Consider the following 72089-nt stretch of genomic DNA (forward strand, 5'->3'; position numbering starts at 1 on the left):
TCTCCGATGGCCGGAACTGGGGTCCCACTTCTGGTCCATTCCTGCATGCGCCGGTCTCGGGCTTGCCTGAGGCTTTCCTGGGCAACTGCTTCACTGCTGACCGCGGCTGCGGCTCTTGCCTCAGCTTGGGTAGCTCGTATCTGTTGCAGTCTCACTGCGAGCTCAGCTTGCTCAGCACGATGGATCTGCTCCCTCAGTAGGTGAGCTTGTTCATCGAAGAGCTGATCCAGAGCGGCTAGATAGTTAGCCACTTGATACAGAGGGCCCTCTTCATGGCGGCGCCGTTCCAGGCTTCTCATGCGAGCTTCCCAAACAGGGGTTCTGATGGCCGGGGGAAAGAACCTCATTGGCGTGGGTGCTAGGTGTTCTTCGAAAATCCGGCATAGGTACCGAAGTGCCTTTCGGACAGCCAAGGGATAGGTGTCTTGGTGCCTGAATCCCGTAGCGGTCACTCGCCACGACTGGATGTTGGGGTGGCACTCACTTCTGGCGATGACAATGATCACCCTGCAGCGGAGAGTGCCATGATGCTCGTACTCTCTGCTGTAGTACCTTGGGCGTTCCGTAACGCCAAGGCTTTCCAGGGCGTTGATCAACAGGCTGGGGAAGCCAGGTGCAGCTTGGCAGTCGCCCTGGGTCCATCCTTCCTCAGCCATCTGAAAATAAAGATAGAGTGAATATCTTGCGCGAATATTTGTGGTACACAAAGGGGTAGATGGTTTTTATTTATGGCAACACGATGGGGTACAACTTCATGGGTACATGATTATTAGAGCAAGGGTTCTAGCTTGGAGACTACTCCTATCATGGGGATTCTTCCTCAATTCTAAAGGAGCGCTTCTTCAGTGGAAGGTGCTGATCCATCACATCATCCTCGGTCTGAGTTCCTTTATCCCAGTGGGTTTCTTCGGGTTCTTCTTCTTCAGTCTGAGTGCCAACGTCCCAATGGGTTTCCATGGGTTCCTCCTCTTCTTCGTCTTCCTCTATCCATCCACCTATTCCCCAGCGAGCTTCGTACCTCCGCATCTGAGCTTGGAGAGTGGCTAGCGAGTTCTCGGCACGTGCGGCCCTTGTCCGCTGCTCCTCCAATTCTGCCTCTTTTTCATCCATTTGGACTTGGAGAGCAGCCAGGGAATACTCGGCGTGGAAAGTCCTCGACCGTTGTTCCTCCATCTCCTGGGTTGCTTTTTCTGCTCTGTGGACCTGCTGTTTCAGTTGTGCTGCTTGCTCACGATAGAGCTCATCCAGGCCGGTGAGGTAGATGGACAGGTGGGATACAGTGTCTTCCAGATCTTCCTCTTCCCTTCCGAGTCCTCTCATTCGGGCGATCCAGGTGCGTCCTCTTCCTTCAGTTGGCGGGAAGAACCCCATAGGAGTCCGCTGAAGGTGATGCTTGTAGATCACTCGGAGCCGTCGCAGGGCTTTACGGGCGGCTTTCCGATAGGTATCCGGGAAACGGAATCCAGTGGTGGAGATGAACCAAGGGTCCACATCAGGATAGCGGGTGCTTCTTGCTATGAAGATCATCAGGTCACACCGAAGAGTACCCTTGGAGTCGTACTCCCGATAGAGAAACTCTGGCGGATCCACAACTCCAATGCGTTCCAGGCTGAGTATTAACAACTTTGGAAGGCCGGGCTCTGCGAAACAGATTCCGCCGATCCATCCATTGTCAGCCATCTGGAACAGGGCAAGAACCAAGGGTAAGTGCTTGTGTGAGGAAAGGATTAAGGATAGAAAAGTCCTAAGGTAAAGGGTATAAAAATCGGGTTTCGCTCCTAGGGTCACGTCCTACGGCCAACCTACGGCTCTGATACCACCTGAAGCGTCCCCTCATAAGAGAAGACTTAAATGTGATACAAAACATCAGTCCCAGGAGGCTGATGCCACATTTATTACATCAGATGGTTCAAAACCTTACAAACCTTGGCGGACACTCAATACAGATGATAACAAGGATTAACCAAGCTACGACAATACACCAGAGTGCTACTAATACGGGATCTAAATCAGGCTCAGAGTACTGCGACAGCGGAGGCATCGCGACAGGGCCGGTACCACAGGCAAGGTTGGGTGTGGAACGGTAACCCTACTCGGCGTCGTCTGGCACGAAGTCGGGATCTTCTTCTGTAAAAAGTAAGAGTGGGGTGAGTACAAACGTACTCAGCAAGTCCAACCACACCCACGGAGGGGGTTATATCAGAGTAATATGCATAAGTAAATCAAGGATAAGGTTACGGTTAGTTTGCAGAAAAACGATATTTTATGCTTGGGTTTATTTTAAAGAAAACCTTTTAGAAATCGGTTTTTGAAGTAACACGGGGTTTCCAATTTTTAAACTGCTACCGGACTCCCCGTCCGTCGTAGCACACGGCACAACTGCCGGACACAATTCCAAAGCAACTCACACCAGCCCATTCCAAAGAAACACTAGTTATGTGACCACACCATAACTCGCCCAATACCGTGGGCCCGGACTATTCGAATAGATTCTTAACTCTGCAGAGGTGTGCAACTTTACCCACAAGTAGGATACCACAACTCGAACACCGTCGTGTCGGTGTAGATCCTAACATAGCCGTTACCCACCCTAGCTAAGCCTGACTAGCCATCACGGGATGCACCAAGGGGTCATCGACCATTCACTTAGGTATAACCGGGCATAAGTCACTCTGGGCTTATCCCTTCTCCTTAGTCACCCGTTGCTCTCAGCTCTCCTGATGGCTACCACACCAACTAGTGGGATTTATGCTACGCCGTTGCCCATACAACGGTCGAGTGGTTTGCACGATAGTGGAGTTAGGTGAGATGACACACCAACTCGGTCCTTACATGCGACAAGATGGATATCTCCCTTCATTGCCCTGCCACACAGGCATAAGCACACCAAACGGCAATCCACACGGAAATGCCGTCCATCTCGCCCATACTCATCTTTCGAAACCACATTTTATCCCGTCCCATACGCACACATTTTTCTTTATCAAATAAATCATATTAAGGGTAAAGTCCTAAGCGTTCTAATATCGATTAACGTCCAAGCAAAATCAGACATTAATCTAGGTGGTCAAGGAATTAGTCATCACAAATCAAGGGGTGGCTATCCAACCGTGTTTTCATGCAAGTAAACATATGCAGTTTTATAAAACGGGCCATTGGGTTATGTTTATAAAACTAGGACAGAAACATGCATCAAAGGATGGGATTGAACTTGCCGTCTTCGTAGCCTTCGGGGAAGTCCTGTCCTTCGGGCTCGGGGTCGCGGAACTGGTCCTCGTTCTCCTGCTCACAGTACTGCTCGTTGACGGGCTCTCCTTCGTTCACTCCGCGGTCTACAGCGCACACAAACAAGCACTCAATCAAAACAAAGATCTATCGTTGAGCTCGAATCGGGAACACATAAAATATAGAGATAGAAGCGGCATTTTTGAGTGGTTTCTTAATGGTAAGGCTGAAACTGAGCTAAGAGATACTTGGTAAGGTTCCGGGTTGATTAGAGGTCGTTAGGTTCATGAAATAATAGGTTTAGTAGAGGTTCGGGGGTCGGTCAGGGGCCTGGTTGTAATTACTCCTCGCGAAGGCAGGGACCTATTTGCAATTTCTAGAAATATTTGGACTAAACTGAAAAGGTCTAGGGCATACTTGGAATTATGTTTCATGTGAAAGGGTTTTCTTTGGAAATAAAACAAAGGACATGGTTCTTTTTGAAAAGAAAGGATATAAGGACAAGGGTCCTTTAATAGAATGAGAGGAGAGGGGGGGCCTAAATGCAAAATGGCCATTCATCCCCTTCCTCCCGCCGCAAGACAGGGGAGGGGCGCCGGCTCACCGGCGGCGGCCATCCCGGCCGCTCCAGGCTCCGGGGGTGGCCGTGGACCGGGGGAAAAGAGAGAGGGGGGTTCGGGGAATCGATCCCCGGCCTCACCTCCAGCTAGGGTAGCGTGTAGAGGCGGGGCGACGGAAGCAGGCGGCGGCGGGCTGGAGTAGCTGCGGCGGCGGCGCTGCGGGCTGAAGGAGGAGGCTAGGGTCGGCGGTGAGGTGGCGTGGATGGCCGTGGAGCTCGGGGGGGTCCTTTTATAGCCAAGCGAGGGCGGTGCGGCGGCGTGAGTAGGTGTGGCCGGTGAGATGGCCCGGCGAGCGGCGCGGGGCGGAGTAAAGGCGCGCGGCCGTCCGCGCACGTCGTGACGCGGCGTGCGGCGGGGGCGACGAGGCCGTCGTCGAGCACGTGGGGCGGCGCTGTTCAGCACAGTGGCGGCGCGAGCGGCGAGGCAGGGCACGGCGAGCGGTGCTGCGGGCGCACGTGGGCGCGTGCGGGCCGAGCAGGACCGGAGCGAGGCGCTAGCGGCGGGCGTCGCGGCGTACGGCGGGGCGATGATGGCGGGGCGCCAGTCGGGTGGCCGCGTCGTGGCGCGCCGGGGTGAGGCGGTGCGGCGCGTGCGCGTGAGCGGCGCCGAGCGGGGCAGTGCGGGCGGCGTGGCTGCGGCGAGCACAGGGCGGCGCAGCAACGGGCGTCGCGCGACGCGCACGTGGGCGGGGCAGGGTGTGCGCGCGCGCGTGCGCGGCGGGGCAGGGGCCAGCGGCGTGTGTTCGGGCACTCGGCGCGACCAGCGCGCGCGTGCGCGCGGCGCAGGCGGTGGCGACGGCGTGCGCGGCACCAGTGGTGGCCTCGGTGCAGCGGGCGCGCGCGGCCAGGCGGCGCAGCTCCGGTGCGCGTGCGGCCGGGCAGCGTGGAGGCTCGCGCGCGCGGGGAAGGGTAGGGAGCGGCTTGAGCGGAGCTCGGGGCAGGCGGCTCGGGAGCGGAGGGGGCGCGGCCGGGCGGGGCAGGCCGAGCCGGGTGCGCGCGGGGCAGGCGCGACGGGGAAGAGAGAGAGGAAGGAGGGAAGGGAGAGAAAAGAAAAAGAAGGAAAAGGAAAAAGAGAAAAGGGAAAAAGAAATGGGAAAAGGAAAAAGAAATATAGGAAAAGAAATTGGGAGGGAGGAAAAAGAAAAAGGAGGGAGAGAGGGGGGGGGGCGGTGCGCGCCAGCGGCGACTGCGGCCGCGGTCGGCCACGCGGGTGCGGGCCACGGGAGATGGGGCACGCGGCCGGAAAGGAAGGAGAGAGGGAAAAAGGAGGGGCGGAATTCGCGGTGGCCGGTCACGACGCGTCGCGTCGGATGGGACAGAGACGGGACGCGGATTGAATTCGGGTGTCGGGTCAGATCTGATTGGGTGATCGGAGCAGGAGGGTTTCCGGGAAGTTAGGCTTCAAGGTTTAAGTCGAGCTCGACGATAAAACTTCTTAGCGCATGATTTGTTTAGTGAATTTTCAGGATGTCACACGCACCCTCTAACATTTTCGATGTCCTTTGAATAAAGGAAAAAGTCTAGTTTCTCTCCCTCAACTAACACAAAAGTCTGATTTTCATCCATTAAGTACAAAACCGGATATCTAGTCTTTCCCAACTATCAAAATCGTTTATTTTACCTCCCTTGGCTGTTTCACAAGCGGGTTTTTTCATTTTTTTTCATAAATTTTATTTCTTATCTCTTTTTTCAAATAAAAAATTATGAAAATTATCATAGTGGTAGAGGAGAGTACGGAGAACCCAATTTCATAATTTTTGACATTGTGGATTTGAAACTAAAAAAATGAAGTTTTAAATTTTCCAAGAAAAAGTATTCAAACTTCATTGAATTTTGAAAGCAGCAAGATGAGCTCCATCTTTGACAAAATTTGAACTGTGTGATACATATTAGAGATGCATCATTAAGGAATGTTCGTGTGTATAGGTTCTATAGCAAAATTTTAAATTTCTAGAAAGGGCCAATTTTGATACCTTTTTATTTTCTTAGAATTTAAAATTTACTCAAGCATTTGTGAAAATTCACAAATGGTTGAGTAAATTTTAAATTATGTGAAAACATGATAAATTTTAAATTTTGCTATAGAATCTATACTCACAAAAATTCCCTAATGATGTACTAATATATGTCACATAGTTCAAATTTTGTCAAATATGAAGCTCATCGTGATGTCTTAAAAAATTAATGAAGTTTGAATTTTTTTCTTTAAAATTTTAAGTTTTAAATTTCTTTTGATTTAAACTTCAAAAATTTATAGAATTGGATTATTTGTACTCTCCTCTATCACTACGCCAATTTTCATGATTTTTGGACCATGTTTGTTACCTCAATTAAGTGAAAAAGAAGAGGAGGGAAAAACTATAAAAAAAATGCAAAACTGCTTATAAAACTGTTGAGGCAAAATAAACAGTTTTGATAGTTGAGGGAGACTAGATACCCAATTTTGTAGTTGGGGATGAAAATCAGACTTTCGCGATAGTTGAGAGAGGCAAAATAGACTTTTTTCTTAAATAAAATTAAATGAAACTACTACGACTGTTTGGTTCCATTATATTTGAAAATTAAGGATTTTGAAATGTGTAGGGGGAATCAGAAAAAATTGAAAATCAGTTGAAAAATGATGAGAAAATCAATCAGATTAACTCTAGATTGAACTCATGGCCTCTAGAGATCTTCTCAAAACGGGGAGATTTCTTTGGGGTTTCATGGAATTATTCGTGTGATATACATTAACATTATCTCGATAATTGTCATGAAATTAATCCGCAAAAAGAATTGTTATGAGATTAGTAGGCCTACATGGTGGGGCGGAAAAGGGATGAAGGGAATTGACGTACTCGAGAGGTGTCGTGTGTCGAGCAGCAATAATGCATGCATGTGTGATTCAACACGGAATCAAAGCCCTGGACCTAGTAGGTTTTAGGTGATGGATGACGGAAATCTTGATCCTTTTTCATAGTAGGTAGAGAGTTGTCTTGAAATTTTCGCCATTGTGCTTGTGGTAATATAAGTAATCAACATGTGTGAAGCTCCATCCAAAAAGAAAACAGAAAAGTGATATACACACACACACACGAGTTTTTCCTACACTCGGGTGTAGCTACTCTCATCATCAGTATATCACCGTGTGTATGCATGTATAGTCATTTATCACTTTGAGTTTGTTCATATACTAATTCTAAGATATTTTAAATATATATATATATTCAAAAATATTCATACTTTTTAAATATATTATGATTATACCTTAGTACAGTATATAAAATAAGTATGTCCATATATTTTATATATGGTCACATACCTAACGTATATACCCTCATAGATGTTTTTGTATGATTACATACCCTACGTACATACTCTTCATTAGATCATATACGTCCTACGTCATAATATACACATGTGGGAGTAGCTAAAAGCGAGTGTAAGGTCTACTAGCTAGGCTATTATTGGCGGGACTTTTTTTTAAATGAACCAGGCAGGGGAGCTACTGACAGTAGGTGAGTACCGCAAGCGGGAATTTGTGGGAAGCCCAGTTTATAGATTCAGTAAGGGGTGTAACATACATGCAAGGATTCCGTTCGTGGCAGGGTTCAGTGGACACGGCGGTCTAGACAGGTTCAGCCCACAAAGGGGGTGTAATATCCTGGGTACTGTATGTTATCTAGTTTAGTTGTAAGAATGATTTTCTCCTCTAAGTGCTCTAGGTCTCGGAAAGAGTCGATCCCTTTATATGTCACCCTTATCCTGTATTTATAGCCTCCTTCTAGGGCTTCGGAAGGAAGAATTCTCTACAACCATTGGTGTGAACATAGCGCACTGCATTGTTAGGGCAGTCCCAATCCAGACTCTACCATGGAGTCTAAGCCTCCTATTTATTGTGTTTTGCTGATGTGGCAGTATATTTATGAAAGAGAAAGGGAGAGAAATCAAGACTCTAAGTCTTATTTAGACTCCAAGTCTTCATGCAAATCAATAATGAATGTGAGAGAGACAAGTGAGCCATATAAACTAAAGTAACACACTTTGTATTGAAAAGTATAGTTTCTTCTGAGTAAAGTCTGCATTAGGACTGCCTTTACCCGTGTCAGCCTTTGAGGCTCAGGCCTATCGATCAGGCTGGGCAGGTAGACCAGGCCTATGGGTACGTCTACCTCATCCTAGGGTCGTCTTCCCGAGAGATCCCGGGATGCTTCCCACGCTCCTCGGGACCTCCGCTTTCCCGGGGTCTCTCTCTGTGCTTGTCCGCGGACGTGGTTGCCTGCCTGGGGCTGCCTTGATGCCACATCCGATGAGGTCCATCCCCATTGTCCACCGCAGTATACAGCGACATGGCGCGGCCTGGAGGAGCATCTCCGGCCCGGTCTTTGCGCCGTGTGAGCACACGTCTCCCCTGTAACCACAGCGTTTTTAGGGAGAGCCACACCGTCCTTGGTTTCTTTCAAATTATTACATCATCCATTTATTAGTTGTATTTGTTTACCGTCGGCGCGGTAAAATATCTTGCCGGTTGGTTTCTTTACCCCGAAGGAAATCTTTTTTACTCCTGAGGCCGCCTCTTCCCTGGTCCCCTCTGTCAGGCACCTTGCGGTCTTGGTCAGCGTCTAGGCCCGCCGGTCGTTGCCAGGCCGTGGTGGCTTCCTGCCCCCATCCCTTTTTGTTCATGGCTAGGGGGACCCGTTCCCGTCAGGGGTGAAGCCACATTGGCTTTTCCTAGTGCACGTGCACCACTGGTAAAACAAAAAATTACTCATATCTACCACAAATTTTCCATGTATTTCCTCTACAACTGTACATATTCCTTTATATTTGATAGAGGGTGCACCACGGTTAGTTTTGAGCTGGCTTCACCCCTGATTCCTGTGGCGCTGACAGCTACCAATTATATTAAAAAGAAGAAGTACGTCTAGATTGGGAACTTAGTTAGATCTTTTCATGTTAATAAGCTCTTGGATTGGACGTCAAGCCGGATGAATATGGTTATATGGAAGAGGAATACACATGTGGACATGAACGGAACACGGTCGGTTCAAAAGGCCAGCGAGAGGTTTAATTTGACCTCCAAACTCCAATGAGCTGTAATGGTACGGTGACCGATATCGATCGATCACCTATGTTTTCACGTGTACCATGTGCCAAACTCAGCATATGCTAATATAACCAGCATTTTCTTTTCCTCCTTGGACCTTGACCGTTGCGAGAAAAACATGTCCATTGATCAATCGGTCATGATCAGTTGGTGTGATGGAAGTACACACTGGAGATACTGGATGGATCTACTTGTAGGCTTATTAGACACCATTTAATTTTCTGACCAAACTTAATAGGGAACGTATTAGATGCAAATCAATCTCACCAAACTACATCCAAGAAGCAAGGTGGATTGGGTACTTTTACAATCTGGACCCGCCCTTGGATTGGGTAATCACACTTTTGCAAATCCCCCTCCATTTCTGCACCCCTCCTCTTAGATGTTGATCCGATGACTCAGATTAAAGCTTTCATAGTTTGCACGAAGAGGTTGGTTTGCATCTAATATGTTCCCAACTTAATAAGGTTATAACTACTTTTAAACGTCTCCAATATCTAATTAATGATTATTCGTCTCCAATAATGCCCGATTTATTCTTAAATTCGCACATGGTTCACCTCTCCATGCGTCAAACAAGACTCTAAATTAAAGCAAACCGCTCTTTCACATTTAGTGGTGGCATCTGAGAGGAAAAAGGCGCTTTTCCATGTCAACATCACACACAATGTAAACCCAGCCACCAATAATACAGGACACGTGCGTACGAGACAGCAAAATAACTAACAACACCACGGTCCGTGTACCAACACAACACACTTTTTTTTTTGAGAAAAACCAACACAACACACTTGTAGCCCGAGATGAGTCAAGACGACTGAATAGAAACCAAAACGTTAATCTTTATTCCGACAAAATTTATCTCATTTACTCCTATTAAATTTCATGAAGAGCACTACTGACTGAGACTAGCGTAACAAATAGATGTAAAAAAGGAGTATGAATACATATTTGAGAGTACGGTACGGTGTGAGAGGAAAATAGTTAGCATAGTTCAACATATGAAAGTTAAAAGTTTGGAGCGTAGATAATTTTCATTATTCATACAATACAAGAAACAAAAGGTGTGTATTTCTACCAATCTTAAACTTTTTTTTAGATAAAGGATAGTGTGTACCCGGCTTCATTCGCCTCAAGTGACGAAATCAGGCCAACTTATTACAAGACTCAAGTTCTTGTCATGGCACAAGCGCCATAGACTGCACGACCACAAGTCGTAGCACCAATCAAACGAACAAACAGACTAAAATTCATATTTTTGAGAAAGTAAATCAAGCCGACAAAATCCTAAGAGAGGAAGACCACTCGAAATCTCAAGGAGACGGCAAGCGTTCTATAACTCTTGTCTTCGCTCTTCAAGCCGTTGTATCTCTCGGTTGCGCACTCCATTGTACTTATAGGTATCTCCTCTCATCTACTTTCTATGGGATCATTGCCAAGCACACACCTCCCTCCTCATAGTTGTTGTGTGCCTCCCACGATGTATTGTTTTGCATGATCTGCAACCTTATTATCCTGTCCCTATGGCGCTTGCCACTTTTGCCTAACATGATACATGATCCACATTAGGTACCTTGTGGCCTGATCCGTACTACCACAAAATGGAGATTTCGTGAGAGGATGTCATTTTCGTGAGAGGAATGAGCAACTCTCATGGAAATCTTTATTTTCATGAAGCTGGAAAAAAAATCTCTCATGGAAATATATTTTCTTGAAGGTCAACACAACGCTCCCATGAAAGTTACATATATTTCATGGAGGTATTGCATAACTCTCATGATTTTCATGAGAGGTGAACCATTTTCATGAGAGGGAATAACCAGGGTTTTCCTAACCGACCGTTTGGACCGAACCGGTGCCCACCGGTTCCGGTTTACCGGACCGGTTTGACCGGTTACCGGTAGAAATCGGTCAAATTCAAATTTGAATTCAAAAAACTCAGTTCAACCGGTTCGTACCGGCCGGTTAGACATGTTTACCGGCCAGTTTGACTGGTTTGAATTCAAATTCAAATTTAAAATCGCATGTGTAACCGGTATACCGGCCGGTTTGACCGGTTTACCAAGTGGGCCTTAATGGGCCGTCTCATTTTTTCCTTTTCTTTTTTTGTTTTAACTTTAAATGCCCGAAAAGTATGTTAAACGAACGATTTTTTGAGAAAATTTGACACCATTAGATTCGTCGCACCTTGAAGTATTTTTAGGAATTTTTTGGGAATTTTTTATTTTTTTGAATTCAAATTTGAATTTTGAATTTGGGCTGGTTTGGTACCGGCCCAAACCGGAATCGGACCGGACCGGTAACCGGTCAAATCGGACCGGTTCCCAACGGTTAGGTGAACCCTGGGAATAACAGCTCTCACGAGATAGTTTATCTTCGCACTTAGTGGGCTTAATTGTTTTAGTTGCTCTCTCTCTCTCTCAGCTTCCATGGCAATTTGTAGAAATTTCTGACCAAATTTAAATACAATTGCAATTATTATGTCGTCATTTCGACATTTGAAGATAGAACATTTGTGGCGGCTTTCTCTTAAAGTTCACAAAAAATGATCTTGACTTATGAAAATGGTATTTTTGTGAAGTCTGATTCATGAGAGGATTTTCGCGAGAGTTGGCCCTCACTGATCGTTTTTGTAACAGTTTTGACTATTTTTGTCACTATTTTCAGCTCTTACGAAAATTTCAGATTCTGGTACTGCGCGGTCCTACCCCTACATCTTAGGTGCTTGCGGCCTCCTCTAATTCTAGAGTTGGGACCAGGCGAACCTAGTCATGCTCGATGAACCTTCATCCTAAAACCTCGTCGGAAATCAAGATGGGATCATTGGCAAACCAAACATCAAACCCTGTCCCAATGTCAGAAATTTGACTGAAATCACGCACATATTTTTTTGAACAATGTACAGTCGGGACCAGCTTGTTGACATGGTTTCCTAGGACCTCGTGGCCGCTGTTGACTCGCAGCACGTGCTCGTGTGCTGCCTCGTCCTCCTCACCGTCACCTTGAGGCCGCCGGCCATGTGCGCGGTGAGCAGCGGCACGAACACCGGCGAGCGGCCCTCGTCCACCTCCCGGAGCTCGAACCGGCGGAGCACGGCGCTGGCGACGAACTTCATCTGCAGGAACGCCATCTCCTTGCCGAGGCACGTCCGGGGCCCGCCCTGGAACACCGGGAACTTGAAGGGTGACACGCCCTCGTCCTGCGGCGGAGCCAGCCACCGCCGCGGCCTGAACTCGCCGGCGTCGGCGCCCCAGATCGCCTCCATCCTGCCCATGCCGTAGGGAAAGTAGGTCACGCGGTCACCGCGCTCCACGCGCGTGCCGTCCGGGAGCACGTCCGCCCCCGCCGCGTGCTTCGAGTCCCACGCCACCGGCGGGTACAGCCGCATGGTCTCGCAGAGCGCGGCGTGGAGCACGCGCATCCTCCGGGAGCCGTCGAGGCCGACGCCGACATCGCCGTCGCCGCCGCACGCCGACTCGATTTCCGCGAGCACCTCGCCCTCGACGTCGCGGTGGCGCGTCATGAGCCAGAAGAACCACGTCAGCGCCGACGACGTCGTGTCGCGGCCGGCCATGACGAAGCTGATCACCATGTCGCGGATCGCCTCGTCGCGGTACCCCGCCGCAGCCATCCGGGAGACCAGGCCGCCGCCGCGGGACCGGTTCTTCCTCCTGCCGCGGCGGACGAGCTCCGCGATGGCGTCGTGTATCACCGCCACCTCCTCCCGCAGGCGCCGCTCCGAGCCGACGCCCAGCGCGCGCTTGGCCTTCCACACGGCGGACACCGGCGCGGCGCCCCGCCTGGCGACGATCGCGGCCGCGGCGTCGAACGCCGCTGCCAGCCTCGACAGCGGCAATGCCGTCCCGTCGCCGGGGTCCGCGCCGAGCGACACCCGGCAGATGACGTTGAACGCGAACTGCCGCAGGAGCTCCTGCACGTCGACCTCCCCGCCGCTGGCCGCGGCCGCGTCGAGCGCCGGCACGAGCCGCGCGCGCGCCTCTGCCTCCAGAGCGGCGCCCACCTGCTCCCTGAGCGCCCGCGCCGTGAACTCGTGGCTCACGAGCTTCCGCTGCGCGCGCCACGGCTCGCCGTCGGCGTTGAAGATGCCGCCGCCGAGCAGGTCGCCGAGCACCTCCGTGAACGGTTTGCCCTTGGGGTAGTTCCCGAAGTTGGCCTTGAGAAGGTGCTCCACGTTCGCCGGGTTCGCGGTCACCACGGTGCGGCGCGCGCCGAGCCGCGCCACCACGACCGTCTGCGACGGCGACGCCGCGAGGAGGCCGGTGTACCAGTCCAGCAGCCGGCGCCGGTTCCGGTAGAACTCCACCAGGCAGCCCAGCACCGGGTGGCTCCTCGGCGCATGGCGAGACCCACAGCAAACGTCGCCGCTTCTTCTTCTTCTTGTTGCAAGCAGAGAATGGAAGAAGGAGCAGAGGAAGAAGAAGCAAGAAACCACAAGAGGTAGCATGTAGCTGGAGCACTCCATCTCCATTGGCGATCGAGGCCGATGACAAGTAGCTAGTGAGCTGAGAGCTGACAAGTGAACACACATGCTAGTGGCCGGTGGAGTTATATATATGCATCTACTGCAGATGCATGGAGCCATCACAAGTGTGAAAGCATGTGTACATGCTTGTTCACTAGCAGTTGATTGCCACTAGGAGGTGGAGCCCTTTTGCTTTTGGAAGTCATCTTAAATTCGGAGGCCTTGAGGGAGACATGCACTTAGCTATGGCTGTTGGCCTGCCTGTTGGGGCTTGGAGATGAGAGTGTTTTTTGCTCCTTGATTGCTTTGGTTGTTCAAAATTGCTATTGACATAGTACGTCAGCACATGCTTATGTAAGCATGTGCCTGGCATTGCAATGGCTTTTCAAAAGAAATGATTTATTTTCCAGTAAGATCAGTAAACATTTTGAGTTACCATAACAGTACTCTTTTGGATTCATGACATAGAAGTATAGAACCACACATATTTTGCTTGAATCTCTCTCTATCTCTATCTCTACTTATTACTAAAGCACCGTCAATCGGAATCCTAATCGGGATCCGAACAAATCAATCTGAATCTCAATCGAAACCGGACAATTATTAATACCTCACGCTGTCTTGCACATGGAGTTACCATCAAAAAATTAGTAGTCTCATGTAGCTATATGGATAAAATTTATAATATCAAATTGAAGTTTGCATAGTTTACACCTGATATGTTCCCTACTAGTTATAACTAAATTGCACATTCAGAATTTCAGTAGTTACAAGCATCTCTTTTTTTATAGCGACAAGAAGACTCGACTCTGTAGCTTGATGATAAAGGTGGGCCATCAAAAAGCGACTCGTGAATAAACTTCTATGTTTTCTAGATCAAAGAAATTAAATAAACTTTTAGTGTTTGAATGTAGGATATATGTTTTGTGTGCATAGTGTTTGTTTGGCTGGTGTACTTTTCATTGTTTGGTTTCTCAATGGCTAAGGACAACGCTTTTGTATGCATATAGTGCATAGTGTCTTCGGATAAGGACGCCGTGGGCTAGTTGGAGTTACACGTGAACAATAACATTCAATGGTTTGGTCTCATAAGTCATAAGGGAGAAGCAACACTTTTTTAAAATACCGTACAAATACTGACGTTCACAAACGCACGCGCACTCACCTCTATGGGTACACACAAACAATCCTGCCCCTACGAGCACCTTCAAGAGACCGATCCTGCAGATCCTTGAGATCATCGAAGTCACCACTGTGACTCGCCATCGACGGAAAAGTCACTGATTAACGCTCCAACTTTTAAAATGCGCATATTTGTGTAACTAAACTTTTAAAATATGTCGTCTCAGGTCCAAAACACAAATTAAGTGCGTGACCGCTAACCAATATGTAAATAGTGCTATTTGAACATTCTCTGCCATACATATTTGTTTAGCAATCTCCTTGGAGCATAACAACATGTTTCCACCATACTTATCTTAATATGAATGTTATTGTTCTGCTATTCTTATCTTAGATTTGTAGCTACTGTACTATGAAGTCGGATTTAAGGTTCGGCAAATGACGTACAAAAAAGCTGATAAGCTTGGGAGTAGTCGCTATGTGGCAAAATATAGGCCTCCTATGATACGGATCAAGATGGGAGTGGGCCGGGTCGACCCAATGGGTAGTTGGCCCGACCCACGAGAGCAGCGCCAATGGGTCACATGAGCCGGCCTCAAATAAGAGAAGGATCCATAGAAGTCTGAGTCTATCGACCCAATGAGCAAGATGGGTCGACCCAAAATATTCCACCATCCCACACGCCATCTCTCTCTACAACGTCTTAGATTTTCGTGATAATTATTTGGTGTCAATCTTTTTTTCTCTCACATCCCTAATCTGTTTCTATTGCCTTCGTACAAATTGATCAATTGTTCGTGACGTGTTCGGGTTCTTGGACCAGAACTTGGGGTCGAAGTTTTTTTACTACTCAACAAGTACGGTGCACTCAAGACCTAGACACATATCTGGAAATCGCAATTCATACCAAATCTAAATAGGCCCATGCGTAATTGACTTGAGACAAACCAAATAAAAAAATCAGGTGGAAACTGTATGTGCTTTAGAAATAGCAAGTAAAGAAAGGCAAATATATACGTGGGTGCTACGGATAAAGTTGGTATAAATACCGAATACGTATACATTAATCTATAGAGATCTACATGTGTAGCGAAAATGGCCTCTCATGCCATATTTCAATACTTGGACTAATGTGATTGTTAAGATGACTATTCTCAGGCTTTTAGGTTCAAGTGATGACAAACAGAAGAGAGACGTAGCAAGGCCCGAAGGGCCGCCCCTACGAGGGTTCCGCATTGGCAGATGAAGACCGAGGAAAATACCTACACCGGTTGAACCGACGATGCATCGGTCAATTTCATCGGTTTAGTTGTCCAGAGAGGTGGTTTTTGGAGGAACGTGAAGAAGTTACACTCACCGGTTAAACCGACGTTAATATTACATACACCGGTTGATTGCATCGGTTAAACCGGCGATACACCGGTTGATTGCTAACGGCTAGTTTTTCAAATAGCAGTTTACATACACCGGTTGAACCGATGATGGCTTTTGGGGTACGTCGGATTAACCGGCGTTACACAGTTTTTCTGGCAGCTTTTCTCCAACGGCTATATTTGCTTATGCTGCCTATATATACCCCCAAGGCCGGGTCATTTGGAAATGCTGGAGACCAAGGAAGAATACAAGAGCCAAAGATCATCTCCAACCACCATAGTGCTTCATTGTACATCATATAGGCTTAAGCACACTTGTGAGAGTGCTTAGTGCTTGTAATAGGGATTAGTTCTTGCGAGAGCTCCCTTGAGAGAAGTCTTGTTGCGGCAAGCAACTTGTGATCCGTCGTGTGACCCTCCGTCTTGGTGTGGAGTGACAACGACACTTTGTGCGGAGGAAGAGGAGGCCCCCTCCTTGGTGGAGAAGCTCCGTAGTGGATTTCGGCCGGGTGACCGAGAGAGACGGTGGTGGTGCACGAGACTTAGTGTCTTGTGGGCACTTGCCTTTGCTTGCCGGCATCGCCTTGGTGGCGTAGTGCAAGACGGTGATCGGAAGAGCCTCGGTGTCCCGTGGACGTAGGCGTTTATGCCGAACCACGTTACATGACCGTGTCTACTCGGGAGTTTGCATCCCTCTTGCACTTACCTCTTTACTTACCGCATTACGTTTCCGCATTTACTCTACCTTGCATACCTTTACTTTCCTAGTAAGTTTGATTAGGATTAGCTAGGTTGCAAGTCTTTTTAGGGGTAAGTAGAGAGTAGCATAGATAATCCTTAGTCATAACTAGCATGTGTAGGACGTGTTAGGTTTATCTCATGCAAGTAGTTTGAGCCCTAGGTTAAAAAGGGATTAGCGACCCTATTCACCCCCTCCCCCTCTAGGGTCGGACACCCCGGTGATCCTTACAACATGGTCGAGTCGTGAACTGAAGGCTTGTCCAACTTGCATATGGAATGAACTAATGCCCACATGTCAATAAGACAATGACATAAGACGGACCAAACCAAAATTTGGGTGGAAACTTTACTTACTTTAGTAATAAGTTATAGATATAGATAATTATGTATGAGTCAACACATTATACCCGTTGGGCCAATAAAGCCACCTACAATTGATAGATGGGTCGGCACGTGACCTAATAAATTGGCCCTGAGCCCATAGGGCCAGGTCCAAGGCCAGATCCGGGCCGATCCATTCCCATCCTGAGATTAGGATGGACAAACTATATATGAAGAAGGTGCTCGAGATGAGTTAGAATATGGTCCGAAAATATTGTGCAATAACAATACATATGTACTAAACTTATCTTTATTGGTTGTGTGGAGTCAACTTTTAACTGAAGAATCCAGAGCCCTGTTTGGTTTGTGCTATGCTAGGAAGTGTAGCAATTTTGACCATTAATTAGAGGTGTTAAATGAAGGCAGTTTACAAAACCAACTCAAGAACTCCTGCGCTAGGAACCCCGAAAAATCTAATGACGCCTTTAACCGCTTGATTTGAGGATGGTTACTGTAGCATCATTGTAGCCAATCATCGGTTAATTACCGACATTAGATTCGTCGCGAAAAATTACACACATCCCTGAAGAAGTTTTGCAAATTGATTTGTTTAGCCCTTCATGCGGATTCTAGAATTGACATTCTAGGATCCTAGAATGGGAACCAAACGGGGCCAAGATATTTATGTGGGAATACCTTGAGCCATAAAGCATGCTTGAGAAGAATGGGTCACCAAAGCAAAGGACATGACTATTCCTCACGTCACAAATATATGTAGGCGTTTTTGGGCTTGGGCTAATTGCGCTTAGCACGGTAAACAAATACTACTAAATGGATGATGTAATAATTTGAAAGAGCGAGGTTCTTATTACCCATAAGATCAGGCTTCCTTTCAATCATATATAGCACATGGTAATTGATTAGATCGTTGATTCTCTTTGTTACGTGTAATAAAATTTAAATAAAAGATTTCAATGCATCTGCCACTGTAAAAAAACAACAATATGGCGATACCCATATTTTTTTAGATAATGCAAAAAAATCCGGGTTCAAACTCTTCTAAAGAAAGGCATCAGTCCGCAATCATTACAATCATACACCTAGAGTTTAAACCATATTGTGTTTAAAATTAAAGACCACTAGGCAAAATGAAGGGCATCCATAGGACGCGAAGAAATAGAAAGCTAAAGATTCTAGAAGTTGGCATGCTTCGACTAGCCGCTCCCTTCAGTCATCAATGTGCTGCAACAGAGCCTACAACCGGAGCGTCCCTATGAAAAGCACATGCAAAACAGTTTTTGGTATACAATTAATTTGGTGGTACAGATCCAAGTAATCCAATGACCAAGGCATCAGCAGACATGGAATCAATTGAGTTCAAGAGCCTAGGTTTGTTCAATGAATCTTGCTGGCGTCAGACAAAATATAGTACCGGCTAATGAGCAGTGGACAACAGACGAGATGATCTTGTGAAGGATCCGCTATAGTGATCGATTACATTCAGTACCATGCTTGGTGGTCGTATTAAATAAGTAATCACAAATGAGTGTCGCTTTTGGTTGGATGTAGCCAAGACGACGTTTCAAATTAACTCGAATCATCTTCTTATTTAGGGTTTTGCTACGGTACACCCAAGTCACTGTGGGCATAATTTTAAAGATTATGTAGCAAGATTTGTCTTGAAAACGTGCAGTGTAGTTCATAAACTTAAATCATTTCTTGCTATACACCTCGACAAGTGCTACTTGTCCATACGCAGAGTCATAAAATGCTTACATTCAAAACCTGTACAAGTGGACATTTATAAGACCTACTAAGATCATCGTAATCGTGCGTTGGACCTTGCACATGGAGAAATTATCTATCGCGCGAAATCTCGCGACGTGGCAGAGTGTCAGCCCTCTTGCTTTGACATGGATCGACCAACCAAGAGGAAAGGGACTCAACATGTGACAGATGCTACATTGCGCCACGCGCTGTTGCACAACAGCCGGCATGCCCCGGGCGCACATTATTAGTGGCATTTCGATCTTTTTTGTGTAAAGTATGCATGAGAGAAAGAATTTAAGCGATGTGGCACGCCTTGGACCATAATTTCCCGCAGCTATGTTTTCCACGGACGCATCACATCGGACGCGCTGTTGCACACAGCCGGCACCACCAAGAGAAAGGACTCAACATGTGACAGATGCTACATTGCGCCACGCGCTGTTGCACAACAGCCGGCATGCCCCGGGCGCACATTATTAGTGGCATTTCGATCTTTTTGTGTGTTAAAGTATGCATGAGCGAAAGAATTTAAGCGATGTGGCACGCCTTGGACCATAATTTCCCGCAGCTATGTTTTCCACGGACGCATCACATCGGAAAGGGTCTGTTTGGTTGAGCTCGGATCCACGAATTCTTATCTTGAGCTCCAACATCAGGCCTCTGTATTATTTGTTTCGACGTATTGTATCCTTTGTTCCTTCATCACAGAATAGCCAGCGCGAGCGGTCACGAGTTGGTGTACGTGTCTACCACGTCGGCCATACATGAATCGCGTCGCTAGCACACCGACCGGTGGCAACACTACAGCTAGGTACCTGCTGCATTCCTAGTCCTCGAGCACCGCCATCGGTGCTGCCTCTGATGTGGTGGTGTAGCTCAGCGTAGGGTCTACTGACTGCTTCGAAAGATACGAGGCCATGTGCCTTCAAAAGCTCGCATGTGGCTTGCTACAGGCCATCTGTTGTGCGATACGCCCTGTGCAGAAACAGTAGCTGTGGATTGGATGGCTGACCACTACATAGGGATGCAAGTCCCATATTTTTTGGATCATTGGATCGACCCAAAATTTGATAAAACTAGAACATTTGGCGCGCGATGCGCGCCCTACCATTTAAACAATCAAACATAAATTAATGAAAAGTAATAAAATGAGCAATTAAATATATGTGGGATAAATTCAACACAAAATCAAAGCATAGGGTAGTATACATCGTTAAATGCAAATATTTGAACAATGTGGATACACTAGCCATCATAGGTATCTCATATGCGGCGTGTTGGCTAGCGCTCGTCACTGTGCTGTGCTTGAGCTCGCGCTCATGCTGGAACATGTTGCCGCACCGCCCTTTAGCCATCAGCAGGGACCGACCCACCACGATGCACCCCCTGTTGCCTTGTCTGTCACCGCTCCAAGCCTCAGCGGCTCGTGCTGCGTCCGAGCTAGGATGTCGTGCCTGCACAAGCACCGGTGTCAGCCGGACCGCGCTATAGTGGCATCCAAGCTCAAGGCGTGCACCATGCTCATCAGCTTTTCCCGGTCATACATGAACTACACATGGATTCATCACAAGATAGATATTTTGCCAGCATAGTTCAGTTAAGTTTTTTTTTCTTACAGTGAACCTTTCAATGAACGAACAGACTCCAGTTGACAAATTTATAAGTTCAAGCTGAGTCCAACTCCTACATATTATGCTCTTTTATGTCCTAAATAATTGACCACTTTGTTCCTACGACCTTTTGCTACAGGTAAATTTGAGATGAAGTACAATAAGAACAGGTGCCCAAAAAGATAGTGCCTTATTAAAGATGATATCTGTAGAACAAAAAAAGCAAAATCTGTGTAGAACAAAGTGAGAGTGGATTAACAACCTTGCGGAAATATGGGCTGTGGTTTTCAAAAGCATCCAGAAGTGCAGGAAGAAATGTTGACAAATGAGCCATGAGGTTTTCCTGTGACAAACAATTCACAAGATGCAAATAAGAACAAAGATTATTAGCAATATGCGATATGGGAAAGATAAGGTAGTTGTACGTCTCACCCAACTCATAACATGGATCAAAGTAAAACAATGAGTTGTACACATGCTGCTCTACTTGACTACCAGTTCTATCCATGAATATACAAATGCCAGATTGAGGCTCGCAGTACAGCTTTAAGCTGGTTGCAGACAACAGGAAACTTGGTGGGCTGATTACCTTGCCCAAACTATTGATGCTGATAATAAGATTTTTCTCATCTTGGCAGGATAATTGAGAAGATATGACCTGCATATTTACAAGAGGAAACAAAAATACTTAGAAACAAATTGAAAGAACAGTTGATGTGGGGAAAAAGACATGTAACATGTTGTTCGGGGCCCTTTTCCATTGGAGAGGTAACAATTACTCCATGCCTTAGTGAAATAATGCACTACCTCATCTGTATGATACTAACCTACCTTTTTTAGCTCAACAAATCGTACATTGGAATCTGTAGATCAACCCAAGTCCCAGCAGTTGGAATGCTTGAATTCTCGTACATGTGCATGGTTTTGAGTGATCATGTGCAAATATGGTTAATCTTTTAGTGCAGTGGAATGAAATGAAAACGCAACCCAAATGTTTGTTTAGTGTTTGATGGGTTTTGCATTGTAGGGATTCATGAAGCTGGGACAATCCAAGGAAGATAAGCTTAGGAGAGTTACATTTCAGATATAGGTTCTGCATTTAAGGTAGATTGACATTTCAGATATAGGTTCTGCATTTAAGGTGTGGACAAAGGTTCTTAATCTTATATATTTAGCAATAGAGCAAGTGTTCTGTCTTCTGGCTTATTTACTAATTTAATCGATGATAGCCAAAATCGTCTCTCTCAAAAATGTCTGGGGCAGCCAAAATGCTAGCTAGATTTTAGTTACCAACAATTACCACCTGGAAGTGCAATGCTCAGGTGACTGACTGCTGCAATCCCATTATGCTAGCTCAGGCTCAGTCCTTAATGTGCTGAAAAGCCACAGGCAAACAGAGAAGAGGGGCGAGAAGGAATCGAGGCCGTACCGTGCTTCCATGTCCGACAGACCGGCGCGCGAGGGTGGAGGCGAGGCGTGCCGACACCATGGGCGGAGGCGAGGCGGAGGCCCTCGGTGGAAGCACCCGGTGGTCGCCCTCGGGCGCCCATGGTGGCGAAATGGATGGCGCCCTCGCAGAAGGCGTGGGTCACCGTCAGCCTCTGCGCGCGGCTGCTGATGGCCGGCTTCCTTGCCGCCTTCGCGTGCTGCAAGTATGCCAACCGTCGGCGGGACAGCGCCAGCAGCGGCCTAGGCGGCGCTGGGCACGATGCGGCTGCAGGCGCCCGTCGCCGCATTCCTCCTCTGCCAGGGCAGGCGCAGGACCGCCCAACGCGGCGGCGCTCGACGCCAGCATGTTCCCGCCACCATCGTCCCTGGCGCCTGTGCTCACTTCTCGCCGCCGCCGCGCCCCTGCTGCTCGCCGTCCCTCAATCCCAATCTCTCCCTGTCACCTCTCTTATCAGCCCAACTCACCTCCGCCGCGACGGCCCTTGGCGGCGCAGCCTGTCGCCTCCCGCTCCGGCGAGGCCGACTCCGCAGTAGGCGCGGGCAGCAGCGGCAGCGTCCGCCCCTCCGCCCTCCGCACCTCCAAGGGCAAGCGAAACGTGCGCGCCGGCGGCGCCACGGCCGCCGCATCATGTGGCTACCATCCCTGTGGCCGGCCGGCCCGCGCCCTACTCCCTCGGGGCTGCCCCCCGCGGCGGATTTGGATCTCGTGGGAGTGGGTGGCTGCGGCGGCGAGGAGGAGGAGCGCCGGCGGGGAGGGTGGCGGAGGCAGGTGGAGAGGGAGAAAGGGGAGGGGAGGCGGTGGCGGCGTGGAGTGAGAAGGAGAGGGGGCGGTGGCGGCAGGGAGCCGAAGGTGGGAGAGGGCGGCGCAGGGAGACGGGGAGGAGGGAGAGGGGGCTAGGGTTTGGGGTTGCGGGAGGGGCTTACTGCAAAAGTGCATAGCGAGGGTGTTTTGAAAACATGGTAGCATTATTGATTTTTTTCTTCTCTGTGTTGAAATAAACATTAATACAAGGGTCTTTATGGTAAATATATAAACGTGGGAATTGTATGGCCTGAGCAAGATAGGCTTAGTTGCTAATTTCAGAAAATTGAAGGGCTTTTTCGTGAAATTGCCAGAGCACGCAAGGGACGGCACGCGTCCAGTTTTTCGCGTGAAACGCGGTGGAGAGAGAGCAGAGGGATGGATTTTAACCATTCCGATAAACTAGAATGACATGCTACGTAATTAATTTGAAAGAGAATGAACTAACATGAAAAACCCAAAAACACCAATAAGTACCCACTTGCATCCCTACCACTACATAATTGAAGCAACTAAGTATGATCCCAAAAGCCGAAATGAAAAGTGAAATAATAATAAATAAAAGGTCTGAAAAATGAGAAGTTAAGGAGAAAAGGTCCGAAATTCAGGTGGTGTGGTATTGTGCAGCAAACATTCAGGTTGCATATAGCAAAATCGCATATTTAGCAAAACAGATGCAAGTCTCATCCTTTGCCACAACCAAACCCAACACGACCGTCAAATGTTACAGGTATATCGAATCGATGACTTTTGCCAGTACCCAGCAGGCCAGTAGCAATGAGTCAATGATTCATGAGAAACTAAAGTGACTGGTTGTAAAAGCACAATGTAAATGGATCTTCAGATCCATGTCCGACGCTACAGGATTCAGTTCAAAACTCCAAGCGGGCCGCCATGTCATGGAAGACCAATCAGTAGCTGCGGCCCCAGAACGACCACTTCTTTGCTGGCTTTCCAGAGGCGAAGCACAGGGTTCCTGAATTTGGGCGCGCAACACAGGTCAGCAGTTGCATGATTGGTTCAAAACAAACACTGCAAGAATTGGTTCAAGAGAATCACAGAGCTAATATTTGCTTCCACTACATAGCATACGGTACCTTCTGGAAGTTCTGGCTGATCGAATGGAGTACACAATGTTTTTGCAGCTCCGAGGTCCCCCTTGGTCCGAGCTTTCACATCTTTCTCAACTTCCTGTACGGAGAAAATAAAATAAAATTATATGGACATTGCAATTTGAAAGAGTTGAAATAGTACAATTATATGGACTTTCAATTTTCAAAATTTACGATCCCTTTGGAAATACTTATATTTCTGTAGTATAAACCAAAGACTCAAAAATGATGACAATGATGCAATATTATGGGAACAGAGTTTCCCAAAAAAAGAAAACCATAGTCCCACTTCTATATTTAGACGTATGCCAGTGGCAAAAGTGTGCCAGTGACTCCTATTAGTTAATTGTCATTAATAAGGTTTCAAAGAATTGATTCATGACAGAAGGCAAATCTGAAAAAAAAAATATAGAACAGATCATGTACCTCCTCATCACACCATGGAGCCAAGATCAACCTTTTGTTGTTCAGAGCAGTTGTGAATTCATCCCAGGTGTGGATGACTTCAATGCAGGCATCTCTCTTTTCTTTGGCTGTTTTGAGAAGGTTTGCTTGGATCTCATCCAGCAATACTTTAACCTCCTCAACTAAATTGGCCACAGGAATATCAACCTTTGCACCATTGTCTCGGCGGACAACGCGCACCTTAATAGAATAGGATTGCAGAAAACATAAGAAAATCAGAACATTATTGCCACTCTGCGTATCTATCTGAGATAAGGAAAAGATTGGTAGCTGCAAAATATGCATCGATTGGTGATCAATAGGGGGGCAAAACCAACAGGGAACAGCCTAAGCACCTTATCCTAGTCTCCAGGAACAAGTTACATAGGAGAGGAAGTGCTAGAATTATAGAACCACTACTAATTCCAGCAAAAATCCAAAAGGCAGTGACATATTAAACAAGATCAACCTGTTACTAACAATGCTGTTTGTCTTTCAAATGGATATGAAAAGCAGTACTGTTAATTACTGCAGATAGTGCTAGAGAAGAGAAGCAATACAGTAGTTTATGAGGTGCATGAATCTGTGTGAACAAAAGCCTTAACAATACTAGTGAGTTAGTGACCACCTATATAGACATAATATTTAGAACTGGTCGGAATTTGTAATCAGTACCTGTTGGTTGGCCAGATCTCTTGGCCCAATCTCAATTCTCAAAGGAACACCTTTCATTTCCCAGTGAGAATACTTCCAACCTGGAGAGTAATTTTCGCGGGTGTCCAAATCCGCTCGGAATCCAGACTCATTGAGAGTGTAAACAGTTGATTCGCAAGCTCCCTTTATGGCAGTTGTGTCAGAATCCTTGTAAGGCACTGGAATCACAATTACCTGGATTGGTGCCACCCTTGGTGGTAATACTAAGCCTTTGTCATCACCGTGTGTCATCACCATCACTCCAATCTGCAAGAAGAACATACATTACAACTGCAAACATAGATCGTGCAGACACCATCACTCCAATCCGCAAGAAGAGTCTATGCATTAAGAATGCAAACGTAAATTGTGCAGAACACTATGCACCCAGCAATTCTAGGCACAAAAAAGAACAATTAATCCAATGCAACATGTTTGTTAAAAAGGTTGCATGCCATTGCTATAAATTCTACAATGCTTGGAGTAGGCCTCGCCTGCACATCAGATCCTCGATAAACTAAGCGTGTAAACAACAATTAAAAGTTCAATTTTCTTTTTGCTTAATTTGGATGAGAATTGTGCTAGGCTTAATTCTAGGTAGATAGGGAGGGAGGGAGGGAGGGAGGGAGAATTAGGGGAAAGAGAGTAGTGGAAGAAGAGGCTCTGTGAGGGAGACCACCGATCTCTCCAGTCTTCAATCTTATGCACCCTCTCTCCCCAATCACCAGCACTCTTTGTTAGATTTAATCTTGGTTTTTTAGTAAGTCTTAGCATACAAGGAAAGTATACTAGTATTTGCATGTATGCACATAGGAAGCAAGGTATTAAACATAGCTGGTTTTCGGTTGGGCAGGTGCCATATGAGTGCGTATAGGTCTACGAGCTTGCAGAAAGTGGCAGCCATTCGTGTCTGAGTTGGAGTCTTTACTGTATGCTTATTTGGTACGTACACAAGCCAAGTGCAGAGTCCGAATACGAGTCGGTAGCTCGTAGGTCTGGATGGTCATGTACTCAGGACTATATAAGCAAGAGCACGTAATAGGATTTTTGCAATGTGAGAAATAGAGAACAAGAAAAGAATAAGCTGTCGCGGTCTCGGAAATCTGTGTTCTTGTGTTTCTCATGTTTGGTGTGTTAGATCCTAGTGAAAAGCCAACACTCTTTTGAGCTTGCACGCTACACTACTGCTCAGATGATTGTAGGTGAAGCAGGGGTGTTGCAACTTTACACTTGCCAACGACCCGTCAAGCCATGATGAGTAACTGATTGTACACATCAGCAGTTCCTGTCATCTTAACTACAGTGAGCTAACATACAAAACAAGGGTTGCACAAAATTGTAGGCAGGTATCTCTGGGAGAAATTGTCTCGGTGAGTATAACATTTAAGCTGTCATTTTGTTGGTTCAGGCTCAACTTGATGATTACATTACTCTACTTTCTGATTCCATATTTAAAGCTGGGAAATGAGATTTCAGAAGAAAAATGTGAAGAAAAAAAAGGCAGTGTAACATGGTTTGGAGTGCCAACCAGCTAGCAAAGGTCAATGAACATTCAATAACCTCCAAGCAAACAAGATTTTACGAAGATGTGAAAGTAATTGCAAGGGGGAGCTATTGACGCAATCACTCGTGTTCTGGGAGCTCCAATGCAAATTGATCTCAAGATGGCAAGGCATACCTCGTAAAAGTTAATTTTTAGGATACACTTGCTCAGTATATTATCAAATAATAGCTCTTAAACATATTTACAGAAAAAAAATGCATACAAAATCTACTTTCCATGGTTTCACTTGACAAGTGTATGGTGAAACAGTGGTTTGGATCGAGCTATTGGTGGTATATCAATTTTATTTTACAATTTTGAGAAATCTGAACCTTTGTTGACCCATTTATAAAGTGGTTTAAGAACCTAAGTGATATCAGGTACAAGTGTTTGAGGCTGTGTACTCTATTCACTATATTTCAACAAGCAATGCATACAAAAAGAAAGCATCATGCATATTTGAGAGAGGAAAAAAAACAGAAAGCATCATTTCCATCCAATAATGATTATGCATTTTCAATCAAATAAAGTGTAAGAATTACCGAGCGAGTTGTATATGCCCAAGAGTTTTGCCAAACCATTTCCCTTGCACCCTTCTCATTCTCAAAAGTAATATCAAACATCTTGGCGAAGTTTTGGCCAAGACAATGTGAGGTTGCACCTTGTATACCACGACCAGTGTTTGGAATGAAAGCCTGACAAAAAGATATTTAGCAACAAGCTCACAATAAAATACAGAAATTTATTTTCCTTTCCATCAATATAGTTAAGGAAAGGCTACATTCTGCAGGATTGCAGCAAAAATTTCCGTATCAATACCTCAACACTGGTGGTATAGAGTCCACCTGCAAATTTTTCCATCTCACTTTTCCTCCCTTTGGACACTGGAACTGCTAAAAATTCTTCATATATCCTTCTGTACAGTTCCAATATTTGTAGAACCTGAGAATGCCACCATGGATTAAAATGACTGATCATTGTAAATGTTATGCAATCATATTAGATTATTGCTACACAAACGGATTGTCCATTTCATTCATCACAGTCTGATACAAATAGTTTTTACACAGACCAACAACCTAGGTAAATACAAAAAAAAAAAAACTTTAAATTTCCTAAATGCAACATGAGGATACTAATAGAGCGTAATGTACAAATTAAATTAACAACATCACAACAAGACCAAATATAGATTAATATCATTTAATCTCACATATAACAATAGGCCAGTTGCTACTTCAGACTGCATATCTTCTAACATTCAGACTTTAATACTGGTCAAAATCAACTCAATCGCTGCAGTGTTACTGATAGACTCACCTACTAGTTGACAACAGAACAAAATTTAAACAGTGCAGAAATATGTACTTATCAAATACCTCTTTGTCTGCCTCTTCTTTAGTTGCAAAAGCTGTATGCCCTTCTTGCCACAGAAACTCACGGCTCCTGAAGAGAATAGTTGCAGAATGTTTAGTCCAGAACAATTAGGCTATCTACAAATGCGTTTAGCAAAAAGGAGTACCACAAGATTTGTACTTCAGTGTACATTTTTATGGTTATTACGATTTTGTAAATAGTAACGATATAAGTAAAAGATATCAAAGTTCAACTTCGAAGACCGTGCCAAGTCAAATCATGGCTTACAAAAATAGAAAGAGTACATTATCACATTTATTGAGTTCAAAAGGTGAATTTTTTTCTCAACTTCACAAATGTCAGGAAATTGGAAAGATGGCAGTCATGAGAAGATGAATAACTCAACTAGCAGGTGTTATGGGTACCGAACCAAAAATACCACACCGAACATTTTAACTAGTGAGGGTGAAAAATTTTGAGAGTACTGAAATTCTGCATTACTAAGTCTTCCACTGAACCATTTGATCCAAAATTTCTAGAACAGATACTCCTTCTGTCCCAAATTATAAGTCGTTTTGGCTTTTCAAGATATATAGATTTTTCTATGCACCTAGACATTATATATATATATATATATATAAGCATAGCAAAAACCCTGCACCTAAAAAAGCCAAAATGATTAATAATTTGGGACAACGGGAGTATCATTTGTAAGAAAGTGGTAGAGCTATATAATAGTTTTTTTTGTAAGAAAGTAAATATGGTATCTCCTTGGATTTTTTTAATAAAATGAGATCTAACCAGTGAGGCGGCAGCAATCTTGACATGTTCTAATCAGCAACTATGCTAATCAGACAACAACGAGTGTCTTGCAGGCATATGAGGTAATAAGGCAGAGAATAATAAAAAATGCATAACCACATTCATAGGGCAACAAATGAGGAGTACCTTATGAAAGGAGTAGGATTGCTAAACTCCCATCTAACAACATTACACCACTGGTTACACCTCAAAGGTAAGTCACGGTGGCTTCTTATCCATTTAGAGAAGTAAGGATACATGACAGTCTCGCTTGTGGGGCGGATTGCAATAGGAGCTTCCAGCTCAGATTTCCCTGATTTAGTCACCCAAGCTACCTGCATGATAAATAAAAAGGAACAGGCTACTTCTCTTACATAACAGAAAGCAGTATCAAGGTGAATAAAGCACTGATTACAAGGACCAGCAGCACTGGTGTAATTAGATTAACAAACAGATTCCATGAAACTAATACTTTGCTGCATGGCCACATCATAATGAACTAAGAACTTAACCCAAAAAGAATGAAAATCTGTGCCAGCTTCCAAAAATCTGTGCTAATGCCAACAAAATCCATAGCCGACAATAATAATAATTTATGATGATACAGACAAATTGACATTACTCTTTCTATTAATGGACCTTGTATATTCATGAGGGTCTTTATTTATTTGACATTGGCAATCACAACTAAACTCTTCCAAAATAGAACGGTATCATAAGGGTCACAAGGAGTTCATGAGATTGTGACCTTGTCTTTTCATTAGAGGGAGAGTAAATAATGGGGTACTTCAAAATTCTGATAAATCTTCATTTCTGGCCTTTCACAAAAACTCATTCATAACAAAACAGAAAACACATCTTCCTGGGATATCAGATGAAAATAATGATAAAACAGCTAGCTCGAGACAGTTTTGTGCCTGATTGCATGTACACTTTTCATAATCATTGAGCTTTTAACTCTTCAAAAGAAGTCTCTTACGCAAAGGCAGTCTGAACTGAAAAATTAAATAAATATCCTAACTGGGAAAAAAGTGGAAACATGGATGTAAAGGACAAGAGTAAAATGCACACCTCAGGTGCAAAGCCCTCAATGTGGTCCTTCTCCTTCTGTAGAACATTCTCAGTAACAAACAAAGGGAAATAATATGGTTTGAGCTTCAGCTTTTTAATTTCTGCATCAAAGAATTCCTGCACCAAACCATATAGCAGTTATCAAAGAGGACAGGATTGCAGTAGCATCATTATGCCTTCACAAACAGTCTCTAGACACGGGTGGATTTAATCTAAAAAAGACACAGGGTGGATATTTTTTTAGCACTGAGATACTTGCAATTACAGAATTGGTAGCAAATGACACTGATAGTTTGTTTAGGGGAATGGAAATTGATCAGAGGGAATATGAAACACTGATGAGCAGGTATTGAAAAACTTACTTTCAGCAGCTCCCAGATTTCCATCGCCCATGGCCTCAGTATATAACAACCCGAGATGTCATAGTACTCGATCATTTCACTGTTAACAACAACCTGGAGAAACAAATAACAAAGCCCGAGAGAATTAGGTACGATTTCACCTCTAAGGAAGCGTGATATTTAGATTTTGATGAAAGAATTTGGCCATATAGCAACTACTAGTAATCACCCAACAATTCAACAGCAATTCCTCAAAGATAGTATTCTGTTTGCCAGAAATGACCAAATGGAGCAACAGAATATCAGTTTGAACATGTTACTTAGTGGTATTGCTGCATCTCTAACAACAACACAAGCCAGCCAATCCAGTGCCTTGCAATTAGGGTGAGTTACTGTCATGTTTAGTTTTACAAATTCGCTGTGGAATCTAGCCAGTTACGGAAATAATTCTAGTAGGATTTTCTCATTACGGATTCCATAACACTTAAGACATAACTAAAAGCTATATCCGCAAATCAAACACTAAAATCATCACCAGCAACTAAATTTAGAACTGCAACAGCGTATCCACACCACAAACACTAAAGACATCATTCACAGCAAATCTAGATATGTAACGGTGTATCCGCACAACAGACACTGACGTAACGGCGGCGTTCGGTCACAGAGGCCAAAACCTGTTAGCCACCGGAACAGCAACCGAGACCGCCGCCGCATCAAATCCAGCCAGCTCTAGCAGTCAACGCCTTCAAATTCCATCCCCCGTCACAACCCCACCCCCAGCCGCAACAACAGCAACCCAATCGGGAGCACGCCCACAAATCTGGCGGCAGCAACCCTCGCGGCCAGGACGAAGCGAATAAACACCCAACGCACCTCGGAGTACCACTCCCCGAAGTTTTCGTCCTTCTTGTACGCCATCCCGAGCTTCGTCTCCTTCTTAACCTCCTTCTTCTTCCCCCCTGCGAGCCGGCACCCAAAAGCAAAAATCTCAAATCCAGCGAAAACTCAGCACCGCCGCACGGAGACGACGACGACGGCGACAGCGAGCTCGCACCTCCGCCGCCCTTGCCTCCGCCGGACGACATGGCTGGCGGATCCGGTGCGCGGGGGATCCGGGACGGGAGGGAGCGAGGAGAGAGGGCGGCGCGCTAGGGTTTAGTGGCGGCGGCGGCGGGCGGAATGGGGTAGGGCTAAGAGGTGGGGTGGGGTGGGGTGGGGTAGGGTAGAGTAGCGGCCACTCCGAGTCAGGGAGAAGTAGCGCGCAAGTAGCCAATGGGACAGCACGGGCACGCTTGGCCGTTGCGCGCGGGCCGGAATCCGTGGGCTCGGCCCACGGGTGACATCATGGGGGGTTCGGGCGGCGCGGGGGCCACACGGCGGTGGGTTGGTGTTCGTAGACCGGGAGCAAGGACGCGACTGCTGGGGTCTTGAATAAACAGGTGGTATTTGGATAATTGGATAGGTTATTACAAAATTGAAATTGAAAAGGACCGTGTCAGGTTGGTACTGGTGGGTTTGGTGGCCAAACCACTAGTCCCACACTCACAACTAGCATAGAATGGTTGTGAGAGGAGATAGAGACAATTGGGATGTGTTTGGAAGGGTGGCTGTGGCCAGCCCGACGCAGCGACCAGGCCATTGCCATCCAAAGCCTGGTGGCAACGGGCCACCCATCCTTGTTTGGCGCAGTAGCCCAACCCGGCCTAGGCGTTTCCAGGTGTTGTTTGGGTAGCACTTGGTAGCCGGGCTGGCAGCCCAACCACCACCAACTGCCAGTTTGGGGTGGTGTTTGTCGCCGAGCCAGGCTGGGCAACCACACTAGTTCTCACACAACAACACATTGCTATTGGCATGAACAAATATAATCAAACAATAGCACAAATGTTTATATATGGAATCAATGATGACAAGTACAATACCACAAGTACTTATGGACAGATTTCCACAATGTTTATATATAGAATTAATGATGGCAAGTACAATAGCACAATGTTTATATATGGAATAAAACATCATTTGTAACAGATTTGCATCATTCATTAGTAAGAGCATCCAAGGTTTTCACAGTCACAATACCAAGATTTACGGTCACAATACCAAGATTTACGGTCACAATACTAAAGTTCACAGTCACAATATCATGGTTCACGGTCACAATAATTTTTCACACAGTCACAATACCAAGATTCACAGTCACAAATAGGTGCATGCTCACGGTTTGTGATTCAAACAAAGCACCGATTGCAATTGTGATTCAATGATTATTTTTGCATCATAGGCCATTGAAATCCCTCTTGGTCCACCAAGACAATGACAGCAATCAAACATGACTAAAATGACAGAAATGAAGCATGATTGTAATCAAGTATGAAGGTAGCCAACAGAGGCTACAAATATTCTTACAATACCAAATTGTCCTCAAATATTTCCATTCAACTAAGTAGATCAAATAGTTAGCTACCCTCTCAGCAAAATAAAACTCCAAAAGGACACCAGCAAGTTAGCCAAACCAACTGCACAAGATCCAACAGCCCAATGTGTCAACTGTAGTCAAAATAGGAGAGTGGAGGAGGGAGGTGGAGGAACTATACATCTCTACAGTCAACCCCCTCAAGGTCCATGCACCCTAGCAATGGACCAGTTGTACATGTAGTAGTTCTTGGCTAGGAAGGTCCTAAGCCAAAGAGACCTATGGCTATCACTCATGCCAACAAAGCCCCTGCGTTGGGCCTTGTTGTCGAGCAGGTAGGTGTAAGCTACTATCAGTGCCTCCTCATTGAACCTAGTGGTCTCCATCACAGCCAGGTAGAGGTTAGCATCAACATGGGCTGGTCCAGTCTCCCTAAGGGCATTGGCAACATTGTTCACTGCATCAGACATTTTAGTCAACATCAGCTTCTCATCCTCAGTGAATGCTCCCCTCTTCCTCTTGCCCCCAACTGTTGAATTGGTCAAGACCTCAGTGGCCTTGCTACTGCTGGATATGTCATGGCTAGATGGAGCCTCACTAGCACACTTGAATGAAGTGCCCTCAATCTTTGCTGCCACATTATCATCTTGGTTCTGCCCCTAGTGCCTCACCAGAACCTACAGCATACTTCCTAGTTGCCATTGCATGGCCAAAAATTGCCTCCATATTAGTGTAAAACCTAATGGGACAGTTAAGAAACTCAACATACTTAGGGTGGTCCTGCACAAGGGTTAATAGGTAAGGTCACTATCATAAATTCAATTGGAACCTAAGTAAAAAAGAATAGGTTTTCATTCTACCTTGATATGGTTACTGTAGTGGTCAGTATTCAGCATGATTGCATTGAGGTCATTGTCCCAAAGAGCCCCACTCAAATCTTTAAACTTAGAGACCTTTGCCCACTTCTGCCTCCACTTCCTGGGGTGGTTGTACATCTAAGTGGGGCTAACAATCTCACCAGTGAACTCCTTCAACTATTTGGCCACTAGGTTGACATCCTTTATCCTTGAAAACCTTGTCTGGCCTACTACTATCACTCACAAGCTGTGCCATCCTCCTTAGAACAAAACCGGATGAAGCATTGTTCCACCTCATTGGTCCAGCAGCTGCAGGTGCTGCTGGTGGGGGAGCAACAGGTGCTGCTGCTGGGGGAACAACAGTTGCAGCTGCTGTAGCTGCAGCTGCTACCTGAGCCTCATCCTGACCACTAGCATCCTCAACACTAGCATGAGCCATCCTAATAGTCACAACAGCATGAGCTCATATGAAAAGAGAAGGCAACAACATAAAGGCAAATAGTAAAAACTATAGCAATATTGGTCTCAGCTAGGTCCAAACATTATTACATGAGCATCACAAATCCAAGTGTTCCAGACCAGGGCTAACAAACTAGATATTACAGAGAATTAAGTAACATGAATCAAGTCTTATGAGTACCCCTCTCATCCCACATTGCACTGCAGATTGTATCTCTCCTGGCTGCCATGGCTTAGGAGTCTTGGGACAAAATGTCATCAACAGGTTGAGTGTCATGCTCCAAAGGTGGCACCCATTGTTCATTAGGCACAACTTCATCTACCCCATAGCCTAGGATCCAGTTGTGCAGGATGCAAAAGGCTAGGACAAGCTTCACCTGTGTGTTTGTAAGGGTGGAAGGGCTTGTTGTCTAGGATTCTGAATCTGTTCTTGAGTACCCCAAATGCCCTCTCAATTGTGACCCTAAGTGAGGAGTGCCTCAGGTTGAACAACTCCCTTGCATTGGTTGTGTTGACACTATTTTTTGACACGTGTCAAGGAAGGTGATTTTGACAAAGGAAAGGTTGCCGATTTGAAAGAAACCAAAAGATGTACATGGTCAGAATCAGCCGATGGGGTGCGTCCGATGGGCCAGAGGGATATTCCATGAAGATGCTGATCCGCTCGTTTTGGTGATCGGCCGATGAGGAGTTGCCGATGAAGTCAGGAAGGAAGAAGGAAGCCCGAACTCTACGAGGATTCTAGTGATTCGGTTGTAACATTTAGTTAGTTTGTTTTTAGAAAGTCTTTAATTTTTAGCCAAGTAATGTGTTTGCCGTAATCGGCTAGGACTTGTTAGCGTAGACTATAAATATTAGTTGTACGGGACCGGAGAAAGTTGATACACATCCAATACAACAAACACTTTACAATTTCTTCGCACTTTTTCGGCGACTTCGCCTCTTTTCTTTTCTTTTTGACGAGTTCTTTCAAGTTGATCAAGGACGCCTCACATTCGAGCGACTTGATTTGCTGGTGTGTCAGACCGGGGCCCACGGGACTGTGCACATCGCATAGTTCCGAATAAAGAAGGATGGAATTAGACTCCTAGTATGACTCGTCTATAATCCTACTAGGACTCTACCTTGTAATCCTCCTAGAACTCCTATTTGTAGACCGACTAGTATCACATCCCCTGGACTATATAAAGGAGGGCGGGGTATCTAGATCGGCAGGCTGAAGAGGCTCAGCAGAGCCCAACACACCAGCACAAGGTGCAATATACCACAACACCACACAGGACGTAGGGTATTATGCTATTCTGGCGGCCCGAACCTGTCTAAATCTGTGTCTTGTGTTTCTTGCGTTTACCTTCAAATTCCAGATTCGGCGATCTGTCCCAAACAATCTCCTACCTAGGACATTCCTAGGTAGGCCGACGATTAAAACACTGACAGCTGGCGCCCACCGTGGGGCCGATCGCCGCGATCATTGGGAGAGCTTGAAGTACCTTATCATCGAAAATCCATCTACTCGGCGAATCGACAATCTTTACGTCAAGATTATCAAAACAACGGTCTGGTCTTTTGTTCAGCTGCAACATCGAAATCGAGACAAAAACCAGGCGGCTCATCCAAACCTGCGAGTCACAATCCGAAGCATAGAAGTATTCATCTGCTATTAGCCAGAGATCCTGCGGGTCCCGCGGAATTAATCCTATGTTGCTGCCGCACAAGCCGATCGTCCGAGTCCGAGTTCAAGTCAAAAAAGATCCGAAGCAGCGGTTACAACCAAAGAGTCAAAGCCTATTTCTTGAAGCCATGCGCCACTATATATTACTAAAAAAAGAAGAAACAGCACACGATGGTACAGAGCATCGGGCCGCCGATCGTGTTTGTGCGGTTGAAAAGTTCAACTAGCAAAATTTTGCTACATGCACACGAAGCTACCAGAAGACAGCTGGCCACAGCTACTACTACTCCGACTACTCGCCGAGACATGATCAACTACTTCGACTACTTTTCCCAACTAGAAGACTAGTCGAGAGCGGGCTTCGCACCATCAATAACTAGTCGGAATCGATTCCGACTAGTCGGCTTCAGTCAAGCTAAGTCACTTATATCTTTTTCGACTTGTTTTTTACAAGATCGACTGTTTTTTTGTGTATGCCTCTCGAACGGAGTCACGCTCGGGGGCTACGCCATGATCGACTACTTTGTGCGCAACCCGCACTCTCTCCAACTTTTTTTGTCCGCGACCTGCACTTTTGCCGACTATTTGTCCGCAACCCGCAGGCCCATCGACTGCTTTATGCGTGCTGCGCATTTGTCGCCTTGCCGACTTCTTTTTTGTTGTCTCCTCTCAAAGGTTGCTAAAGTACTCGAGGAGCCCATGCCTTAATCCGTGAAACCTCGATTCTTCTATGCGCCTATGCTTCTATGCGTGCACGCGGCTGCAGTCCTGTGCTATGGGCTATGGCAATCACAAAACTAGGTGCTTAAACATAATAGGCTAACTGCTCGGGGAAATTAAATGGCCTAGCGAGAGCAAGACACAATTTTTTAAAAAAAGCATTTCACAATGCTGGGACTCACACCCGACTCGATATTATGTATATCATTTTACAACATATTTCTATATTTCTCATACAGGAGATTGGACCTGAAGCATGCTGCTGGGTGAGGCATGCTCCCGACAGCTGCCACGCCTAGCTATCTCTTCATCGGCACAGATAACTCGGCATATCTCCAGAAGCATATCCAGCCTCAGGCTCGGGGGCTGGACACAAAAAACTACTCAATGTGGTCTCTACAGCTTGCCTAGCTCCCAAGCCTAGGGGCTGGACTCTACAAAACTACTCGATGCTGCTTCATGTGAAGACTGGAAGCAAGAAAAATTCTACACCGTGAGCCACGACGTTTGGATCCTTAATTCTAAATCTCGAAATTTGAATTCAAGGCTCGGGGGCTGTAGGATACGAGTCATCGACGGCTTATTTTTCAAACTCTTGGAAGATAAAGACTAGAAGATTGAAGATTGATTTGACCCTCAGCCTGATTCTGCGATTCTACCTAAGGCTCGGGGGCTACTCCATATGGAGCACGAGTTCATCGCGCACCATATAAAAGAAGACGATTCGGGGCTTGAGCACCACACAGCCTCGACGCAGCCATGGAAGTACTCGGAAGGCCACTCAGAGCACTTGACGGAGCACTTGTAGGACTCCACAAGCACTTGAAGATGCCTTCAGAAGTACTCGACGCCTGCAGTACTCGGGTACGAAGCGCTCGGGGGCTTGTCAGACCCGGGCCTACGGGACTATGCACATCACATAGTTCCGAGTAAAGAAGGAAGAAATCGGACTCCTAGTAGGACTCGTCTGTAATCCTACTAGGACTCTACCTTATAATCCTCCTAGAACTCCTACTTGTAGACCGACTAGTATCACATCCCTTGGACTATATAAAGGAGGGCGGGGTACCTAGATCGGCAGGCTGAAGAGGCTCAGCAGAGCCCAACACACCAGCGCAGGGCGCAATATACCACACCACCATACAGGACGTATGGTATTATGCTATTCTGGCGGCCCGAACCTGTCTAAATCTGTGTCTTGTGTTCCTTGCGTTTACCTTCAAATTCCAGATGCGGCGATCTGTCCCAAACAATCTCCTACCTGGGACATCCCTAGGTAGGCCGACGGTTAAAATACCGACATGGTGAGTTTTCGTTTTACCGAGTATATTTGAGCTTTAGCTACCGGACGTATCGCTGTGGCTTTGTTCAAATCTATTCAAAAGTTATCGAGTTTATTTAGGCTTTGATCTCGGGCATATCACTGCTTTCTCCTCGAGATTTATTCACAATTTATTGATATTGGCTAGATTTGTAGGGGTTTTCTATGTTTTTGGCTATTATCACATCTATCCGCTTAGAAACATATTAGATCAGCTTTTGGTTTTGAAATAACATTTTGTTATCTTAAAAGCCGGTTTAGATTTGTTTCGAGCTTACATCATCCGAGTTACACATTCGTAGCTTAGATCTTGTTATACACGTGCAATCGGCTATCTTAAGCTGATATTGTCATTTTCCGCATCGGCTGATCCTACCGACGTGCTCTTTTACTACGCACCCGCATTTAATATTCTTTTGTCGTCTTCTATATCGGCGGAGCCTGCCGATACGCCTGTGTGAGAGATATTTGGAATTCCAGCCAATATGCTCTCGAATTAGACTTTATTTTATCCCTTGTCAATTACAGGTCAAATTGACTGGCACGTTTGGTTGACTTTCCGGAGCTTGACGAACACTTGCCCTCGTATTCCAGTGTGTTGATTTTTGCGTCAACACATCTTTTGGCATGCCCGGTGGGATTGGAAGCTTCAACATGGTGGATATTACTGATAAATCTGAAGTCAGCGAAGGTAACTACATCCCTGCTGATGAAAGCAAGCTCAAGGAGGATCAAAAGCAGGAGTACCTGGATCTCGTGGAAAGATTCAAATGTGAATGCCTCAAGTCATATAGCGTCACCAGATCGGGTGACGTAATCAAGAAGTTTAATCTTCCATCCTTCCAGCCATTGACGGAAGCGCAGCGTGACAACAAGATGATAGATGCGGTGTCTCAAGCTGTGGCACAAGCATTTTTCAAGAGCACAACAGTCATGGACAACACGATGCACAATGCAGTAGTCAAGACTTTTACAGAAGGCACGTTTCCAGATTGCATGGGTCCTTGCTACATACAACCAGATCAGATGCAGTACATCCCCTTAGAAGTATCTATGGCAACAGCTTTGTCGGCTCAAAATAGCCACAGACTACTACTATGACGTCAACGACTCCAGCTGCTCCAATCTTTTCAACTCCCAAGGCTGCGCCTATAGTCATGCAGGGAGTATCTGCATCTGGATTTCCAAAAGGGTGGAATCTGGCTACCAGGTATGGTATGCTGCCGGATTTCTTTACTTCATAGTCCAATGCACAGTTTAATACATCGGTTTCTCAGCCGATGGCTCGCCAGCATGATCCATCAGTTACTCAGCCGATGGGCTCTCACCAAGATGCATTGGCAGCACAGCCGAACACACATAATACATGGAGTCCACAAATGGCTACACAGTTCAACGCATCGGCACAACCGCCGATGACCCCACAGCAGTGTCTCGTGATCCTGCTCCAACCCAAGTCTCCCTCGGAGATTTTGATTTCACAGTCTCCCCATCAAGGTGGGATTAATTGTGTTTTCCAGGAACAGATGACTGGAGGACTACGATATGTCAACGTGCCATACATGGAATCTACTGGTCAGCAGTCAGCTAGTCCATCAGCTCAACTGCCAACGACTACCTCCACGCTGGCAATAAATCAGTAGACACCCAATCGGGTGGCTCAGCAAGCGCACCAGATGCCATCGGCTGGACAACCAATGACCCCTATGTCACCACAGCCTGCAATAATGACAAACTCAGTAAACATGGTTTCTCTTCAGTAGATGCCAGTAGTTGATCAGCACGTCGATTGGAACACTAAGATAGCTGAAGTGACGAGGGAGCAATTTGGCTTAAGGCCAAAACATCAGTCTGTTATGTATAAGAATCCTTATCCTCCGGCTTATAATCAGATTCCTCTCCCACACAAGTACAAGATGCCTGACTTTACCAAGTTCTCAGGGCATGGAGAAGTTTCTATGATGGAACATGTCAATAGATTCCTTCTACAGTTAGGAGAAGCAGGCAACCAAGACGTGCTTAGAGTTCGGTTGTTCTTCTTATCTTTATCTGTATCGGCCTTTGCTTGGTTCACCACTTTACCAGCAAACTCCATATTATATTGGGCCGATCTGGAGAGACAATTCCATCAGTTTTTTTCTCTGGAGTTACTGAATTAAAGTTGACTGATTTGACTGGCTTAAGACAGAGGAATGATGAATCGGTTGCTTCCTTCATTCAGAGGTTCAGAGATGTTAAAAATTGATGCTACAGTTTGGTACTGTCCGATTAGCAGTTGGCCGATGCGGCATTTAATGGACTCTTGCCACACATCAAGGACAAATATGCATCACAAGAGTTTGAGAGCATCAGTTAGATTGCAAGCCGGATGACAGGAGAGACTCGATCATACGAGTCTAAGAAGTCTTTTCAGAAGAAGATAAATTATGTAGAATATTCTACTGACCATGATTCTGATGAGGAACAAGAAACGATCGCATCGGCTGAGTGGATTCAAAACAACAAGAAGCCGGTGACGTGTCCGTTTGGGAAGAAGGAACCAGAGTCGTATGGGTTTGACATCACCAAAGCCGACAAGATCTTCGACTTGTTGTTGTCGGAAGGGTTGATCAAGTTAAAGCCGTATCATAAGATCCCGTCGGAAGAAGAGCTTAAGAATATGAAGTACTGCAAGTGGCACAATGCCACGTCACATGATACCAATGAGTGCAAAGTCTTCCGGCAGCAGATTCAATTGGCCCTTGAGCAAGGGAAGTTAAAGTTTGAAACTCCCAAAATGACAATGAAGATCGACCGGCATCCGTTCACCACTAACATGGTAGACGTGGCTAGAGACAGAAATCTTCCTCAAGCCAAGATCCTGACATTATCATCGGCCAGAAAATCTGGGGCTGTTGATCCTAAGGTACAGATAGCGGCCGATGAGGTCAAAGGAAAGGGTCAACAAGAAGAGGAGGCCAAACGTTCTTCGGTGCCACGTAGACGTGTCATGTCTCAAATGCTGTTGAACAAATTCCAGCGTGACCACGGAAGGCAGCAGCGCAAAGAGGAGGAGGCACGTCACGAGAAAGAACATTGGAGGTGTCATTTATTTGTCTACTGCTGGGAGAAGGGTTGACATTGCCATTGGCATATGATTGTCCCGAGTGCAATGGTCAAGGTAGCCGATCATATAAAAGGCCACGTCATGTCGATGAGTCTTACCGATGTGAGCATACTCATGTACATGATCGGCTAGGAAAAAAGATATCGGTGCATGATCGACTGGGGGGCAGGACCATGTTACGTGATCCTGCTGGAAGAAGAGTGCCCGCGCATGATCGGCTAGAAAAGATGGCCGATGACAGGGTGCAAGATGATCAACCGATGCGGAGGGATCCGGAATGCGAACCTGATTCAGATCGCACTAATCATTCTCAATGGTGTCCAGGAGGTTTGAGCAGATCACAGAAGAGGCGTGTTCAGAGGCTACGCCAACTGGAGATCATAGATGGAGAACAAGAGCAAACTCTAAGCAAAAAGGGAGTCAAGGAACAAGTTTGGCGTGTCAAAGCTAAAGCTGATGATGAATCAGCTGGTAATAGTTCTACACCGATCCAAGCAGTCGATTTTTCAGAAAGTTCCTAATGGATGAATTCCTAGAAGAAGAATGAAAGTTGGGAAACGGGTTTACATCGGCCGATTTGCTAGAAGAAATTGATATTGGAGATGGTGATAGACCAAGGCCGACGTTTATTAGTGCTAATTTGGATCCCAAATACAAGCAGGAACTGAAGAATTTATTAAAAGAATACAAGGATTGCTTTGCTTGGGAGTACTATGAGATGTCTAGTTTGGATAGATCCATTGTTGAGCATCGTTTACCTATAAAAATGAGATATCCGCCATATCAGCAAGGGGCAAGATGGTGCAATCTTAAGATTTTGTCAGATATAAAGGCCAAGATCACACGGTTAATTGAAGCCAATTTTATTCGGCAGTGTCGCTATGCCAAGTGGATCTCTAATGTGGTTCCTGTCTACAAAAAAATGGAAAGTTGCGAGTTTGTATTGATTTCAGGGATCTCAACAAACCACGCCGATGGATGGTTATCCTATGCCGATAGCGGATATGTTAGTAGATGCTGCTGCTAGGCACAAGATGATCAGTTTTATGGATGGCAATGCTGGATATAATCAGATCTTTGTGGCAGAAGAGGACATTCACAAAACTGCATTCAGGTGTCAAGGACATCTTGGTCTGTTTGAATGGGTGGTTATGACCTTCGGACTGAAGAATGCCGGTGCTACATATCATAGAGCCATGAACTATATTTTCATGAGCTCATTTTTAATATTGTGGAAATATACATTGATGATGTAGTTGTGAAGTTGAAGGGGTACCAAGAGCATTTGGCCGATCTGCGTAGAGCCTTGGAATGCACAAGGAGGCATGGTTTCAAAATTAATCCAAATAAATGTGCCTTTGGTGTATCGGCTGGCCAATTCTTGGGTTTCATGGTACATGAGCGAGGAATTGAGATTAATTAGAAGACTATATCAGCCATTGACAAAGTTGAAGCCCCTACGACAAAAGTTGAACTTCAGTCATTGATCGGCAAGATTAATTTTATTCAGAGATTTATATCTATTCTGTCCGGAAAAATTCAGCCGTTTAGCTCGCTACTGAAGTTGAAGGCCGATCAAGAGTTTGTATGGAGAGAGGAACACCAGAAGGCATTAGACAAGATCAAACATTATTTGGTAAATCCTTTAGTATTTGTTCCTCCCCAAAAGCACAAGCCGTTTAAATTATATTTATCGGCTGATGAGCGTGCTATTGGATCGGCCCTTATTCAAGAGTTTGAAGGAAAAGAAAGGGCTATATATTTTGTGAGTAGAAGATTGCTGGATGCTGAGACAAGGTATTCTCAAGTGGAAAGACTATGTCTTTGCTTATATTTTTCTTGCACTAAGCTTAGGCATTATTTATTATCAGCTGAGTGTGTTGTCATAAGCAAGGATGACGTGATTAGATACATGCTCTCGCTGCCGATTTTAAATGAAAGAATAGGGAAATGGATTTTAGCCTTATCAGAATTTGATTTGAGATATGAATCGGCTAAAGCAGTTAAGGGCCAAGCCATAGCCGATTTTGTCGTGCAACATTGTGGATCGGAGCTAACCATGGTAGATCTTGTCCCTTAAACTTTATTCTTTGATGGATCTTCATGTGGGAATGGTTCTGGAATTGGTGTGGCGCTGATTTCCCCTCGGGGGGCAAATTTTGAATTATCATTTCCAATTGAGGTATCTGCGACCAATAATCAAGCCGAATATTGTGCTACTATCAAGGGGATTCAGTTACTTCGAGAAATTAAAGCTGATGCGGTTGAAATTTTTGGAGATTCCATGCTGGTGATTAATCAGTTAACTGGAGAGTACGAATTCAAAGATGATATTCTACGTTTGTATCATGAAGAATGTCTCCGATTGCTGAAGGAATTTAAAAAAGTAACCATCGAGTATGTTCCAAAGTTTCATAATAGTGATGCAAATCGGCTGGCTCAGCATGCTTCGGGATATCGGCTGATGGAAGGAGTAATGGCCTTGGAATTTGCAGCTCATGATTGGAGGAAGAAAATTTTTTATTATTGTGACACCTCAGATGTCTAGCTATTAGAACTTAGGGTAATGTGTGAATTTTGTGTTTCTCCTTGTTTGATAGCTAAAAATTTTCAGTGCAAAATTAAGGGTATTTTTGTAATTATGGAAAAATGACAAGTTTCCTTTTGCAAAAGTTTTTAACTTAGGGAGCAAATTCAACTTTGTGAAGGGCTTTTTTGCAAATGTGCTGGTAATCATTACTTTGGCAGCTTTATTGCAAATTACTCCTAAACTTTGTTGAAATTGGCTATCAAAAAGTGTTTTTCTTTTATTAAATAGAGTTCTTTTGAACTTTTGAAAATATTTCAAAATCCTTTGATCTAATGAAAATTTGCACAACATGAAAGTTGTAGGTCTTGAAAAACTGAACAACTTTCATTTTGGGCACTTTTTCATTTGAGCCCTAGATCAATGGCAAATTTTGGTTTTCACTTAGACCCCTTAACTTTTTTGTATTTGCAAAATAGTCCCCCAGTTCATCTTCAACCTCCAGCTTCGCTGGAGCTTGGCAGGCCGCCGCCGCCACCGGTTCCCCGCGCGCCGGCTGCCCTGCGCCGCTGTTTGGAGCACCGCCTCGCCTCCCTGTTCCTCCTGGACCCCACCCCTCCACTATGCTGGCCGCCCACATGCCTGTCACGTCGCGCTGCCAAGCTGCCCCTGTTTTTCCCCTCTCCGGCGAGCGCGCCGCCACGGAAAGTCGTTCTCCCACCTCTGTCGGCCCTCCACCGCTCCACGCGTCGTGCCTGGAGCACCGCCGCCAACCGAACCGCCTTTACTTGGCCCCTTCACTTCGCGCCACGCTGCCCCGAGGGCTCTTCCCCACATCACGTCGCCGGCCGCCATGGAGAACCCGCGCCGTCACCGATTTCACCTCTTCGGCGAGCCTATCTCCTCCAGAAGCTTTTTTCCGTGCTCATCCTTTCTACGATTGGCCTATAAAAGGCCAGGCGGAACCCCATCGCCGGCCAAACCCCACCGCACCCTTCTCCAACTCCGGCGAGCTCCCGCCCGCCGTCGACCCACCGTTGCAGCGCCACCACGTCCCTTCCAAGCACTCCAGCAGCTCCGTCTTGCTCCAGTGCAGCTCACCAGGCCCTCCTCCCTGCCAATCCCTCATCGGAGCACCGCCATTGCCGTTCACCTTCACCGCCGTGCCCTGCTCCCCACCGACAAGCCTCCTCCGGCCACTATTCCTAGCACCCAAGCACACCAAAAGGTGCGCCATGGCCCCTTCTTGCTCTTTAGACCTCTGGCCCTCGACGCCGGCGATTGCCATCGCCGGAATCGGCCGGCCACTCCCTGTTTCCCTCCCCAATCCGGCCAAGGACCCGATTGCATGCATTCAAATAATCCCGAGGTCCTTTCTGCAAAAAGTTCAAACCTTTTCCTTTTCTTTTCTTGTGAACTTTGAAAAATCTTAGAAAAATAAAAAAAATAAAAAAATGCCAAATTAATTTTGTTGTGTTTCTTTTAATTAGTTCTACAGCTTGATGCCATGAGTTTGATTTGTTTCCTTTTGTAACTTATTCTAAAAGTAAGATTAACATATAGCCCTTTTTATTTATATCTTTATTTCCAAAACTTTATTTTGAGTGAGCCTTTAAACACATGCTCTTTAGAGTATGTCAAGCTCTATATAATTTTTCTAAAACTATTAGTGAACTCTAGTTCATATTTTTAAAATTTTCTTTTAGTATCTTGTTCATATTCTTCAAATATTTCTTTTAAAAATCCATTTTTTTGAAATAAAACCCCTTTTCCATGTTATTTTATGGAGTTCTTTGTGTTCCCTTTTACTCTATAAACCATTGCCCAGTAAAGTAAAACTTTTAAGTTAATCTTAAATGTTTACTTTATTGGTTTCCAACTTTTTAGTAAAGGAAAGCTATACTCAAGCACTTCTCTAAATTACTTTTATTGCATTGCATATAGAAACAACATCGTTAGCCGACGGAACGTATGAGCTCATCCAGGAGCCAGATGGGGATTTCTCTGAAGCTCAAGTTAACACTGTTGAAATAACTAAAGTCCCGAACTCCGATTCGGAAGAACCCCAATATACTGACTCTATAGACACCTCTACAGGCAAGCCCCGGTGCATAATCCTATTATTTTAAATTATGCAATTTATTGTTATTATTTACTTGTGCATTTAAGTTATTGGAGTTGAATGAAAACCTTAGATGCATAATTCTATGTTCCTATTGATTGAACACTTGATCTGAGTCCGAATAGATGCTATGCTAATAGGACCGGTAAAAGTCGAGTGATTGCCTATCACTCGCGAGCTTTTTAGGAGTTGACTGTTTAAATTCCTACAATCACTATAAGGACCATGGAAGGAATTTGGATATTCTGCCTGTGTAGTTGAATTTGCTAAGGTCGCAGTGTGTGGTAGTGTTGATTAAGCATTTGAAAGTACTAGCCACATGCCGTAAATATGGTACGCGGCAAGTCTAGTAACTGATCGGCCCGTCAAATGGACATACCCCCCACTCTCTCTTAGGTATAGGATGAATAAAATGGATGAGGGACAAGGTTGGTGCCCTAATAAAAATTGTAGCGCTACACTACGACTATGAGGGACGAGGTTGGTGCCCTATAGTCAGGGAGAGTGGCACTGATCCATGAACCGGAATTAGAAGAAAATGGTTGCTTGGGAGTGACTCGACAGTGCTCCAAGCGTGTGTGTTAGGTTTACCTTGCAAGGATTGAAATTCGGTTCGAACTGTTCCGCTGCTCACGGATATTGAGACTGCTTAATCTCTTTGCCACATAGAGTAAGAAGTGAAACAATGATGATACTAAATCTTGTTGGATGCAAATTAATTTCTCTACCATGTTTTTATAGATAGGTGCTTACCTAGAATGGCTAATGAAACTAGAATTTGAAAGCTAAAACTTGAAAATAAGGACCTACTCTTTGTTGATTTTCAGCAAAAGAAACCCCAGAACCTTCACAAACCTTGCATGTCTAGTTAAAGGGATGTTATATACCCTTAGATGGGCCCGTCTTGCTGAGTATTAGTATACTCAGTCTTACTTGTGACCTTGTTTTCAGAAATAACCGTGGAAGACCCAAACACTAGTTTGACTTGGCCTAGTGTTATACCTACTGGTTGGTCTATGGAATGGGAACCATCCCCGGCCAGTTATGACTCGGCTGAATGATGTCATGTTCGGTCTTACCATGATATCTACCCTATGACGGTTGTATATAGTTGTGTTTTTCTTTTCCGCTGCAGAACTTCTCTTTTACACGTAGTTTCTATTAAACTTCTCTAAGTTCCTTTGGAAATAAGTTTGTAAAAGCTGCCTTGACTTGCTAGCTTCAAAACTCTGATGTAAATTACACCCCCTTATCTATGTGATGTAAAATATTGTGGAATCTTGTATCTCTGACTCACCTTCGAGCAGGATGTATACTTGTGTTACGATCCGATATCAAGTGGTTTCATCGGGATGTTACCCGACAGACCTATGATTATACCGGTTGAGGTGCGTTTAGATGTTTAGTGCACTCGAACTGGTGTAATTCAAACTGGTTCTGCCACAATTATTTAAAAGATCCCTCCAAGAAGGTGAACAAAAAAATCAGATTCCAAGCAATCAAATACGTGTTGTTGGAAGAAGAATTGTATTATCGGACGATTGATGGGGTTTTGCTCAAGTGCATTGACAAAGAGGCGGCAAAAGTGATGATGGGTGAAATTCATGAAGGTGTCTGCGGGTCTCATCAATCGGCGTACAAAATGAAGTCGGTGATCAGGAGAAATGGTTATTTTTGGCCAACGATGCTGGAAGATTGTTTCATGTATTATAAAGGTTGCCAAGAATGCTAGAAGTTTGGGTGTGTGCAAAGAGCTCCTGCATCTGCTATGAATCCAATAATTAAGCCATGGCCATTCAGAGGTTGGGGGATTGATTTGATTGGTCAGATATATCCACCATCGAGCAAGAATCATAGGTTCATTTTGGTGGCCACGGATTATTTCACCAAGTGGGTTGAAGCAATTCCTCTGAAAAATGTCACGTTGAAAGAGATGATTGAGTTTGTCAAGGAACATATTATCTATCGGTTTGGTATTCCACAAACCATTACAACCGATCAAGGTACTATGTTCACATCGGAGGAATTTGAAGAATTTGCCACTAGAATGGGAATTAAATTGCTGAATTCCTCTCCATATTATGCCCAAGCTAATGGCCAATCAGAAGCATCTAATAAAGGAGACATCAAACTAATTAAGAGGAAGATTGATGAATATCCTAGGAAGTGGCATACTGTGCTTAATGAGGCTTTGTGGGCATATAGGATGGCTTGTCATGGTGCCACTAAAGTATCCCCATATCAGTTAGTATATGGACATGATGCTGTTCTCCCGTGGGAATTGAAGTTTGATTCGCGACGTATCATGTTTCAAGATTAGTTAACAGCCGATGAGTATTCAGCTTTGATGAAAAATGAATTGAAAGATTTGGCTGGGCATTGGCTGAAGCCACTTGCAAATGTTGAAGCGAACAAAGCTAGAGTTGGCCGATGGTACGACAAAAAGGTGAAACTTAAAAGCTTTGATCAAGGAGAATTAGTTTGGAAACTGGTTTTGCCGATAGGAACAAAGAGTTCGAAATTCGGTAAGTGGTCACCAATATGGGAAGGGCCATTCAGAATAAGCAGATGTGTTCCTGGTAATACCTACATTCTGGAACTGCTTGAAGGAGAGGAATATTCTAGAGCCCTTAACGGAAATATTTGAAGAAATACTATCCTAGTGTTTGGGTGGATGCATAGCCGATTAATCTGATTTATCGGTTGGGTTGTGATGGCCGATATGATATGTATCGCCCTTGGCGCAAAAAATTTATACACCCCGGGCGTTTGGATTCGGATCGATGTTAGTTTTCGCTTGTTAGTTAATTCGACAAGGAAATTTAGAGACTTGCAATGGAAACTAACAGAGAAAGGGAAATAGTTCATTAATCATATTTTTACAAAAGGCCAATCAGACGATCAGGCCGATACAATAGAGGCTACTCCTAGAAGATGCTACTCCTAGAAATCTAGTCATCGGCAAAGATATTGCCGATGATCGCCTCTATACTAATATCTTCGGAGATGGCGGTGGCTGCCATCTTTATGTCGTCGGCGAGCTCCTCGACCGCCCACCAGTCCTCGCCGCCTAGCGGGAGGTGGACCGGCTAGACCTGCAGGAAGTCGTGGCCGGACTGGTACCGGGCTTTGGTGAGGGCCACGGCCGCGCCCCAGCGGACTCTGTGTCCGGCGACCTCCCGAACACGGCAGGGGATGTCCCGCAGGAGGGCGGCGATGGTGTCGCCAATTCACTGACCCGGTTGCGGTGGCAGCTGCGGCGTGGAGGGTCTGGACCTGCGACTCCAGGACTGAAGCAAGGCATCAGAGAAGAAATCTGAAAGAGGAATACATTACATGAGGAAAATGACTTACAGGCAACCCTGGAGTCGGCGGCGGTGTGCTGAGCCCGGATGACCGTTCGGTCGGATTGCGCCACCTCTAGTTCGGCGGCGAGGCGCTGAGACCTGATGGTCTCCTGGGAGTAATTCTACCGAGCTTCGTCCTTCTCGCGGAGAAGCGGGCGAATGTACTCCTTGGTGTCTTCGGGGACACCAGGAAAGGGAGGACCCTCCGAATCTGAGGAGTCGGAGGAAGGAGGAGCGTCGTCGCTGTGCAAGGAATAAAGAAATTGAAGATCAGAATCAAACAAAAATATTATGATCGGAAACGAAAGAAGGAATCTTACTCCCAGTGGCGGCGGATCGCCGAGGGATTGTTGGAGGGACCTTCGCCGGAGCGCTTGAAGCCCGCCATTGCTACAGGAAAAGCTAGGGTTTTTCGATTGAAGGGAGAAGAAAGGAAGTGCTATAGCTAATGGAGGCTTGCAGCCGATGCCAAGCAAAAGGGTGATATTTATGGGCTAAACCAAAGAATTGGATCAGGTGAAAGGACAGAAAATGAATCGTCGTGTTAGATTTGTGCGGATGAGGGGCAAGAGGCCATGGGCAAAGAAGAGTTTTACCTGGCTGTACTAAGCGTGCCGCGTGCACAGAGTACGAGGAATTGCTCTAAATGCTGATTGGAGCGTTGGTACAAAAGAGCAATCATGGATCAAAGTAATTTCGGAGCAACAAATAAATTACTCCGAAACTGGGGGCATGTGTTGACACCGTTTTTTAACACGTGTCAAGGAAGGTGATTTTGACAAAGGAAAGGTTGCTGATTTGAAAGAAACCAAAAGATGTATAGGTTCAGAATCAGCCGATGGGGTGCGTTCGATGGGCCAGAGGGATATTCCATGAAGATGCTGATCCGCTCGTTTTGGTGATCGGCCGATGAGGGGTTGCCAATGAAGTCAGGAAGGAAGAAGGAAGCCCGAACTCAACGAGGATTCTGGTGATTCGGTTGTAATATTTAGTTAGTTTGTTTTTAGAAAGTCTTTACTTTTTAGCCAAGTAATGTGTTTGTCGTAATCGGCTAGGCCTTGTTAGCGTAGACTATAAATATCAGTTGTATGGGACCGGAGAAAGTTGATACACATCCAATACAATAAACACTTTAAAATTTCTTCGCACTTTTACTTTGCCTCTTTTCTTTTCTTTTCGACGAGTTCTTTCAAGTTGATCAAGGACACCTCACATTTGAGCGACTTGATTTGCTGGTGAGTTTTCGTTTTACCGAGTATATTTGAGCTTTAGCTACCGGGCGTATCGCTGTGGCTTCGTTCAAATCTATTCAAAAGTTTTCGAGTTTATCTAGGCTTTGATCTCGGGCATATCGCTGTTTACTCGTCTAGATTTATTCACAATTTATCGCCATCGGCTAGATTTATAGGGTTTTCCTTTTTTTTGCTATTATCACATCTATCCGCTTATAAGCATATTAGATCGAATTTAGGTTTTGAAATAACACTTTGTTATCTTAAAAGCCGATTTAGATCTGTTTCGAGCTTACATCATCTGAGTTACATATTCATAGCTTAGATCTTGTTATACACGTGCAATCGGCTATCTTAAGCTGATATTGTCGTTTTCCGCATCGGCTGATCCTGCAAACACGCTCTTTTACTACGCACCCGCATTTAATATTCTTTTGTCATCTTTTGTATCGGCAGAGCCTGCTGATACGCCTATGTGAGAGATATTCGGAATCCCAGCCGATATGCTCTCGAATTTGACTTTGTTTTATCCCTTGTCAATTACAGGTCAAATTGACTGGCACGTTTGGTTGACTTTTCGGAGCTTGGCGAACACTTGCCCTCGGATTCCAGTGTATTGATTTTTGCGTCAACAAGTTGGTCGGTTTCTTGGGCCATATTCTGACAAATGGTACCTAACCCCCCTGTAGGGAGGAAGGAAACCATTGCGGCAACCATACCCTGCATGTACAAGGTAGAATTTACCTACAAGGACACAATAGACAACCTAAGGCCATTGTGGTGTAGGACAGTGTACAAGTGCATTTTAAATGTAGGCAATTTACCTTCAGGTACAACAAAACCATCATTTCTCTCAATTGCATCTGCAAGAATGAGGGCATCATGTGCTGAACCCTCCCAACTAGCTAGAACATAGGTGAACTTCTTGTCAAAGTCCACTGCAGCCATGACATTCTGTGTGGGGTCTTTGTGCCTACCTCTAAATGGTTGCTACATGCGTCTAGGCACTCTGGCCAACACATGGGTGCCATCTATTGCACCAACACAATCCTAGAAAAGGGGTCAAGTGTAATTAGAACAAGGCAGGACATCTAATTGTGTAGTACTAATCACAAATATGATCAATGTGTGATTACCTGCAAGTATGGGTACCATCTGTGGCTTCCAAGGATTTTTTGCATTGGTGGTGGTAGATGGAGGCTTGATCATGTCATTTCTAAGCTCACCAACAGCATACAATACTTGGTGGAAGTGCCTGTGGACTATTTCAATAGATCGCCTAAAGGATTGGTGCACCACTCTAAATCTTTGATTGTGTCCTACTACATGAAGGAATATTGCAACCTGTTCCTCAATAGAAACACCTGCATTGTCCTGGAGCAGTGCCCTGGTTCTAAAAATGTTGCACAAAGAAAAAAAGGGCATTCTCCTCATCCTTAACATAGAGACACACTCTACATTTGTGGAATGGTAGTTGGCCTACAGGGTTCTCTGTCTATGCTGCTCAGCATCACTTCTAAGGTCATACAGGAGAGGGTTAGGATCTAAGTCAGGCTCAGTTTCATGTTCATTCCTCACTCTCTTGAGAGTAGAAACAACAACAGACACCATGGAAACTATCATCCCAGTAGCTTGCCTGACCATCATGGCACGATTCTCAGCATAAAGATCCATCTACATGCATGTTAATTCAAAGAACATCTAAATTTAGATAGCCTGGCTAGCATCAGCATGGAAATGTAAGCTTTAAACAAAATATTGTGCACGACTGCTTGATTGAACAAGCCTCCCAGTGCAGCATGGACAACATCATCGACCACAACAAATCCATAAACCAGCGAAACTAAAAACATCGGGTTAATCACAACAACACAGTCACAATACCATGGTTCATAGTCACAATACCAATATTTACAGTCACAATACCTTGGGGTGCTCGGAGGAGACAAAGGAACCCGAAGAACAGGAAGAAGAGGAAGCAGAACCGGTCCGCACCAAACCCTAGGTGACCACCGGCACCGAGGAAGAAGTGCGTCGCCCGGAGTCCAGCGAGGAAGGAGGTGCGTCGCCGAGTTCAAGCACGACCGCGGCAGGGGAACGGAGAGGAAGCCGCCGGGGACGAAGCTGTGCTCGCCGCACACCACCGCCAAACCCTAGTTGGTGTCTCACGGTACTGGAGTGAGGGAGAGGGGATGGGGGAAATTAGCGAGAGGGAGGAAGCTTCCCTTTATAGGCCATGGATTTCGCGGAGGAGGGATGGCGCGAGAAGTTTCACCGTTCCCGCACGAGCCCACGCGAGCCACGGGCCGCCGGCCGAAATCGCCGGCCTTGCGCCGCGCGGAGCCGAGCTCCCTAGTTATGCCGATTTCTCGCGTACGCGAGCAGCCAGGTGGAGGGGGTGGTTTTGGCCCCCGCAGGCCGGGCCGGGGGAGACAAAAGTGGAGCCAAACACTGGACTGGGCTCCCGGGAGCGCAGCCGAGCCCACGGGCCACCCTATCAAACACGCCCTTGGTTTGCTCCCTAGTTCACTAGATTAGAACATTCGGCGTGCGATGCACGCCCTACATTTTCAACAATCAAATCAAATGTAAGTATGCATAAGACAATAAAAGTAACAATTATACATGGTATAAGATAAATACAATAAACCACCACATCTAGTACCAAACACATCATCAACATATTAATATAGGTGTTTATCTAGTATTTGAATCAAAAATATCATAGCACATACGAGCACCAAACTATTCTAGCCATGAGATGTTTGCCTGGCCTCTGAATAGTGAAATATTACAACACATCCGAGCACAATGCTATCCTATCCATCAGGTGTCTGTCCGTCATCTCAATCATCAACGTCACAGTACATCCCATCACCATGGTTACATCTAAGCACTAATTTATCCTATCATCGTGTGTCTGCTCGGCATTTGGAGCATCAATATTACAACACATCTGAGCACCATAAATTTGCAGGCAACAACAAATATGCATCGCTATCAAACAACAGAGCTGGTACTTTGAATACCAAATGAAACCAAAAGCTAATCACCATGCTACATAATTTATTTGCAGGCGGAGGTCGATGCAGACTCCCGATCCCATGCATCGGACTCTTCTTGCCGGAGACCAAAGGCACACAAAAGCTGGCTACGGAAGCATGGAAGCTATTTTTTAGGAAACTATTACAAATTATTATTAGAAAGTAAGGTTAAACTAAATATGTATGTAGCATACCTATATGCCGTCCTTTAGTGTCCTCCACGGAGTGACACGAGCCGACTACAATAAACATAACGGAGACAGTTAGAAAACATTTTCCAAGGCGGGTAACGCTAACCGTCTCAGACCTATGGTCACGATAAATAACCTATTTACTGAGGCGGTTTGCTGTCTGCCTCGGTTAATTAAATAAAAAAATAAAAAAGCCCGTCGAGCCCATCACAGGCCCACCAAACTCATCAAGCCGCCACCGCCGGGTCTGGCCGCGCCTGCGCCGCCGTTGCTCGCCGAAGCTTGCATGGGGGAGGAGCCCGTGCCACCATCCGCCGCGCCCGCACCATGGGAGAGGAGGGCGAGGCGCTGGTCCGCTCCGCCACCACTGGATCTGCCCCGCCCGCCGCCGGATCCACCCCCACCTCGACCGCACCTGCTCTGCCGCGTCGGCCTCGCCTGCGCCGCACGCCACCGACTGCCGACTTCGCAGCAGGGGCCGATGGTGGGAGGGGGCACGGCTGGCGAAAGGAGGGAGCACGACCGGTGTCGGTGCCGAGTGCCAGAGGTGGGGACCAGCAACGGGAGCGCGCGGTGGAGGCGGCGGTGGATGTCGGGTGGCAAGTGTGGAGAGAGAGAGAAGGTGCGGCTGGGAGAGGGTGGGGAGGGAGTGTTAGGGTTTTCCTTCTGCTTATACTCCTCAGCAACTGGACTCATATGGGCCTCGCCTAGGCTTGGTCTATTAACCGAGGCAGACCATTATAAGGGGCCCACCTCTAAAAATAGGACTATTAACCGAGGCAGTCATTTTAATAGTGACCGCCTTGGTTAATCGATTTTGCGAGGCGGTTTTCTCAACCGCTTCAGTTAATAAAAAATGAGCGTCTCGGTTAAAAGCAGGCATTAACTGAGGTAGTTAAAAAACGTGTCCTCCTCGGAGGCTATTTTTAAAGATCACGGTTAATTTTTTTTTAGTAGTGGCAATTTGCTGTCGGCCGACAGCAGGGCCTACCTGAGACGGAGACATGGAGGCTCATAGCGAAGCTGATCTCTGTTTCTCATTATGGAAAACTTCGAGATTTGTTGTCAGTCCTCTGAATCAGTAATTTTTATTTTTACTTTTGCTACCCGAATCAGTAAAATAAGCAGCATTTGGTCTTCCTGAATCATTTTCAAAGTTGACTAAGGCAAAGCATAAGAACCTTCACGATCTCATTACGAAAACTGAGAATAAATGAAAGGTGCAGAAAATTAATATTTGAAATTACAAATCATTTCTTTTCTCAACGCATGCATTTAAACCACTTTTTCATATAATCTACCAAAGAAAACAAACCAAAGACAACCAAGGACAAGCACATTTCTAGACAGTAGCTAAGCCGCTTTGCTAGGCTTGGACCTGAGAGCAGAGATAGAAAGAGGAGAGCAAAGCCGCTTTCTAGACAGTACCTAAGCCGCTTTGCTAGGCTTTTTTCATATCTAAATCTACCAAAGAAAACAAACCAAAGACAACCAAGTCGAAGCAATTTTTCATACCTAAATCTGCTAAAGACAATCAAGTCCAAGCACTCTTCTAGACAGAGAGTATGGCTTCAAATGGAGGAACCAGAAGAGTGCAAAAAACGTATCTAAATTTTCAAGGAAAAAGATTAAACATAAGTGCAGATCTAACGCACTGAATAAATTGGTTTTGCAAACAAAAAACAATGCATGTACAAGGTCAGAGTCTGAGCTAGATCTATGAGCAGTCCACATCCAGAATGAGAACAAATCCAATCAAGAGAAATACCCCTTCGTGTCGCAAGAATAGAGAAGCATTTTAGATCAATAACCTGCCAGGTTAACCTTCGTGTCGCAAGAATAAAAAGTTTTGAACTAAATACAGTCACCAGCGAAGCAGTGGGCTGACCACAAGTCTCATTGGGTCACTGACCAGCTTTTGAGACATGCGTAGACTTTGTTAATAACACAATCTTCAAAACGCCAGCCTTTGGGTAGAACCAAAAGTCTAGAGCTATGAATTAGAGGGTGCTTCTCCAAGTGAATTATAAGTGGGACACAGCAATGAATTCTCATTAATCAGTTACAGGTCAGAAAGTTAGATAACTTATTGTGTTCCCATCAGAGAAATTTCTCAACCAGTCAACAAAATAAGTTAATATTATCAATTTTTGTTACAGCTAATTTAGCAATATATGCTTGGACAACAATGCCAATAAAAGGAGAATTGAAATAACAATTCTTTTTTTGAAAGCACCCAGGAGCACTGGGGAATCATTTAAGAACTCAATTGGGCACCCACGTTGACCGCGCGCTCAACGCAGATGGGCTGCCGGGAAATCCGAGGACGCGCCTGCTGGGGTTTACACACGCACACACACCACACACCTATACACACGCACCCCGGTACCCCTCTGGGGATAAACCTCGGTGCGCACCCGGAAATTCGGCCCCGACGGGGCTCGATCCCGGGCGGGCAGCGCGGCCACTGCCGCCGCTAGCCAGCGGACCTTTGGTTCTTACCTGCTCCAAGTACCTCTTTGAATTCTTGTGCTCACCAGCCTGAGAGAGAGAGGGAGAGAGAGAGAGAGTGATGAGGACAACCTCCACTATTACTCGCTGGCAAAGACGCAACAAAAAAAAAGGCCAAGTGGCCCAGTTGTAGTCAGCCGGCGAGCGTGTGAGCCTCATAATCCTACCTTGGTTAGCTTGGGAGGAGGAAGCCACCTTAAAAGGGAGAGCCACCCTTCCCCTATCAGACAAGTCTTTTAGGGAGATTGGGCCTTTCTCCGAGTGGGTGCGCCGGAGTGCGGTGCTAAGATTGCCGAGGCACAACAAGATGCCTTAGTGGCGTTGTAGGCCGGATCGGTGCGTCGTAATTTCGGATGCCGGTGCTAAGATTGCGGGATTCGGGGAATCCGGATCGGTGTGTCGGGCTTTTCATCCAACCCCACCTGGGCCAGATGCATCATTTGGTATCAGAGTTGGGCCCTTGTTCAAGGGGGTGAGAATGATGAGGACATCCTCCACTATTACCCGCTGGCAAAGACGCAACAAAAAAATAGGCCAAATAGCCCAGTTGTAGTCGGACGGCGATCGTGTGAGTCTCATAATCCCACCTTGCTTAGCTTGGGAGGAGTAAGCCACCTTAAAAGGGAGAGCCACCCTTCCCCTATTAGACTAGTCTTTTAGGGAGATTGGGCCTTTCCCCGAGTGGGTGCGCCGGAGTGCGGTGCTAAGATTGCCAGGGCACAACAAGAGGCCCTAGTGGCGTTGTAGGCCGGATCAGTGCGTCGTAATTTCGGATGCAGGGGCCGGATGCATGAGAGAGAGAGAGAGAGATCCCCTTTCCTGCTGTAAGAAAAAATAGAGTGAGACAAGTCGACCCAGAACCCACTCCATCCAGCTCACTTTCACCTAATTTCTAGCTCATTCTTTTCCTTGGTTGACCTTCATTCATCTCTGATTGCAGGCGCCAATATAAGAAATGGTTTCAAGAATAATTGATTCCGACAATTTTTGTCAGCCTGTCTTTTCTTCACTGTCTTTAAGCTTTAGTCAACATTGCATTTGCCTGAACCCTCAAAACTGAAGGTTGTCATCTAAAGATTGGGGACTACTTCACAGGAACAGCAGACCATATATCTGGCTCCTTTCAATTTTCATGCTAAGATTGAGACAACCTGTACATACCTCATTGCTGTCACCGGCGACGCCTCAATGCGGACCCGGAGAAGGATGCGCTGTAGGAGTGGCGAGGTGCCAAAGGAAGGGTCGGGATCGAAGGGGGGGAGATGAGGGTAGACGGGTAGTAGAGATCGGCATCGGTCACGAGTGTAGAGCAACGGGCGACACCGCACTAAGGGAGTGCACGTCCCTGTTGCTTTCCTCCTCATCCATGCTTCCCTCCTCGTCCATGCTTCCCTCAAAAGCGAGCTTGCTCTAGGGCCTCAGCGCGCGGGGCAGCATGGCACCGCATGATGCTCAACGGTGGAGGCCGTGGTGGCGTGGTGGTGGTCGGCATTTGAGCAGGCATGGGACGGCTAGATGGCATGTGGCGGAGGACTGCGTCCAGCGTGAGAGCAAGCGAGACGGCCAGTGTGGGCGCGGCGGCGGTCGACATGCGAGGCGTCCGCCAGGAAGTGGTCGACTGATGTGACCATGAATGCCATGCCCTCTCCAGTGCAAGCGATACGCAGCTGCCCTCTGCCCTCACCGCTGACTGCGACGCGGCTGGCTACTCTCCCTCCGATGGCGGAGGCGGACAGTAGGAGGAGCGGCGGATGCAGGCGGAGAGGGAGAAGGGGAGGGGATGCGGCGGCAGGGAAGCATGAGAGAGGGAGAGAGAAGGAGGGGAGGTGGCGGCGGAGAGGAAGAGAGAGAGGGCGGGGGGAGGAGGTTGGCCGGTTGGGTCGTGGGAGGGGGTGTTTGGAAAACCACCTCAGGGTGGTTTCTTTGAAAACAACGGCACCATCAATTTTTCTCTTCTTAGTGTCAAAATAATTTTATTATGAGGGTTTATTTTAAAATATATGCACGTGGTTACTGTGTGGGTCGGGTGTGTTGGATTGTGTTGTGATTCCTATGAAATCGGAGGATTTTTTGCAAAATATCTAAAGCTGCGGCTGAACGCCACTCGTCCGCTTTTTGGCATGGAATGCGGGCGTGCGAGCTAGCACCAGCAAATTTTAATCAACCTGATTTTGTTGTTGACCTTAGATATGTCTTCAATTGTTGGTCAACATAAAATCTCTTGCCCGGTTCATTTTTGTGCCGATGCTTTTTTCAGAATCATTGGCATAACACACAAATAGTATTTGTTATTGGTCCAATGAAGCTATATTTGGGCTCGGCTCTCAAGCCTAAATCGTGCCAAACTTTCTTTAGTTCATGAAGGCATGGTTGTCAATCTCACTAATATTGACATGCACTAAGTATTGTTCTTGCCTTTATTTGTTCAACAAAAAACGGGCACTAAAACTTATGGTATTTGTTCATTAATTTTATGCATACCCAAAGCATACGGAAATATTGGATGATGATGGATAACAACTAAGTTGGGCATAATAAAGGTGATAAAGGCAAAATGCAATACAATTGTTTTGTTTTTATTTTTGTCGTGGAGAGATAGATGTTGCACTTTAGCTTATGGTTTTTTGGATGGATAGTAAGGGTCACTAGATCCAATAATATGTTATTATAATAAAGCCATTAATGGCTAATTTTAACTTAGATATTTTCAGGTTATCGAATCACATGGATCAAGTGGCATGTCTAGTCAAGCTAAAGTTTTTCTTACTAAATTGAACGCTACCGAGGTTGTGATCAAGAGGAAAAGTAAATCTTTTAGTATTACTTAAACTAAGATTGTGATTAAAAGCAAGTTATGTTAGTTCTTTGTGTCAAAATTTGCCCACTTGTCTTCAAGTCGACTCAGCTCTTGGTGGCCCATTCTAAATTGCACTTCACAAATAGAAGGTTTGTGATAAAAAGAAAATGCAACGATCAGCCACTACTAGTAGAATACTATTAGTACCGGTTGATAAGGGCCATTAGTACCGGTAATGCAACCAAGACTCGGTTTTAGTACCAGCTGCATGACCCAGTACTCCAAGAAACCTCTGGTACTGGTTGGAAACTCCAGCCGGTGCTAAAAGATTTCCTTTTTATGTTTCATTTCTTTATTGATGTTTATTTGTGCAGAATTGATACGTGTACTCAAGCAAAATAAAAAAGTTGAAGGTTAACTATATATATAGGGCCTGTCTATTCAACTTGCTGGGAGTTGAATAACTATTCAGCACCCACGGCGGAGCACCACTAGCGCTCCGGCGAGAGAAAATTACAGTGCAACAATGTGAGGGTAGTTCATATAGACACACACACAATATATATATATATATATATTCCTTTCTACACTCACTTGTAGCTACTCCCACATGTGTATCTCATGATACATGACGTATCTGATCCAACGAAGAGTATGTATGTGAAGTATGTGTTCATACTAGAATATCTATGATGATATATATGTTGAGTATATGACCATACATAGAGTATATGGACATACTTATTTTATATACTAATACTACGGTATAATCATAGTATATTTAAAAAATAGGGTTGTTTTAGAAATTTTTCATGTATATACCTTTGAAGTATCTTCGATTAAGTATATGAATATACTCAAAGTGATAAATAAGTATGCGAACATACACACGATGGTATACTGATGATGAGAGTAGCTACACACGAGTGTAGAAAAAACTCATCATATATATATATATATATATATATATATATATATATATATATATATATATATATATAATATATATATATATATATATATATATATATATATATATATATATATATATATATTCCAGAGATACCGACTGGAGTATGCCGCTTGTTTGCCAGCCAGACTGACAGGGATGCAAAATATTTTTGGAAGCACATTCGATATTTTAACAGTCACTTCTCATTCACAAGCTTTGGAGTTTCATTGATCATATTCTCGCATCTGCAGGAGGTACTAGTGTGTATTGTTTTAAAGCACACGGTCAGATATATCATAGGTTAGATCGGCTTGTTCCTGGTGGGAGAGGGCCTCACCATATGCAGCTATACTTTTATGACACTGATGAGACCATTGCACATAGGGTCAAAAGGTCGCCTAAGCTTGATACTTCAATGACCCGGTTGATTTTGAGGATTCTGCATGACAACCCATATGTGCTACTATTTAAGAATCTCGGTTCGCTGTCTAATATTATAGAGCACAATATTGAACTTAATACAAGTATATCTCTGATCAGAGGATATATAATATTGCAGAGTACAGCATTGAACTTAATATAAGCATATCCATGTGGAGTTCTAAACAAAGACTATCCATGCATGGTTGATGGGAAATGTCGCTTCTGGTATCTTCACTAGTTCATTGAAACTACGCAGCAGGGAAAGAACTATTATCCAATATACAGGATACGAGAGGATGGGTAGAAAGTGAAGGTATGAAATGAATGGCTAGATAACCGATGGGTGGTTCCTTATAATACAGTCCTGTTGATGAGGTATAACTGCTACATTAATGTTGATATTTGTTGTAGTATTAAGTCTGTTAAGTATTTGTATATATATATATATAAAGAATATGGTCGAGCATCTTTCTCTATTGAGACTAAGGATAATGGGAACAAAGTAATAAATGAGATGATTCTAGAATGATAACTGCTATAGAGGCTGGGTATATGCTATATGCATTTAAGTTGTATTCTATGTCTCCACCAATTCTTGTTGACGCAAAAATCTGCAGATTGGATCTCTGTGCTCCATGTACGCTAGGGCCCAGGAGATCTGCTTCGCTTCGAAGTACCAAAACCAAGTTGGCGCGCGTATTGGCGTGCCAGTCAATTTGACATGCAATTGACAAGAAAGATAAAACGTTAAATTCCTGGGGCTAGCCAGTCGATATTGATGACATCAGCAATCGGCTATCAGACAACCGACCTAAAAGAGCAAGCTGGTTTAAAGCAATGCAGCTTAAGAATAACACCTAGATCTAGATCCAATCGATTATAGTGATATGATCACGCAGTGAGCTGATAGCGAGCAGATCTAAGCTGAATAAATTGTGGTAAAAAATTAAAACAAACTAGATTAAATAGATTAACATAACAAGATCTAAGCAATTACTAATAACTTGTGATAAAAGCTAAAACAAATTAGACTAAATGGATTAATCTAACAAGTTGATAAATTTTGTTGATAACTTGTGAATAAATTAGATCTGGGTAAAAGCGATGTGCCACAAACCTAAGATCTAACGTATGCGATAACTTGAGCACTATAGACAGAGGAAAAAGCGATGTTCCGTCAACCTTGGCATATCTACGCAACTCGACTCATAACTTACCAGCAAACGAGAGGTCAAAGCCGATGCAGCCTTGCCTTGAGATGAACTTGTAAAGAGAAAAAGTTATTGCAACTAGGGTTTTGGCGAAGTGGCCGACTTGAAAAGTAGATGCGATAAAATATAAAGTTTTGGTTTGGATGTGTTTGATCAAAGTTTACAAAAGCCAGATATCTGCTATTTATAGTCTAAACCTAGACCTCGTTGCCAATACGACGAGATTACAACTTGACGATCAAGAAACAAATTTTTCTAATACAAACGACACAACTCTACGAGAACCTGCTGATGTAATCTTGCCAGCTCCTTCCTCAGCTCCATTGGCAGCGATGCCATTCTGGCCCATAAGCCCAAGACACTTCCCTTTTCTCCTCGTCGGCCCATTTCACATCAACTGTCTGTTATCATATTGACACGTGTCAAAAAACGGTGTCAATAATTCTGCAGATGCAGGTGCACCTTGAGGGTATGCATATAGTTGCCTATAACTCTACTAATAACCTAAATAATATTGTGTAGTCTGAAAAATTATTATTATATTATTATTGATATATTGATTGTTAATATTAATGTTGTTTACTCTCTCCCTCTCTCTCGGTGTGTGTGTGTCTATATATATATATATGAATTTCATATGCTACGACATCAACAGTTTTAGTTTTCTATTGCAGATGTCAGAGTTGGCGTACGTACAGACCCTATTTGCGTGATGGCATCAAATGTGCGGTTGTCGCTAGAGCTGAAGAGATAAAGAAGTTCTATAAAGTACCATGCTTGGGTGCTGAAGGCCATAAATCTGCATTGAAATATGTTGACGACTACATATTGCCGCAAGAATCTTCAAGGAATCAAAACCGAAGAAACTCCATACGAGGACCTATATTAGGTTAGATTTAAAATGGAGTGGTTTGCTACATTTTTAATAAAAAATAAGAATAAAATGCCCCAGCAGTCCATCAACTTGTAGGAGGGTACCACTTAGGTCCACAACTTCGAAATTATATTTCTAGGTCCATAAACTTATAATTGGTGTCATTTAGATCCACAAACTCTGAAAGTCCATTTCTAGGTCCATAAACATGCAATTAGTGTCACCTAGGTCCATACCCTTCCACCTAGCCTTCACGCATTGATATCGCACCAACATGAAACTAAATGGTGTCCACACGTTGCTGGAGTTTCGCCATGAGGGTGAAATTTGAGCCCTAATTTTGAATCAAGGGCATAAGGAGAGGAGAGAGAGGAGGTATGAAGGACCTAATTTGGAGATTATTGACATGCATTTGGATTCAAAGGGGGCTTACAGACTGCTATTGCTGAGTTCTGGAGCTTAGATCTTGATATAACGTCGTAATATGGGTCGAGAGGAGGGGGTGATGGCTTGAGAATGGTGGAGGTGGTCACAGATGGTAGGGGATATTATATCCTCGGTGCGAGTGGCCAGATATGGTGGCGCTAGGTGTTGTGGTGAAAAATCTCGTGATGATGTTAGATTTGGGTCAATCTAGAGTGATAGCGGTTGAAAGATATTTATGGTCATCGATATCAGAGCAACCATTGTAGATGCATATGTGGCCACACGACTGCTCATGGATGAAGTTCATGGACCCAAAAATGCACTTTCAAAATTTATAGACCTAAGTGATACAAATTATAAGTTTATGGACAAAAAAAATCCACTTTCAAAGTTTATGGAACTATGTTTTCAAAATTTGTGGACCTAAGTGACACAAATTATAAGTTGATGACCTAAAAATGCACTTTTAGAGTTCGTAGACCTAAACGACACACCCTTACAAGTTGGTGTACCTCTGGTGTATTTTACTAAAAAAAAATTAGCTGGTTTAGAAGAATTTAATTGTTTTTGTAGCCGTTCGATGTAACCCAACTTTAATTTGTTATATCAATTTTGAATCTCATATTATTTTTAAATATAATATAATTATTTTTTTAACATGTGATATTTTTAGAGCGGTGGCTCCGACGCACTTATGCAGCGGCCCCGTGCTAATCCACCAGTAAACAATAAAAGGTGTAAGATAGGACGCAAGAGTGAGCTAAGTCTCCTATCTGAATCCATCCGGATGTATTAATTTTCGTGTCATACAAGGAATTTCCTGATGGGAATATCTCTCTCGGTACCTTGCAAATTGGAAACACCGTAACAAACCACTCGCCAGTATTAGGGAACAAACAAGGTGCCAACAGTTTCAAAGAAAAAGAAAGGTGGCCGCTTGACATGGTCAGATTGTCAAGCAAGTTGCGGTACGAAAGCGTGAAGAAAGAGGGAATGTATGCACTAGCTAGCCAGGTACGACGAGGAATCCAATGACTTCGTTCCAGCTTGTGCTAGTTGTGACTTGTGAGTATCTGCTAGTTATACTAAATTATCTCTAACAAATTTTAGTCAATTTTAATAAAAAAATTTCGTGTGAAGGCAATGTTTTATTTTTAAGATCTGGCTCTTAACATGGGGCCCACATATAATTCTAGCCGCGTTTTGTAGATAGTAGCTGCCAGTCATATTAAGTCATCTCTAATAAATTTTAGTCAATTTTGATAAAATTTTATTGTGTGAACGCGATGTTTTACTTCCAGGGTCCGGCTTTTGACGTGGGGCTCATGTGTAGTTCTAGCCACACCGCTTTGCAGAGAGTAGCTACCAATCATACAGAGTCATCTTCAATAAATCTTAATTAATTTTGATAAAATTTTATGGTGTGAATACGTAGTTTTTAATTTCAGTGTCCGGCTCTCAACGTGGAACTCACATTTATATATGGTCATACTGTTTTGCATGAAATATTCATTTCAACCCACCACAAAGTGCATTTACAAAGAATCCGCTCCATCTCATCCTATTATCTAATATAATTTATTTGAATTCATTCAAACACACTCCACGTCAAATTCCATCCTATAAAACCCATCTCACCCACCGCACAAGGAGGCCTAGTTGTGGTTGTGGCATCAGGCCGGGACCCTGCTTGAGCTCCTCTCCCCGCACCACCATCCTCTGCCCCCGGCTACCATCCTCACCTCCACCGCCGGCCGGCCGCTGCCCGCTGGATCCTGGATCGTGTGACACAACCACAACCACTTTCTTGCAGAATTCAAAAGGGGAGGGGGATTCCTGCTGCATCAACTGTTTATGCTACAAATGCTTCTATCTGAGGTACCTTCCATCAACTTATGCCTTCTCCAACTTCATCTAGATGTGTTGAGCTTTTATTAGGTAGTATTGCTCACTATAGTGTTCATGAGCTTTTTTTTAATAAAAAATACCTTCTTTTTTTTATACTTAAAAATACCTTCTTTGTTGTGGGCTATTGCTGCTGAGCAAACTAGTAGACACTTCATTGTAGGTAGAGCTGGGACTTGGGCCGTGCCATTTTTGGGCGGGCCGTGGCACGATCATTTGGCACGACCCAAAGCACGGCACGACACGAAATATTTTGGGCCGTGCCGGCATGACACGAACACGAGGGCCGTGGTGTGCCTAGAATTTCAGCACGACGGGCTATATGGCACAACCCGCATTTTTGGGCCGTGCTTGGGCCGGCACGGCACGAAAACAGCCCATCGGCCATTACGTCGCCCCTTATTCTATTATGACAGTTAATCTTCTTTTATAATTAACAATAATCATGAAAGAAAATATTATTCATTCAATAAAATCATGTAATTTTCATACCATGGATAGTTTATGTGCTTTCTTCTAATTGCAATAATAATATTTCTATATCGATGCATATAAATCCAATTGCAAGTATCCGGAGGGCCGTGCTTGGGCCGGCACGGCACAAAGACGTGCCGGCGTGCCATGGGCCGTGCTTGGACTTGATAATTGACTTATCGTGCCAGCACGGCACGGCACGATGTGCCGATCGTGCCTAAAAATCTGTGCCTAAAAATCTAAACCCGACACGGCACGAGGCACGAGAGGGCCGGGCCGGGCCGGGCCGGCACGGCCCCAGTCCCAGTTCTAATTGTAGGTAATAGAAGTACTGATTTATTACTGCTCTTTCAGAGTATTGTTCTCAGTGCTCCGATCCATCGCAGAACTGTGCATCTCAGTGCTAGTCTACGGCTGATTTTGCTATTTCTTTTGCATCTGTTTGACTGATAGTAGTGTTGACACTAATTTGTGCCAACACACTCGAATGCGCTAGAACGCACAGCAAGATCGTCAAAACGATCAACACCAGCAGCCTCACTGCGCCGACCGGTTAGACCGGTATAGTGGACCGGTCAGACCGGTACTCTAGGAAGACGGCGAAGACCTAGAACCAAGAGCTCGGGAGGGACCCCGTCGGAGCTAATGGAGCTAGGGTTGCTCTGAAGTCGGCAGGCCACTCAGAACGCCATCGAACGCCATGGAGACGAGCGAAGAACAGCAGATGGGGTTGGAAAAGTTAGGGTCTAGAGGTAAAAGGTATAGGATAAATGTGTGAATCGATTGGGATTAACCTCAATCGGTCTTAGCCTTTATATTTATAGGCCGGGGAAGACGTACCCCTTCACGAGTAGGATTACATGAGGACTCTTTACAAAAACCCTAATTCTACTCGGACTGTACAAACCCGACCGGTCTGACCGGTCAGCCCGACCGGTCAGACCGGTCGACCTCAGTAGGTGCCAAATTTGGCTGTCAACATATGCCCCCCTTGCTTTTTGGTGAGTTTCACAAACCAAAAAACAAGAACTATCCTGATATACATGTTTTACACAGAGCACACAATTCTAAAAATAAAACTAAGGGCGATATCCAATACCGTCCGTCTTCGTCTTCACGCACTTTGACAAACGCTAGGATAGAATTTCTTCAAGTATCTCCCATTGATAGCCCTGGGTAGACGTTCACCTTGCACCGTCTCCACCATATACGAATTTCCGGAGATAACTTTGATAATCTTGTATGGACCCTCCCGACTTGGTGACCATTTGCCAAACTTGTTGCTTTTCATCCCAAGAGGCAAAATTGTCTTCCAAACCAGATCCCCAACCTGAAAAGATTTAAGTTTTACCTTTTTGTTGTAAGCTCTGGCCACCCGAAGCTTGTCTTTCTCAATCTCCTTCAAAGCCTTCAAACGCTTGTCGGTCACCTCATCAATATTATCCATCATCAAATCATGGTAATCAACAGCGGAGAGGTCATTTTGCTTTGCCAACCTATATGCGTCCAGATTTACCTCAACGGGTAAAACGGCCTCTTGACCATACACAAGCTCAAAAAGAGTAATCTTAGTAGAACCATGTCTAGATATACGATGAGCCCACAATGCTTCGGATAACACTTCATGCCACCTCTTAGGATTTTCTTCTATCTTCTTCTTGACAAGTTTGATCAAAATCTTATTACTAGACTCGGCCTGCCCATTGGCCTGAGCATAGTATGGAGATGAATTGAGCAACTTAATCTTATAAGATTCGGTAAAGGTACGCACCTTTTTTGATATAAATGAAGGACCTTGATCCGTTGTCAAAGTTTGTGGAATGCCGAATCTATGAATAATATGCTCAGTAATAAACTCAATTACCTCCCTATGTGTCATATTCTTCAAAGGAACTGTTTTGGTCCACTTAGTAAAATAATCTGTACCAACTAACACGAAGCGATGCCCCTTTGAAGATGGATGATTAATTTGTCCAATAAAATCCAACCCCCAACCTCGGAACGGCCATGGTTTAATAATAGGATGAATCAACGCAGCAGGCACCAATTGCAAATCACCAAATTGCTGACATTCTTCACACCCTTTATAGTATCTAAAACAATCGGACAGCATGGTGGGCCAATAGAAACCAGCTCTTCTGAGTAACCACTTCATCTTGGGAGCCGGTTGATGAGTACCACAAATACTTTCATGAACCTCACCCATAGCAACCCGAGCCTGATCCGAGTCTAAACATTTGAGAAGCAAATCTTCGGCAGTTCGACGATAAAGCTCATCATCAATTAAAATATTCTTGAAAGCCAAACGCCGAATATTTCTCTCCGCACCACGGCCAGGATCTCTCAAATATGACATAAGAGGGACCCTCCAATCCTGGGCTTCGGCCGAGATAATTGAATCATCTTTTTTGGCCGAACCAAAGCCATCAGCAGCATCTCCGGTCAGACCGGTCTCTGGACCGGTTAAACCGGTCTGGGCGGTCAGACCGGTCTCGCTGACCGATCGGACCGGTGTGTCCAGAACCAGAAACTCGGCTTTCGTTTGCATCGGCTTGCGAATGTTGAAATATTTTTCGTAACATTATAGCTAGATGCTTGCTGAGCCAGAGTATTTGCCTTTCCATTCTCTTCCCTCGGTATATGTTTAATAATAAATTCATCGAAGGAGGAAAAAAATATCGAGGCATTTATCAAGATATGCATTTAGAGAACCATTATAGCACTGACATACCTTGGATACTTGCTGCACCACTAGAAGAGAATTTCCAAAGGATTCAACATGTTTCACACCCATGGATTGCAAGAATTCCAAGCCAAATAGAAGCGCTTCATACTCAACTTGGTTATTTGTGCATTCTTCTTCCAATCGGTTTGAAAACTCAAAAACAGCACCATTCGGAGAAATAAGAACAGCACCAATCCCTTGACCATCATCACAAACCGATCCATCAAAGTACAACTTCCATGGTGTGCAAGTAATATAGCCGGCTTGTCTCCGCATCAATAAGTCGTCGGCTTATATAAGTGATGACATACTCCTTGTCTTCGGTTCTCGAGTCAAAACAGTCCCAATGACATTATCTTCAACAGCCACATAAAGCCTCAAAGGAACCCCTCTGCCTTGAGCACAGGTGTTGAAGACAAATAAACCTTGATCTTTTCAAAAGCCTCTTGCTGTTCTGCCCCCCAAGTAAATTCGATTTCATTCTTTAACCGAAGAATAGAAGTAAGAGCATCAATATGCCTTATTACAAATAGTTTGCCAATTTTCTAACTCGAATTGAAAAACTTCTAATTCGGCTTTTATCCGCTGATGTTGCAATTTTCAACCAGCTCAAGACCTTAAATACTTGATCAAAGTCTTGAGAGCCCCTTGCAAACTGATCTGTTGCATAGAAACTTCATGAGGTAAATTATCATTTGCCAATATTTTGCCCCCCGAGCACTTAAATGTCGTCGAGCTCCATATTGCTGCTCTTTTGGTGTAGCCTCATGATCCACTAGCTCCTCATTGCCTTGTACCGAGAATGCTAGCGGTGTTTCTCCATCGTAAGGAACCGAAACGGGCATTGCCAATTCGGCTTTCTGTTCTGCTGAAACCTCAACCGGTCTGACCGGTTGCTCTGGGCGGTTAGACCGGTCGCTTATACCGGTCAGACTGGTCTCTTGAGGCGGTTTGACCGGTCGTGCTGGTTGGTCAACTGCTTTGACCCTCCATACCTTGCCTTGAGGGACCATTGGTTTGTAGTGGTTGAATTGTTTGTCCCTCAACCTCTTGAACTCTTTTTCCTTCTTCTCCTGAGCACGTTTGAACTCTTTTTCCTTCTTCTCCTGAGCACGTAAATGTTGCAACTTCCTTCTTTGAGTACGAGTCAACCCTGAAGGACACCATCTTGGTTGAAAGTACTTTGATATCGAGTTACTGCTGCTGGCCTCATGATCATTGGCCATGATCGGCCTTTGGATAGAAGGATTGACCGATTTACCAAAAACCATCGGCCTTGTACCCGCATCATTGGCAACCACTTTGATATTGCCGATTTGCACAACATCATCGGCTTCAGCTTTCTCTGGATCAATAGTGGGTTGTACCTCTTCTTTCTTCTCCTTGACACGGTAAACCTGTCTCGGAGAATGAGCTTTGCCCGGCCTCTGATGAGACCGGTCTAACCGGTCAGCGGCGACCGGTCTGACCGGTGCAGGCTGTCGCCTCTGACCTGATTGGTTGGATCTCAATCGATCATGCACTGGTCGTGCAACCTTGCCGAACACAGGCCTTCTGTGATCCTCCTCCCCGTGGTGAGATGGTGGGTATAGCATCGGATAACAATACATCCAAATTCCTTCATGCCCCCATGTAGGACAATAAAAACCCGATGCCGGTGACGCCCATGACGTAGCAGCATACACCTTCTGAGGAGGCAATACTGTAGTGCTATCACCCCTACGCTTGCTGGATTCTCCCCTAGGAGAAGAACACTTTCCTTGACGCGGAGGTGAACTTGGTTCTTTTTTTAGTGGCCGATCTTTTGGAACGGCCTTTGTGTATTTGTGCAGTAACTGAGCAAAGGTGAGCTTCTGCTTTGTAAAACCCCCCTGCACCTTGACTCATTAACCTTTCTAGTACCTCCTTCCGGCCGCTTAGGCTTGAAAGTTCCGGGCCGGCCTTTTGTCTGACCGGTCTGACCGGTTGAGGCGACCGGTCTGACCGGTCGTGCCTGAGTTGCAGGCCGACTCGTCTTTTGAGAGGAACTTTCTTTCCCCCCGGGCCTTGAAGTTTTGACAGTGATCTTCAATGACTCCTTTCCATCCGGAGTTTTCTCCATCGTCACTTCCCTAGCCTGAATCTTTTCATTGATATTTTTCGGCCTTGGCTCACCAATGATAACATTTTTTTCCTTTTGCCCCTTCGGCTTGTTCCGGCCGAATGAGTACCTTGACATTATCCAAATCAATCAGATGGACAGGGAAGGATGCCTTGTCATCTTTTACCTCATGCATTACCAATCGTCCTTCATTAACGGCCGATTGGATTTTTCGACGAAAGATATTGCAATCATTAGTTGCATGAGAAAAAGTATTATGCCACTTGCAATATGCATGCCGCTTCAGCTCCTCAAGCGACGGTATGACATGAGACAACTTGTTGTTTCCACTTCTAAGCAATTCATCAAATATGCGATCACACTTAGAAATATCAAATGTGAAACGAACTTGTTCTTGCCGATTCTTTGGAATCGGCTTAAGCGATGAACAAGAACATGGCTTAGCATCTGATGGCCATATGAATTCAGCAACATAAGCTTCCTTTTTCTCATCATCCAAATCAGATTTACAATCGACATGTATGGACCGATGAGTATTATGAGCATCTTTTGCGCTCTGGAGTCTAAATTCTAAACCCAAGACTTTCATGTGCAAATAATTAATAGTGTAGTACTCAAAGCCTTCGAGTTCTTTTTTCAAATAAGAACGCAAACCATCAAAAGCCAAATCAGCCAATTCCTTTTCAGAAACTGTTAAATTGAAGCATCGGTTTTTTATATCTTTAAACCTTCGGAAGTAATTCGAAGCAGGCTCATCTTGGCCTTGCCTAACCGATGCCAAATCCGACAGTTTAGCTTCATTGTGCCCATTATAAAAACGATCATGAAACTTGTGTTCCAACTAATTCCAAGATTGAATAGAATTCGGGGCCAATGAAGAAAACCAAGAAAAAGCGGTTCCAGTCAAAGATAATGAAAACAAGCGAATGCGCAAAGCCTCATGGAAACCAGCTTTTCCCAGTTGTAAGATATATTGGTCAATGTGCTCCCAAGGTGCTCTATTATCATCACCACTAAATTTCACAAAATCAGAAACACACCAACCAGCAGGAAAAGAAACTAAATCAAATTCAGCAGGATATGACTTTTGATATAATATAGAATTACCTATATCCACACCGAATTTAGTTTTCATCGCACTAGCCGGATCCTCTTTTAAACTAGCAGGATCGGCTTTGCATCTACCACTCGTGGATGCTTGTGCTACAGAAGTAAGACGATGTTCTATAGAATTATCTTGTACCATCGTCTGAACCGAACTTATCGGTGCATGCCCCGCAGAATTTTCATATACATTAACAAAAATCGGTTCATGTGGAGAATCAGATTCTTGTGAAGGAGAAGGTTGCACACAATTTGTCATCTCATTGGTTCGGCTAAAGATTGCCGAGCAAAGAGTAGACGTGTTCGGTGTAGATGTTACTGGGCTGACCACCATCGCACCGATCTGACCGGTCTATTGGACCGGTCTGACCGGTCCAGCCGCATTCGGCTGTACCAGCTGCAATGGTGATGTTTGCCCTGCAAAACAGCTCGTCGGCATGCCATATAGTGGTTCTTGAACAGATGCTAGCATAGCCGATGAATTAGCAGTTTGGAAAGCACAATTATCATCTACGGATTTGCCTTTTTTCATGATATCTATTTGATCTTTTAAATCATTCATGGGCTTATATATATCAGCAATTTTCTTATCCATAATAGATGATAATTGGCTAAACAAGTCGGAAGATGAAGTGTTTACATTGCTTATTACCTCGACTTGCTTATTCTTGAGCGTGAAGGAGGGCATCACGAAGTCTTGAACCCTCGTGACCTGGCCTTGCTGATTTTTCTTGAATCCCTTCAAGAATTGTGCTTTGAAGTGCTCCCTGACCACCAAGTACTCTTGGGGCTCCTCCTCGCTGAGTTCCTCGATAGATGTGGAGATGTTGCCTTCGTCGAGGTTGGTGATGACACCCATCTTCTTTGAGAACTAGATTAGATCGGTTTAAAAACCAGATTAATCTGTCCCCAGCGGAGTCGCCAAAAAGTGTGTTGACACTAATTTGTGCCAACACACTCGAATGCGCTAGAACGCGCAGCAAGATCGTCAAAACGATCAACACCAGCAGCCTCCCTGCGCCGACCGGTTAGACCGGTATAGCGGACCGGTCAGACCGGTACTCCAGGAAGACGGCGAAGACCTAGAACCAAGAGCTCGGGAGGGACCCCGTCGGAGCTAATGGAGCTAGGGTTGCTCTGAAGTCGGCAGGCCACTCAGAACGCCATCGAACGCCGTGGAGACGAGCGAAGAACAGCAGATGGGGTTGGAAAAGTTAGGGTTTAGAGGTAAAAGGTAAAGGATAAATGTGTGAATCGATTGGGATTAACCTCAATCGGCCTTAGCCTTTATATTTATAGGCCGGGGAAGACGTACCCCTTCACGAGTGGGATTACATGAGAACTCTTTACAAAAACCCTAATTCTACTCGGATTGTACAAACTAGACCGGTCAGCCCGACCGGTCAGACCGGTCGTCCTCAGCATGTGCCAAATTTGGCTGTCAACAAGTAGATATCAGCTGCTGGTAATTGACGGTCAGAGTTGCAGCTTGGTCAAGCTGAATGCAGTCAAAGGGTTCCGTCTATTCCACGGGTTGACCACCTTGCTTTGCATACTTCACTATTAGAAAAATCTGAGTCAAGAGTTCCGTTAATTTCACGCAAGCATCAACA

General features: G+C 45.0%; 3 protein-coding genes and 1 pseudogene across 3 annotated transcripts; all 4 read right to left on the reverse strand.

Annotated features, from left to right (window-relative positions):
* Positions 1 to 11552: 11552 nt before the first annotated feature.
* LOC120699353 (cytochrome P450 94B3-like) lies at positions 11553 to 13452 on the reverse strand. Its single transcript, XM_039983322.1, has one exon. The coding sequence runs from the start codon at positions 13417 to 13419 to the stop codon at positions 11863 to 11865; it is 1557 nt and encodes a 518-aa protein (XP_039839256.1). The 5' UTR covers positions 13420 to 13452; the 3' UTR covers positions 11553 to 11862.
* Positions 13453 to 19870: 6418 nt separating this feature from the next.
* LOC120700961 lies at positions 19871 to 22578 on the reverse strand. The gene is made up of 4 exons (XM_039985146.1): positions 21780 to 22578; positions 20940 to 21008; positions 20613 to 20693; positions 19871 to 20194 (listed from the first exon to the last, which is right to left on the reverse strand). Exons 1-4 carry the CDS (start codon positions 21837 to 21839, stop codon positions 19871 to 19873), a joined length of 534 nt encoding a protein of 177 aa, XP_039841080.1. The 5' UTR covers positions 21840 to 22578.
* Positions 22579 to 23188: 610 nt separating this feature from the next.
* On the reverse strand, positions 23189 to 31182 carry LOC120699354 (proline--tRNA ligase, cytoplasmic-like). The gene is made up of 12 exons (XM_039983323.1): positions 31020 to 31182; positions 30839 to 30924; positions 29984 to 30076; positions 29622 to 29738; positions 28698 to 28885; positions 27773 to 27839; positions 27213 to 27335; positions 26936 to 27088; positions 24833 to 25117; positions 24140 to 24358; positions 23699 to 23792; positions 23189 to 23577 (listed from the first exon to the last, which is right to left on the reverse strand). Exons 1-12 carry the CDS (start codon positions 31048 to 31050, stop codon positions 23513 to 23515), a joined length of 1521 nt encoding a protein of 506 aa, XP_039839257.1. The 5' UTR covers positions 31051 to 31182; the 3' UTR covers positions 23189 to 23512.
* A 1393-nt stretch (positions 31183 to 32575) lies between these two features.
* Positions 32576 to 44325, reverse strand: LOC120700962 (annotated as a pseudogene).
* Positions 44326 to 72089: the final 27764 nt, after the last annotated feature.

The sequence above is a fragment of the Panicum virgatum genome, chromosome 3K (assembly GCF_016808335.1).
Source record: "Panicum virgatum strain AP13 chromosome 3K, P.virgatum_v5, whole genome shotgun sequence".
Lineage (NCBI taxonomy): Eukaryota > Viridiplantae > Streptophyta > Magnoliopsida > Poales > Poaceae > Panicum > Panicum virgatum.

Bases quoted from the DNA above. Each gene is read 5' to 3' on its own strand.
- LOC120699353 (XM_039983322.1), bottom strand. From the start codon at position 13,419: ATGGAGATGGAGTGCTCCAGCTACATGCTACCTCTTGTGGTTTCTTGC.
- LOC120700961 (XM_039985146.1), bottom strand. From the start codon at position 21,839: ATGGTGTCGGCACGCCTCGCCTCCACCCTCGCGCGCCGGTCTGTCGGA. The intron at 21,009-21,779 runs GTACGGCCTCGA...GTAAATATGCAG, and splicing joins CTGTCGGACATGGAAGCACG to GTCATATCTTCTCAATTATC. The intron at 20,195-20,612 runs GTTGTTAATCCA...GTGCTTGTGCAG, and splicing joins ACAGCCCATATTTCCGCAAG to GCACGACATCCTAGCTCGGA.
- LOC120699354 (XM_039983323.1), bottom strand. From the start codon at position 31,050: ATGTCGTCCGGCGGAGGCAAGGGCGGCGGAG. The intron at 27,840-28,697 runs GTACTCCTCATT...TATTCTCTTCAG, and splicing joins AATCCTACTCCTTTCATAAG to GAGCCGTGAGTTTCTGTGGC. The intron at 27,336-27,772 runs GTATTTGATAAG...TGGCATTCTCAG, and splicing joins AAGAAGAGGCAGACAAAGAG to GTTCTACAAATATTGGAACT.